Genomic DNA, 72,089 nt, shown 5'->3' with positions numbered 1-72,089 from the left:
TATTGAGTTCAGCCTTTGGCTTGTAAAATGAAAAACAATTAGCATTGTGGCATTGTTGCGCAAGCCTTCAAACTCTGACCTTTTCCTCTACAAACAGCATTGTTTTTGTTTTTTTTATCGTTTAGAAAAATTGAACCCGTTTTTCAGCCGAAGCAAACATCTTTCTCAAATCATGCTCTCTTAACAAAGATGTTTTCCTGACATTCCAAAGTGTTTTGTGACATTTAGTTTACATAAAACCACCTGCAGCTACATTAGACTCTCTTGTGAGACAAAAGGTAAATTACGAGCAGCCGCAGTTGCCCTGTGGGAACTCGGTGGGAAGAGCAGTCATCTCACAATCTGAAAATCGTGGGTTTGATTCCAGCCTCCTCCTGTCACATGTCGACGTGGCCCTGGGCAAGGCTCCTAATCTCACGTTGCATACAGATCTGCATACCAGCGAATGAATGTGTGCGTTTGGATGAATGTGGCTCTACTATAAAAAACACTTTGAGTGGTTGGCATAACTGGAAAAGCACAATCTAAATGAATTCCATTTACCCGTTAAAGGTTACCAACTATTCAATTTTAATTATATATGATTAATCCTTCGGTTCACTGCTGAATGTCCATCATGTCACTAGGTCTCGATGTGAAGCCATCTTTATTCTGTGAAATGATGACGTCTTAAAATATATTTAATGTGCAAGGAAAGTCTTAGCAGACAGATGTTGGTTAAAATGAGTAATATTTTCCTTCCTTAATCTACATCTATAATTCTTTGGTATGATAGAGGAAGGACTCTGATTGGCTGACCTTTAAATATCTTGAGCTTAAAGGTTGGATAATATGGCACAACTTCTACATTGCTAAAAAAAATCCTCTTCTGATTGGTCGGCTCTCCACATGAGTCCATTTCGTGAGACAGTTTGTGTTCTGAGCTCTGGACATATTTTGGAGCTCTGATTGCAATAACTTTTTAACATAACGGATCACTCCAAGTTGTTTATTTTGAATTAAGTCTTGCTAAATTTCTCCACCTCGCTTCTAAGACGTGTTAAGCTTCCTCAAATATACTGAATAAAAGCTAGAAATGTTGACTTTGAGTCTCTACTGCTCTGTTCATACGTCTCATCTCAGACTAGGGTCTACAGGTCTTTAATCTCAAAATGATCAGAATCATCCTTCTGTGGCAACCTGAGACTCGATCAGATAGTTGAGATGGTTTCAGAAATTTGGAGCTTTTAATGTTGCACATAAAAAGCTCCAGTTTCATTCTGATCCTCAGGTAAAGATGCTCTGCAGTTTACAAAGTACTCGTTTACCTCTTTATTTGCTTCTGATTAGCATTTAATTAAGCTTGCCTAGCTTTAGGGTGCTGCTGCAGTTAATTTGTGCATTCATATTAGATGCGATATATCATGAGTAAACTCATTTCCTATTCTAATTCTCCTTTTCTTCCTTCAGTTTAAGACTCAGCGGGAGACTGTTGTGATTGGAACAAAATTGATTTTCTTGATGAGTGAAATTAGTTTGATTTTGATAACCAGGGAGAAATAATAACTTTTCACCAGAATCATGGATGTTATGATTCAGGTCATTCCTTTGCACACTAACACACTGGACTAAATCAGAGGAGCTTAAACACTCCTCAAAATATTATGGAGAAATCTTGCAAAAAAATTAAATTGTGCAAACATTACAGCATGCAGCTCTTTTGTGCACTCTAAATAAATTGCTATTCCATTTATATCGGAAATTACTCAGCAGCCTCCTATGTTGAGTCTTCACACAAACCAGCAGACCGCCTCAGCTCATCATTTTTCATCATGGAAAATTGTTTTCTGTTCCGGAGTACCTGTAGTTTAGATCTTCAAATAAACGGCTAAGGCATTGTTGCTTTAAGTACTAATCATATGATTCCATTCACTGAAATACTGAAATATTTTTTTAGTCCAATCTGCAGCAGAAGGCAACTTACCAAGTTGACTCAGATCTTTCAGAAAGAGGAAGAACTCAATGTCTTTTCTGTTTGTGTCAGAAGACTCATGTTAATGGTGATGAAAATCAACCAGTCATTGGGTCAGAGAGTCAAGAGCTTTCTCTGCTGAGTATTGAAACACTCTCTGTGCCAAGAAGGAAAGGCGTGAAAGATTCAGTGGCTACCAGAGGATGGAACTAAACATGGCTTTTCACACCTATTGTTCGAGGTAGCAATTTACAATCTGCAAAAGACCAAGGCAACAAAGACAAGGACAGCTCAAGTTCAGCCAACGTTTGCTCAAAGAAAGTCTGCCAGGATCCGCGTCTCTTTTCATTCCTGCAGACATCGTCTGTCACTTTCCAGAAGAATCCGACGGCGAGGCGTCGGTAAATGCAAAACATAAATCTGTCCCACAACAGACTTACAGAAAAATAAACAAATGAAGGGTGAGGGGAATAAATAAAGGTTGCCAAATTAATCAGGATGGTCTGCCAAGAGGTCCATTATTTTATTTTTTTATTTTTTTTTATGGTGAAAGCACACAAACACATCTACCCATCCCTCACTTGTTATTTTCTTCTCCCACTGGCAGGGCCCCCCTGTGTCTCACTCCTTCATATTTTTCCCCCAGAATGACCAAAGCTGAGATGCTCCCTGGGTTTTACTCAGTAACGCTTGTAGTGCTTAACTGGTTGAAAAGATGATGCATAATGCGAGGGGGAGAAAAAAAAAAACACGAGGGAACCGAGGTCCACACTGCCTGCGGCAGCAGAAACCAGCAGCCATTTGTTGTTGACATTTTTCTCCACTGCTTTTTTCTGCTCCATTGAAACTGTGGCAGCTTCCTGTTTTTTCATGCATTCAGTTTTTTTTTCTCTCCCAATGAAGCCTGTCTTGGCTGCAAAGTTCCTGAGCATCACAAGATTTCACTCTCCGCTGCCACACTCTAGAGGGTGAGTGCAAATGGATGTGAGTGGGTGCCCGTGTTGGTGTGTGCAGCATGTGCCCAGTGGTGCAGCAAGCTCTGGTGAGGAAGCAGAGCTTTGATGTAGGTCTATCTAAAAGGAGTACAGTCAGGTTGCCTCCATTAAGGAAATCAAGCATATGTTTTCTCCCTTTGTAAATAACCTGCAGCACCCAGCACACATCTTCCCTTCCATCACAGTCCGATAGGAGTCCTGTTGCAATTTGTGAAATAAGAGCCGGGGAAGATGTGATCCTGAAATCTGAAATGAACTTGGAATGGAAAGGAACGGAGAATGTCTTATTAAACATCTTTTCGCCGTGAAGCCCTCTGTCCAGTTCGACGGGGCTTAAAAGTGAAGTACTCAAAAACTCTTCAGCATGATGACAGCCCTGTGCCTGCTTTTAAAGTAGCTGTAGCTGCCGCACCTTTTCCATGACAGTGTTCTTTGTTAACTCTCACCTCTTGCTGTATTTTACTTCCCAGTAGCCCTTTGAACTGACACCTCCAAGCAAACAAGCTGCATGTCTGGGGCTGATGTCTGCCAGACGGCGGGATCCATCCGACTGTTTTATAGTTGCAGCACCTAAAAGAAGCGAGGCGTAGATAAAAAGCTAGACACTGGTGGGATAAAAGAATGGTTTTACATAATTAAGCAGATAAAAGTGATTACAGCGGCTTATCCATAGAGCACGAACTGCGCATATTCAGCCTCATTATGAAATCAAAGACTCCAAACTGTCGCTTATGACTTAATTACAGTTTCACCATGGAACAAATGCTAGAGCCATTAAGGCAATTCAGAACCTTTTCCTGATCACAGTCATCAGATGGAGTGCTTTCTTTCCTGTCTAATTTCTCCTTTATCTTTGTATTTTTTTTGTCTCATTTTTAATCATAAAATGCCCCTGACTTCTTAATGATCACACACCTCTTTATAATGTACCTCCGTTACCCCTGTTACCAGTGTTACAGAAAGACAAGGAGGGAGGAATGAAAAAAAAAAAAAAAAAAAGAAAAAGTAAAAAATTCCCAATAAACTAGCAGTATGTCCCCTTGGACTTGACATGCTTTCACAAGTCTTTTGCAGGGCTTCTAGCTGTGTGGTTGTCAAAGGCTGAGCTTGTCCCCCAGGCTTCCACAAGCTCCACAGAGGTGGGCCAGCAGGCATCTGTGTGTGGACTCAGCAGTTCCTGGGAGTTCTTATTCTCTGTTCTCCTTCTGCATTATTGAATCAGTCGACCGCCTTGAGCCTGAACCTGGATACAGCTGAAAGCAACATGCAGATTTGATGAATCAATATTTCCTAGTGGAGCCGTTTGGGAGATGGGGACGCTTGCATAAAAAGGATCAGAAAGAAACGAAGCTGTGAGTGTCTACTTAGTGTCTCATTTGCTTGTGTCTCAATAAAGGCGACGTTATAGATCTTGACACCTACGGACAAAGGTCCAAGCATGCTGCAGATTGCATATCATACCAATCTATGCAGATAAAACACACGCACATGTAGAAAGCAAACAAAGCACATGTACTGGTGCTCCTTCCCCTGAAGGCCTTCATTAGATAAAAGGAAAACAGCTCTTTCCAGAGCTGCAGCGCAATTATTCAGCGTAGTCAAGCATGTCTCTGTGTGACAAAGCAAATTGCTTTTTCAGTTTGCTGTTCCTGATACAGATAGAGCTTTCAAAATCTGAGGGGAAGCCTCGCGCCACTGCTCCCAGTGCTTGCAAGAGATACCAACAGTTATTTTCCACCACTGTGTGCGCTTGAGTCTGCACGTCAGACGGCTCCGTACGAAACCGGTGTGTGTGTTGTTGTGCAGAAGGAGGTAGATGCTACACTGCACATAGTGATGTGTGGCAGCCTTTAAGAAATCATGGCTTGATTGATAGAGGTCTAGTGAGGAGTGGAGCGTTACGCTTTGAATAAGAGAACCTTGTGTTTTGTACACTGTGAAGAGATTTTCAGTAAAAACAGGCTTTTAATGTGCCAATCCTTCATGCTTTGCAGCAGATAATCTAACCCCCACTAGAGCTGTTTGTTAATATTTGTTTATGTGTGTGTGTGTTTTTTTCCACTATCAAAGAAATGGGCAATAATACTGCAGTTTTTTTTTTCTAATGAATCCATTAAAAATGTTAATTAAATCTGATTTTGCAGCTCTGTAAGTGTTGAGTCCTTGTTGTGAAGGTGATGGCTGAAGGGATTTATTTGAAAGTGGCCTGAGAAATACATGGCCTCTCCCGCGGGACTGGCAGATGATTATCCCCCTCCTTCATGGTATGCTGAGTGAGAGAGCTGTTCTCGGCCACTGACTCCTTATTTATCTTATCCCTGCACCCTCCAGTGGGCTCCCAATCAATAACAGGGGACCTGGAGCAAGAGAGGGAGACACAGGACCAGTCATCTCGAATGAGGCAGGGGGGGAGAGAGGAAGTGCAAGGACAGAGCCAGAGTGTGTAAATTTATTTACGCTGCCTGCTGGTTCGTGGCCACACACAGGGAGACAAATGTTTATGGGAAGCTTCAGAAACCTCCTGGGTCACTATGAGCGGTGTCAATTGATTTTGTAATGATTTTCATTTCTGTGCAACCCTGACTTTGTTTGTTACAAGTAATTTTTACTTTATGATCACGCAACTGATTGGAATCCTAATAAAGGGCAATGAAACATGTGCAGATGTTGTTGAGCTTTGCTTTATTTCTTGTTTAGCATCATTCAGTGTCACGGTAACTTGAGACTTTAACAATTTGCTTGTGAGTAAATCTTTTGTTATTCCTCCCTATGAATATTTTTAACCATTTCTGTCTATGGGAAGACAGTGCATTAGCTTCTATACTACATGGTTTTGCAACACACTCAATATAAAAAACACTACATATCAAACATAAAAAGAAAAAAAATCTATTTTCTGGTTAGACCGTTGCCATAGAGACATGTTGTTGTCATGCCAACAAGGTGGCCAAAGTAAAACGTGAAAAAACAAAGGATAGGGTGAGTGGATCAAACCAAAAAATGCCCAAACTTTGCTGTGGATTGACGAGGTGACGGCTATGTGAGGAATCACTTGCTGCTCAGGCTGTGACAGCTCGTAGCTTAGGTTTTTCATTTTAGCTCTAGGTGAAAGCTAATAAAACAAAAAATAATAAGTCTTTTGGAGAAATAAGCTTAAAAATGTCAAGAAAATGGAGCTAAAACTCTCTATTGTGCTGTTCCTGGTCTGTTTAAAAAGGCTGAGGAAGCCTGGCCGGACACTTAAAAAAATAAAAAATAAATCTCAATTCATGCTATTTGATGGTGTCCAGATGTGCTTGGAATATCTGATCAAATTCCACTGATGTAGTTTTATGCCTGCAGGCTGTGGAAGAGATTGAGGGATTGTGGAAGGCCAGATAAGAGAAAGTAAGTACATAGAGGAAAGCTGGGGAGGGGATGAAAGAGACAATGGAGAACGATTCAAAAAGAGGGAAAAAAGCTTTGACATATACTGATAGAAGACTAGGATGTGCTAAAACGAGGCTAACAATATTAGCGAATGGATGAAAGCCAGAAAAAGAGAGAAACTGAACAGTATTGGGCTCAGTGGAACCCAGTGACCACTCCAATTATCGTCTATTTTCCTCCAAAACGGTTGGAGTTATTGTAAGTCTGTCCCTTGGGACCCAGACTGCTCCTCATTTTCTCCAAGATTCAATTCCACTCCATCTCCCTCTGTCTTTTACATATAAAACACTTTCTTCAATTATTCCTCCGACATTCATATCTGTATTATTTGACGCCTCTGCCTATTCAGAGTGACTGCTCATTTCGCCCCACTCCAGTGTGACTAGAATCAATCCCTGGCTCATTCCAAGATAGGCAGAAAGAATGAAGGCGAGCATTCGTGTGCATGTTTGAGTAGCTGTGTGTTGAAGACGACTGAAGGCACGAACAAGGCTGGCGCAAAAAAGAAAAAAAAGAAAAAGGCAGACCTGCGGTGAGAGGGCAAATTCCTTTTACAGCAGCATGCAAATGAGTGTTTGTGAGAGGGGGAAAAAGGTGTACTGGAGTGTGTGTTTAGTGTAATGAAGGTGTTTTCAGCTCATCTGTGCTCTTTTCTTCCCCTTGTTTAGGACAACATGGCTTATTTCAGATCAAATGAGGCTACAATTACACGGTGCATGGCTTTCTCTTGTAATTGATTTGAAGCAAAAGTAGATTCCGTCACAGGATTAAACCACAGGGTTTATCTTCTAAAGCTGCCTTCTCTCCTCTTCACCTCTTTTTCTTGCGTGGCGTGTCTTTAATAACTAAAGTGTTGCTTTGTTATGTGAATTCAGGCCACAGCTGCAACTCATTACTCTCCCTCTCCATAAATACCTGGCCCCTGCATCCGTCCACTCCTACACGCTCGGTGCGTAACCCAGCAGTCAGTGAGACATTCTCTGTGGTTTTTGTTTAGTTATTAGTTACAAATTACTTTGTTCCTCCTTTGCCAAGAATCACAAATTGCAAACCTCCTACCACCTGCTCCTGGTCTGCGCCGTGTCACCCAGTTCATATTCCAGGACTCCCATGCCAACTTTACCTTGCATAAAAAATGTAGTCAAGCCATGCCTGACTTCTAAATAAAAATATTTGCTTTGCTTTCATGAAAGTATTACCAAAGCTTTTGCTGTCATCTCAAGTTTGAGGCAATGTTAGTGGTTAAAAATGTTATTTTATGTCAAATGATAACATTAAGTTGCAGATTTAGTTATCTCATCGATAAAGTTTAAGTGAAATGATGAGAAACGGAGTTAACGGAGAGTTTGACATGACTGCGGAATAAACAAAAATTAGTTTGAAGCATATACTCAAAACTTACATAGAAAACTTTCTCTTTTTTTTCAAATAGCAAAAAGCAAATGCATAGTCTCCTTTGTGTTCAGCCCACCAGGTCAACTGTAAAGTTGTGGAGAAGAAGACGTAAAACGCCTGAAACCTTCTTGTTTATAAAATGTGGCAAAGTTCACAGGGTGTGAATAAAACTGCAAAATACTTTAGGACTCTGGGGAGCTCACAAAAAGCAACTATGTTCAGTTCTGACTATTACTATTTACTATTAAGAAATAATAAAATGTCAGAGTAAGTAAGATAGAGAATGTTTGTTTTCTCTAATACTGTTGTTAGTTTATAAATCACTGAGCGGTTTGGCACCACAATACATTAAAGATCTGTTATTTCTGTACCAACCATCTAGACCCCTCAGATCTTCTGGTTCTGGTCTGCTCTGCATCCCCAGAACCAGAACCAAACGAGGAGAAGCAGCATTCAGTTTCTATGCACCACGGATTTGGAACAAACTTCCAGAAAACTGTAAAACAGCTGAAACACTGAGAGCCTTTAAATCTCAACTTAAAACCCACCTGTTTACAGTTGCTTATGGCAATTGATGCCTTCTATGTATTTGCGAGTGACTGGGAGTCATTGCGCGTATATAAAACCCTGTAAATTCTAGACTAACAGGTAACCAATTAATGCACAAAATCCGCGTAGGACAGCGAAAGTCCTAGCGCAAAATTTTCGCGAAACAGGCGGATGGAGCCTGGTGCTGCAAGGCTGGAGGCCTTGTCCTGTTAGGCTGTGATTTTATCTTTTCTTTTTATCTTTTTATTACTTTCTTTTTCTTTCTCACTGTTTAAAATTATGTAAAGCACTTTGAAATGCCTTGCTGCTGAAATGTGCTATACAAATAAAATTTGATTGATTGATTGATTGATAATATGCTGAAATCACCTTAAAATATAAACAAAAAATTATTTAAATCAGCCTTTTATTATTTGCCACTCTTGTTGTATCGAAGTATCGTTATCCCTCTCTGAATGTGCCTGCGCTTCAATAGGGAATATCATTCTCTTTACAGGTACTTCTTCACCACGACCTTGTGTTGCTCTCTGAGCCCTATGCAGACTTTACGTGGAGTGGCTGTTTCCATATTCAGTGTGGCGCTCGCCCCAGTGGGAGTGGTGTGAGCTCACAGGTAAGAAGACATGCTGCACTCAGGCTGTCTGGGGAAAAGGCATGATTGGTATTCTCTCGACTGCAGCCACAGGGGGCCCAGATGAAGGGGATATGAAGTCGCTGTCTATGTGTGTACGCGTGCACGTGTGTGTGAAAATCTGCATGAGCTTGTGTTTACGGGTGTATGTTTTCATATCTGTGTGTGAAAACATACGGGAAGGGCTGGCATTGGAGTCTGCTGGCTGACAGACAGTCTCTTGGTTAATGAGCAGCTGTCGACCATCACTATTCATGAGCCCTGTCACTCACCTCCTCTCAGAGCACAGACACCTGAAGCTCCACCACTCATTAGTGCTGTAGCATAGACACACACACACACCTTTACATGCACCCTTTATTCTACCCATGTTCATTCAACACGTGACTACTTGCATGTAATGATGTTAAAAATATTGCGGATCAGCGGAGGCTGGATCTTTGATTGAATTGAAATAGAACTATCTTGTTTTGAGCACGGCAGGTTTGTTCGGGTAGTGAAGTATTCAATCAGCATCCCTCTGCTCTTTCATCTGGTGCTGAAAAAGGCACACAGATGGAGCTTTAGCAGAAATGACTATTTGATGTGTTCTGGAGGAAATGGAGGAAGAACAGCAGGTATGCTTGAATACCTCACTTTTTACTGCTGTGTGTTAAGCAGGTTTTGAATACGAAACAAACACGAGAGCGCCTCAAAATGTCATAACCTTGCTTCTCTTTCACTGTCCTAATACAAGTCTGCTGGATATTAAAAAATGATTTATTCTCGTGCAAATTAATTCAGACCCCTTAAACTTTCATACAGTAAGTTAGAAAAATATGGCTGCCTGTGACATTGTCTGAAATATCTGGCCATACAGATATTTAATAACAAGACTTTGTGGTGAGGAACAAATTGGGACACCCCCACATTTATTCACGTTGATAACGGCTAAAATTACACACGGCAATATTATTATTATTAATTAGCATTTTAAAAGGGGGTTTCTCTGATTAAACCCCGGTTTGGTGTGTTTCTAGATATTTAAGTGAGAGTGAGCAAGACTGTTATATTGAAAGAGCTCTTCTGGTCCCTCAGAAAAAAGACTATAGTTGGTTGTATGTAGCATGTAAATTAAAGCACTTTGAAATGCCTTGCTGCTGAAATGTGCTATCCAAGTAAAATTTGATTGATTGATTTTGTAAAGATGATTCAGTTTACAGGTGGAGGAGCTTCAAAGCAACCACCAGGCCTGGTAATTAAAAGTGGTCCTCTGGAGTTGGATGTACAAATATACAAAACTTAAACTATAAGTTTATATTTCAGTTGTGATTTTAATTGAAGCATTTAAAAGCTATTAATCTGCTTTAATCAGTTTCATTATGCTCAGCAACACTCTAGGAAGAAAAATAAAATGAAATTTCATATAAGGCCAGGTTTATTTATTTATTTAAAGATTGTTGGGGTTTTTTGGGCTGATCTCTCTTTTTTTTCAATAAATTGGAAAAAAAAATCTTAATTTTTGGAGACATGTTGTCTGAAACTGGCATTTTCAGTGGAGAGGATCGCCATGGAAGAGAATGGTTCTCTGTCGGTCCAATTCCAATAACATGCTGTGAAGAACAGTGTGTAGAAGAACAGCACCTGTTGCCCCTTCGGAGCTCAGCGCTGCCCTCTATCAGTGCAGCACGGTACTTTCTGCCTCACCTGTCCAACACCACTACACATTTATGGCTGATCTGAAAGACTACAATGTCACACATTCATTACATATCTTAGACAGACAGTGGAGCATTTGTGTGTGTTGTACATTTGTAATTAAACCTGCATGTTGGCACCAACTGCCTGAATAAATCAGGTGAGACACTTTTCTCATGGGTTTGAACATGCAGTGTTTCAGTGATTTTCACCAAAAAAAATTTGAAATCCTTTAGAAAACAAATTTATAGAACAACTGAAAAGCAGTTAGTAAGGAGCTAAAATAAATCTGTCAAAACCTGTAAAATGTCACCATTTGACATTTTACTGGTTTCCCCCTTTTTTCCTCCAAAGTAACTATGGTTACTAAAGTTAAACAATTCTGTTTTAGTTTCATCAGTCAACAGGACGTGTCTCCAAAAATTAAGGTATTTGTTCTCGAGTTCACTTGCAGAAAATTCCCTTCCTTAATTCTTGTTTACACTTGCATGTAATTGAACAGATGGATGTGACTGCTTTGGCCACCTGAAAATTGTACCAATTTTCTTCTTTTTTTTTTTTAAATAAAAGCTTAAATTATGTGACTGATAACTTCTAGAACAGGCAGAAAACATATTGTTTTGTCTCTCCACTGTATTAATGTTAACACATTTACACCTCAGGCAAACCAGTTTGCCTATGCAGCTCACTCCTACTTGGGAGGATTTATGAAAACGTCCAGGTGCCCATGAAATGCTGTCACTTCCGATTCTCCGTGACAGAGTAAATACCATATCAATTTTATCACTAATACATGACAGTGTGCTTAGATGATTCAGAAAGAACAGGAGACAGAGGGAAAAAAAACATATAAGGGTGAAAGGGGAGGGAGAATGATGGAAAAAGAGAACGACAGAGTGAGCGGTGGAGAGAATATGGGTATTTCAACGCATTCAGGAATACAGGCGGGAGTAGCCATACTCATTGATGTGAATGGAAACGATTAGTTTCCCTCCCTTTTCAGCTGAAGTCTGAGCCAGTGTAATCCCAGAGCTGAATCACTCAGTCTCTGTCTTTTGCTTGCTCTCTTTCCCTCTCTGCCTTGTCTGATTTATGGGAAAAAATCATTTCTATTGAGTGATGGGGTCATGCTGCTACACCGCTTTCTCTCACTGGCGCTCTCACTCCCTAACAAATCACACCAAACCACACAGCTGAATACAGATCTGCTCCCTGCTTTCCTGATCTGGGCTGAGACGGTTCATGAAGAGATACTGTGGCTGGTTAACACAGACTCCCATCCCTCATAACAGTTTAACACTTGTGAATGAGTGTGACTCTGTTTGTATGTTTCTTGATTCTTCATGTTTCTTATCCCAGTGAAGTTAAAAAAAAAAAAAAAGGCACCACCGATACATTTGACTGGTGGGAGAGTCTTTGCTCTTGTAATTGCTGCCAAGCAAAATTACTTTGAATGGCAGTTGTAGTGTTTGTGGTGGTAGCCGTGGAGGTGAATGCTAACAGCTGCAGCAGACAGCAAATTGCATCCTGGTGTTTGCAGGTGAAGGGGGCATTCACAACAAGCTGCATGTTTAAATCTGGGCTCTCCGTCTGCCAGATAATCATCTGACACTCCCAGACACACAGGGCCTTGGGCTTCCAAATCACTGTGAGCTGCTTGTCCAAATGCCCAGGGATTTCTTTTTTTTTGTTTTCCTCCCTCGCCTTCAGGCCATGTTTTTTTTATTTTTTTTTATTTTTAGTGCTTTACTAATGTTGGCTTTGTTGATAAGAGCTTCTGATGAGAGCAGCACCAGTGGAAATAATTCCCCCCTCAACCTTTTTCTGAGATGCACACTAATAAAAGAAAACTTCTGCTCAGCTTCAATTGCTCACGATTTCCCATCGCCACACGAATGCGTGTATGCAACATCGGGCGTTTTTAGCTCACGTTAAAGAAGATCCGAGTTATTCATCACCTCTTGCACAATGCAAGATGTACGCATGCCAACAGCATGCACGCTTATGCACACATCAGTGGCTCGGAAAATAATGTCTGTAGTTATCAAGCTGTGGCAGAACATTTGGAATTGGGTGGACGTGCTGAGACCCAGGGAAGGACGCTGTTCTCGCTAAAATATGGCAATTCCTGCTGAGTGTCTCCAATTAATCTGAACATCTGTTTAATTTGTTTATATCTCATTGTGACTTTGTGACATGTGCAGCTTGGGTGAAGTCGGTGTCACAGAAACAGAAGAGCTGAGAAGCAAGATGAGAACAGAAAAAAGTAGGTGGGGGGGGGCAATATTTTTAAATACAGTACGAAGAGAGAGAGAGAGTTAGGAGCAGATGACGGAAAGAGAGAAAGAGAGAGAGAGAGCTGGAGGGAGTGATGGAAAGAAGGGAGGAAAAAAGATGGAATGAGAGACAAAATCTTCCAATCATCTGTCAGTCCAGTACACAGCAACTATGGATCTTGCTGCCTCTGGGTTGCACTAATGTACTCCTGGGCCTGAAAGTAGCTCATCAGTGCCAACTATAGACTCACAGCTCTGTTCGAATCATTAATGGGACACTGAACAGCAGAGCAGAGCTGGTTGAACGCTTTGCTCAAACGTATGCCTCTCACTTCCAAACAGTAAGAAAGGGCAGGTGACAGAATGTTGCGAGTGTGACACATAATGCTTGCACATCAGCATGTTAAGGTAAGCGTGTGATAAAATAGATACAAGTGAAATGTTACTGCACACAAGACCTTCAATACTTAAAAAAAAAAAAAAAAAAAAAAAAAAAAAGACAGCTTTACAGGAGTGAAGAGTTCAGTGCTTGGTTGCATTTAATCACAAAACTAATTTGTGGTCAAATTAAATTAAATGTAATTGAAAAGTAACAGAAATCTATTCAAAACTTTGTCTCGGTGGGGAGAGTATGTGAGCATGGGGTATGCAACTCCATCCCTCCAGTCCTCAAGAGCTGGTATTCTGTCCATGTTTTAGATCTTCAGTCCAACACATCTAAAATAATAGCTAAAAGGTAATCAACACAATGATCTCAATTTATAAAGTGAGGTAACATCTAAAATGTTGGCCACCCATGCTGCACACTGTGCTGCCAAAAGTATTTGCTCACCTTCCCAAATCATTGGATTAAAGCGTTTCAATCACTTTTATGGCCACAAGGGCATAAAATGCAGCACACACTCACACACACACACACACACACACACACACACACACACACACACACACACACACACACACACACATGCAGACTGCTTCTACAAACATTTCTGAACAAATAAATTCCCAAAAATGGTACAAATGCAGTACAAGTTCAGTCTTGCTACCTAATATTACATAGTGAGCTATTAACGATATTTTGGCCATTAAGTGGAACAGTTCATATGTACGCTGATGTGAATAGAGAGCAGAGGTCGCCATCTTTCTACAGAGTGAAGCGAAAGACCTCCAAACTTAATGCGACCTTCAGATTAGCTCAAAAATAAAGAGGCTAAGGAGATAAGTACTGAAGGTCTTGTATGCTTTCTAAAATGACAAATAATGGCCCTAACTATGTAGTCTGTTGTGACACATTTAGAGCATTTACACTTACTACTTAATATTTCTTGCCTCGAGAAGTACATCAGGCCTAAGTGGTTGCTAATAATGGAATCAAAATGAATCCTTTTATCATGTGAACTGCTGTGACTTTACTCACTGACTGCAACCTAAAACAGAGACGAACACAAAATTAATTTCAATGAAGGGCTTTAAAGGGTTTTATAAGCTTGAAGTGGAGGCAGAAGCCTTAAAAATAGTTACATGGTCATTATTTAAGGCTCATTTGACTTTTACTTTTCACAGTATTTCCACTGCAATCACAAGGGATTCAAGTTATGAGAGGTAACTTAAAAAAAAAAAAAAAAAACCCCGCTGCAGTCCTTCATGTGTGATTAATAATTAGTTTGTTATCACCGTTTCATTCAGAGCTGTTAATGAAACACTTATTAACAGATTGGGCAGTATAACTGTGTATCAGTTATACTGCCCAATCTGATATTGAACTAATTTTTGTGTAACGATTTATTCATTAAACATTCCCCAGTCTGCTCGTTAGAAATGAATCATAATCTCATTACACTTTCAGGGAAAATTATTATTAGGAATGTGCTTGTCAATTCAGCATTTATCTTGTAATTTTTTTTTCTCAATTGTTCCATAAAAATATATTTTTATTCTATTAGGAACTACTTTAAAATAATTATTCTAATTTTAATTATCAGATAGGTCATTCTACTTTGCCTTCTCAGACTTTTACGGTGAAAAAAATATGCAGTGCAACCACAGCATCTAAATCAAGTTTATGTCCAGAGTCCAGGCTTAGACTAAGCTCGACCAAAACCTTTTATTTTGTTTTTCTGAGCAATTCAGAGTTAAGCTTGCTCGAGCTTGAAGTCACAGACAGATTTCCAAGCATTTTCCTTCAGGTTTTTGGTAGAGAGAATTTTCTGCTCTTATCAGCTATGGCAAGTATTCCAGATCTTACAGAAACAAAGCAGCCTCATAACAACACAATAACACCAACATTATGTTTGAATGTTGGTGCAAAATGTATTTTTCCAACATACTTTCAGGTCCAATGGACAATATGTTACCAAATGCATTATTACTGTGTGATTATAAAACTTAAAGCAGCACTTTGTGTACTTTATGTCTTCTTCATATCTTAAAAGACAAAGGGGAATAAGTCTAAAGGATTACTCATTGACTGTACATAGTGCATCTTTTGCTCTGGATTGTGTTCTTGTGAGTACAGATGAGCTAAATAATGTGCTAAGACAGATTAACAACAACAAAACTTCAGGCCCTGCTGAGTTAGATTCTGATTTATATGAGCAACATTTTAATCAATACTTGACTCTGGAAACATTTCAGATGTGTATGTAAGTTTATGTTCTGTGAAAATGTTAGACTCGATGTATTATGCAGCAGTAAGATTTGTATCTCCGTCTTGTGTTTGGTATGCATCACTGTTTCTGCTTGGCCTTCTTTCCACAGTTGTAAATGGGAACATTGGAACATTTATCTTTACAAGGCCATATTACGCGTCTTGCCTATTTATTCTTGTTTATTCTTGATCCCTAGGAGTTGTAATCTTTGGTCAGAGACAATTATTTATGTTCATGACAATGTTCATTTCTCAAACACAAATTGCTTTTGGAGAAAGTGCCTTTCAAGTATTTCCACCTCATCTTAAATTTTATCACTTGCCTTGCCTGGCTTGTATTAAATATAAGACTGAGGTCTATTAGTGTGCTAAATGTATGTGCAGTTACTGGAGGATGCTAGTAATTATAGTGCTTTGCTGTAAATTGACTTTTATTTTCACATGTTTTATGATGGGTGTTTAACTTGTGTCTTTAATGTAGAAAAACACCTGAAAGTAAGCTACAAAACAAGACAGTACAAAAGTAAGCTTCCATATTTTCATTAAGTACCAAGCCAATCAGAATCGTTGCATTCATAGTACAGCACAAACAAAGCAAAGCAATTCTAATAGCTGGCTAGATAAAAAAAAAAAAAAGTTCATTGTCTATATTGTGTAAAAGATTCTTTATCTTTTTCACACATTTGTTAAAGCTGTCACTGTGTTTTGACGGTTTATTTTGAGGGAGATAATCTGTGAAAAGGTTGAGATCCTTTGCCTCCTCCTTGTAGTCCTACAGCAATCTTCAGGAATAAACCACTCAGGCAGAAAACAACCAATCATGGCCAGGGGGAGGGTCTTAACTCTGTCAATCACTTATGCACATGCTGCTCATACCCTCCTCACAAAAGAGCATGCCATCATTGCTCAAGCTGGTTAACATGGTCACAGATTACAGTAGATAAACAGTTTTCCTGTAATGGTAAGTTGTTTCTTTGTTGTCTCTCTTAGCACATTGAGCAGCGCATGTGCAAGCATGATTGACAGCGGTAAGATCTTATGGTTACCCCATGACACAACTGCTGCATTTTTCTCCATTTGTGGATAAGAGCTATCAGTCATCTGTTGGAATCAAAAATGACATTTTGTAAGTATTTCAAATCCAATGGAATAGAAATAATTTTTCTCTTTTTTTTATTGCTTTACATTTGGGTATAATGTGATATTTTAGCCTACTTTATGTTGTTGTTGAATTTCTTGATTTATGATTGCTGGATGTGGCTGGGCTGATGAAACTGAACCAAAGAAAACTTGGTCATTGGCAATTAATTTATCACCTATGGTTAGATGCTTGGATGTTGCTCCCCTTGATCAATAAAACACATATTTTCAAAACTTCACTTAGTATTTCTTCAGCATTGTCTGATATTGAAATATGTTTGATCTGAAACTGATCTGAAAGGGGGTAAATATTATTTTTTAAATAACTTTGAATAGAACCAACAACAACAAAAATAATAATATTAATGAATGAACTACTACAAAACTTTCCCTTGTTTTAGGATAGATTGAGCAATGATCGATAACTTTATTCATCCAAAGCTTTCTGTCTTTATGTTGTGGATCTAGTAAGTGTTTGTCCAAAAAGCTTATTTACTCATATTAGAGCAATTTCACAACGCCCCTCAAAGCTTTTACGGAAATGAACCGTCAGATCAGATAGATGAAGGGCTCCTCTTACTTCACAGGCTGCACGTGTTTGAAATGCAAAGCTTAATTGTAAATTCATTACAGTTTTACAAATCTCTGAAATAATTTTGGAACATATCACTGCATAGACCTGGGCTGGGAATTTCCTACACAATATACACGTGTAAACTTTCAATTTGTGAAACTTTTGATCCGCAATGTCACAGGAGTGGTGGAGCGATATTTTTGAATAAGAAAAAAGGCCATTGCATTGTTGAAATACCATAGTGTCAATCATTCTGTGCTTCTGCTATTATTATTCAAAGGTGGTGGAAACAGATGACCTTTCCTGGCCAAGAGCTTAGTCTAGTTACATTCAATTTAGTCCAAGAGGGTGAAAACAAGAAAGGAAAACATGGTAACCTTTACTTTGACATTGATTCTAACCTTGAACAATGGTCCTTAAAGGACATGAAAGCCTCGACTTGTGCCAGGATCTGGGGCAAGAGAGCAACGCCTGCGCTCGTGTGCATGTAAACATGCATGTGTTGTGCTTGTGCACTGGCAGGAGTCTGACAAAGTGTTTTTGTCGGCTTCAAACGAGGATCTCTAGTCTTAAAAGCTCTTTCTATCTTCACTGGCAAGACCACAGAAGCATTTCTTATCTTCAGTCATTTCATTACAGACATGGCTGTTTGTTCTCACCATTCATCTTCAAATACGTCCCTTCCATCTGTCTTCTTACCGCCTTTCCTCTTGAGGACTGAAACAAAGCTAATTGAAATAAATGAACTGGGGAGCAAATCAGACTTCATTACATCGATTGTGTGGGGTTTCTGATTGCAGCTTGTTGAGTGAATGTTCCAGGGCTCATTGGTAATGAAGAACTACACTGTCGCAACAAATTGCAAGCAGTCAGATTCTGACTGACTGGATGTTGTTTTGTGTTTTGTTTTTTTCCCCCAAACTTGTTCTGTGGTTATTTGATTAAAAAAAAAAGAAAACAGAAGAAAATCTTGTAGTCTTATTTGCACATCAACTTTTGAAAAATACATTTTATTGCAGGCAACAGGCTGTTGGATAGAAAGTCCAAGGAAGAACTGTACAGTTTATAAATTTAATACAATGAACACTATACACAAGAGGGGCAGTGCTTGACAGGGTCAGGAGGGGGAAAACAACTGTACTGCACAAACGCCATCAAACAAACATAACAGCAGGATGGAATAGTATAATTACACATGCTGTTTAAGCACTCTACTGTTTGAGTCAGAGGAGGTAGTTAAGCACTGAGAAATGTCACTTGCTTGAGATAAAATTGGCTATAACAATGTAAGTCACAGGCATACTGTATGTTATTTCTACATTATCTCACTGCTCCGTTTGCCAATCCAAAGAACAATATTTAATCCAGAATGTAGAAACAGAGTCTTTGGCTCTTAAAATGCAAATATACTAGAGTTTGGAGATGTAAAAAAAAAGAGACTTTGATCAGCCATTTAATTTTTTCCACATATACTGTAACATGTATCCTGTGCAATTACAAAGGGGAAAAAAATATAAGAATGTAAAATGGAAAAGCTGAGCTAACCTTGTTCCACACTATTAAGCGAATACTCAACTGAGCATTTGATTCAATTTCAGGAGTCAGACTTCGTGAGTTAACACCTATTATCAATTACAGTGAGTCTGACAAAAAATGAGAAACGGATCAAATGTTTGGAAAAGATTTTCTTTGCATTTGATTATTTTAATCCTAAAGTTAAAACTCTAGTTTGCAAACAAGTTTCAACGGATCAAAGGGATGTTATTGTAAATGGTATCAATAAGGAGAAGCATGTAAAAAAATAATGTATTAACTATAATATTGCACAATGAAGGTTAAAAATGAGGAAATATGGTTGTGTTTTAGATGAGATAAAATTTCTTACTCCAAATAAATATGATTAAAGACAGTCTTCTTTGAAACAAATGAAAGAAAAAATATGATCTGATAAAAAGTATAACTTGTTGTCTTTAGATAAATCTGAGTATTTTGCCAGAGTGGTTGGTTTCTGCTAGGTAGTTGAGAAAGAAGAGATATGTCATTTTTTTGGGATCACAGTGAATGATGCCAAAAATTCACTGGCATCACACACTGTGATGCCAAGTGGGTTACAATCTGTCAGCCTAATAGCACATTTACCAAAGTCCCATTTTAAAAAAAAAAGGACTTAGGCAATTATGCTATTAGGCTGACGAATTATAATGGACAATTGTAACCCATTGTCCATTACAATTGTCCATTGTAACAGATAATGGGTTTCATCCATTGTCTGTAACCCCTTACAGAGTGGTGGGGAGTTGGTGCCTGAGGTGGGGTCCACCAGTAAATCGCAGGGCACACAGAGACACACAGGACAAACAACCATGCACTGCATGCAAATCAAGGACAATTTAGAAAGATTTGAAAGTCTTGCTTTTGGACTGTGGAAGGAAGCTGGAGAATCCACGCTTCCGGTTTAGACTAGGGACAACATGCAAACTCCAAGCAGAAAAACCCCAGGCTTCAAACCCAGGACCTTCTTGCTGCAATGTAACTGTGCTTCCAACTGCACTAATATGCAGCTCAGCATATATCCAAATGTTAAAGAAAAGAATGACCGTCATATGGAGAAAACGAAACTGTGGATGTTCTCACCAGAATCTATAGAAAACTTTTGAGCATAAACATTTGGGGTGACCTAAAGAGTGCTGCATACAAGAGATATCCTCACATTCTTAACCTACACCTGCATATTTTGGGCCTGTGGCAGGAAGCCAGAGTGCATGGAGGGAACCCACACACGCATGACAAGAATATGCAAACTCCGTTCAGGAAGGCCGGCAGTTTTTCTGCTGCAAGGCAACAGTGCAAGCAGCTTTTCCATCACTTATACAACCAGGTGCACTTCAGATGGATTTGATTTTTTTTTTAATTCATAGCACAGGATAAATGTTACATTAGAAGGAAGTAGTTCATTTATAACAGTCTCAGTTCTGACATCAAAAAACCTGATATTTCAAGGCAAATGCCAAATCTTTGCGAGCCATTGTGCGTTACCTTCACAGTGACAATTAAAATGTGGTAGTTTCCAAATCAGATTATGTTTTTATGTTCTATGCGTTTTAGTTTAAAGAGATTGTTGTTTAAAGATACTAGGTTTTGCTCTGGAAATCCCTGGAATATCAAAAATTGCCTTAAAAGTGGGTTTTCCCCTGAAGAGCAATCAACCATGTTGCTCCGAACTGTTCAGTCTCTCTCCGCTGGCTGTGTGAAAATGACACAATCAGCCAGGAGATGTGCAAATAAAACGGAAATCCGTAGTCCCAGCCCTGTTTGAGTGTCTTGTGCTGCTGAAGGAACAATAACCTCTCCTTCTCCAGTCCTATAATCGTGCCCACAGAGACGCACAAACATCGTTACACAAAAATAACAGAATTATCTGTAGCACCACAGAAGAGCAAATTGTGCCTGAATAGCAATGCTGTCTGTCCAAAATTCAGCATGTGAACAAGAGAAAAGAAAGGAAAAAAAAAAAACTGAGTTAGGCAATGACAATTAAACATGTTATGTAAGCAAAAGATGCATACAATGTTTCTTGGTGTATAGCTTTCTAGTTTAGACTAGAGAACATTATTATCGACATGCTCTTAGTTTGTCTGTTAATGTATTTTCATTCTCAGTGATTATTTATCTCTGCTAAATGAATGTTGCTCTGATGCAAACAAAACTCTGGTCGGCAGAAACACGACAGACTCGAAACCTCCATTAGGAAGGCTATGGAGGGAAGCAGTCCATAAAGGAAAACAGCCTTATTCGGTCAAGTAAGTGTTGGGTTCAATAGCTCACTGCACCTAATGAATACACAACAAGGTAATTCACTGAGCAAACTGCAGTTAAAGGGTAAAAAGGACAATTTATCATCTCTGCACATAGAAATTTAATTACAGTGCTGGTGTGGAATTAATATGCTCTGCTGATTCGCAACTGCTTTGCAATTGTCATTATTGAGAAATGCAAACATGCAGATGAGTATTGCAATTCAGATTTATTCAGTCTTGGATTTTGCAAAAAGCTAGCAGGCGGGCAGATCGTTTATCTGAAAAATCCAAACTAACCCATGCTGCAGTAAAAAAAATAAAAAATAAAAAATCCTTACTGCACACATCCTTGTGGTTTATGACTGCTACTGCTTCTGTTTTCTGCAGCAGAGTAGTCCTTCTAAATCCAGAGAGTCATTTATAGCCTACAAGAAAATATTTCAAAGAAATTAAATATTTTTAAATGCAATAATTCCCTTTTGTCCTCACTGCCGCATATTTTTTTTCTTGCCATTTTCCTTACTGTTAGAAATTCACAAAATATTACAAAAAAAATGCTGACGAGTCTTAAATAATATACCAGAATCCCACAACAAAAAACTTGACACTGTGTGGCCAGCCCAGTTTTTTTGTTGTTCTTGTTGCTGTTGTTGAAATCATACTGTGAAGGTCTTCTGTGTTTGTGGCTCTCGATGGGTTTAGCCGTTGAAGCAGACTTGTCCAACTTGGAATCCAAACTTCTGACTGTTGCTGCCAAAGTCTGCTGGAGCAACATCTATAACGGGGAGCAGTTCTGCAGAGGGGGAGACGATCTCTAAAATAGTCCTTTCCTGGCCTTTGCGAGACTGGAGAAGAAAAATGAAAATCATTATTAGCATCCGCTTGGGTTAATTTCACTAACCAGCCCCACCCCTCCCCCTCTTTAGCTTGCATCACTAATTAGGTTAGGGATTTGATGGTTACAAATGTATTCAATCCAGCTGACAACAGCAACACTGTCGACATGCACATTACTCTAATTAATGCTAATTCCACTTTGTGCAGCCTGTCTTTTTCTCCGACACGTGCCAGCACTGACCTGGCATCCATCGTGCACTGCTGCAATGAAGGGGCTCTTGGCTTGTGTCAGCTCCTCGCCGTTGCTGCCCCGGAAGCGGAGAGCATGCTGGTAGGAGCGGGAGGCGTTGTCAAACCAGCCAGCTGAATTCTGACAGGTATAGGTGAAGCTCTGCCTGGCTGTGGCACTTAGCAGCTTAAGGAAGGTCAGCTGAACTACATGCACCGGGTTCCCGTTGCTGTCAATGTAGGAAAACTGAATGGCACACAGACACGAGCATTAGTGTGCTAAACTGGAGGACAAATGAAAAGAATTCTCGATCCATTTTAATAATAAAGCAGTACAAACAAACACAAATCGGGTTTTCTCTCGGAAATTAGATCACAAAAACCTCCAAGCAGCTGCTCGTGAGAAGCCGTGAATGCTCGTCAATGGGGAACAGCTGCGTATTCGTCTGATTTATTCTCACAGCTTAAATCAAAGGCGGCCAAAATACAACTGTTTCTAAAATGACTTGAAATTGTCAGAAGTTTGATGAAAGTTGCTTACATTAAAAAGATTAAAAATGAAAAATAAAAGACTTTGCTTTTTAGGATAGGGTTAAAATTAGGCTTATCACTGAACAAATGAAAATAGTATGTTACTCTTAATTTAACATTTTGTAGCAATCACTGTCAACCAGCAATCTCTGTCCTTCATAATGAGGCTTATTTGTACCATCGAATTTATTATGCATTGGGGTCTGGAATGCTTGCTAATTACAGAATGAGCGTAAAATGAACTGTCAATGAGCAGTAAATTAGTCTTCATAGGCCTTCACAATCATTCTTATGCATAAATATCAATTAAAAAGCCTCAGTTGATAACCTGAAAACACTGTGCTGTTTTTTTTTTAAGATGCCACATTTATTCAAAATTGATTACTGATTGATTTTGTTTGTGCAGTTATTTTACCTGTTTTCCCCTCCTGTATTGGCTAAACCAACTTCCTGGTTTCTCCTTGTTCCATGAGGATAATTTCACCTGGGTACAGAGAGGTTTATTAAAGTTTTAGGATTTTTTTCAGTGTAACATCACAAAAGCCTGGCTTTGAAAGAGACCAAAGGCTCACCATCTCAATCTTTTTGTCGGGGTGGAGACAGGTCTCTCCAAAGGCTGTAAAGTTACAGAAGACCTTAATGGAGTCTCGGTGACAGCCCTGATTAGGATCTATCCAGTACTCCCCTAAAATGGCAAATTTGGAGACAATCATAAACAAAAAAGTTTAATTTTTGAAGAAACGCTGTTCTTCACATTCGTGTCAGATAAGACCCTTTATACTCTAACCATCTTTGTAGTTCGATTGAACCATCATGAGCTCTTTGCAGGTCCTGGCAGGGCTTTCAAATGTCCCCAGAGGTTTTCTCATGAGTTCCACATCATTCTTCATGGAAGAGAGGGTAGCAAAGACCTCTTCCATTCCCTCTACATCTTCCAGAGGCTGATCTCCCTGGAAAAATTCCTCCGCTTTGAAACGGACATCCTCCCCCGTCAATGGGGCTGCTCCTCCCGGCTTGTCTGAGTGCCTCCGTCTTTTCCTCCTCCCTTCCTGAATTGGCAATGGTTGAACAAATGTTGCAGGGGGTCCCTGATGGTTGGAAAAATATATATATTTTTTTTTAAAAAGTGGTGAAAGAGAACGAAAAAGGATGAAATCAGCAAGCCATGGAGTGGATCATCCAAAATACTCACTGGGGGTCCTGGAGGACCAGCAGGCCCTCGATCTCCTCTGGGGCCAACAAAACCCTGGAATAAAGACAACAAGAGACTGGGTCGACTTTCTCACACCTTTTATCTAAATCCCGAATTTATCCGGGCAGATACTGTATGGCTGCTGCTTACAGGATTTTCCAGCTGTGTGCATCAGCACTCAGTGGTCAAAGCCGTGACACACTCACTGTCAGGATACGCGTTTCTTTTTTTGTCAACAATATCACGCACACCAGACCCAAAGCCTATTAAAAAGCTCTAATAGAAATAAATAAATAAATAAATAAATAAATAAATAAATAAAAAAATCAAAGCTGTACAGTTCGTTTTTTTGTTCCAAAGATATACTGTAAACACAGAAGTGTACAGTGATTAGGAAGCATAGGACATTTGGGCCAACAAATCTACTTTCTTTTTTGTCCCCCGGCATATGGACCCAGCAGCTGCTTTCCGAGAAGAGGTGCGATCGCATAAATAAGACAGATTACAATACTCACCATCTCCCCCTTAGATCCCTTCTCACCCGCTGCACCCTGCGAGTTGACATAACGGATAACTAATCATTAAAAACAAGCACAGTTGAGAAAAAATTGAAACAGTAAAGTTTTGACATGTTGAATTATTCCAGTACTGGAAAATATCAACCTGACAGCTACTTTTTTTCCTACTTTTTATGGACTGTCAGAAATGTATGCAGCAAAGAACCAAATCCGAGAGGTCATGTGAGTGTCCTTTTTGTTAGTCGTTTAAAAGCAGAATAATTATACATTCAGTTATGAAGGAGAGCAAGAACTTGTTCAAGTTAAGCCACTCACAGACAGTCCGGGTAAACCCGGGGGGCCGATTGGACCAGATGACCCGACCGCACCCTAGGAGTAAAAACAATAATCTTTATTAGTTGGGAACTGGGTTCCCCTGGTGCATCATACTGTGACAGGTTACCACTTACCCCATCTCCTTTGGACCCTGGCAAACCTTGACTTCCTGGCAGGCCCCTGTCACCTTTCTCACCAGCCTCTCCAGGAGGGCCAATTAAACCAATCAACCCTCCGTGGCCCTGCAAGCAGTGACGGACTTTATCATCAATATCCTCCGGGGTCCGATTAGAGCACACAGCTCCAACCACTAATAACTATGCACTTACTTTCTCTCCCTTTCTTCCAGGGTCTCCTTTTAATCCCGGTAATCCTGGCGGACCCTAAAATTGAACGTAGAGAGTTGGCCGGTTGAAACTGTGCTGCAAATTCCGTACGGCTTTATTTAACAATGATCATCGCAATGGAAAAATCTTCTGTCTCATTTCATAACATGTTCATTCCTCTTACTATTGGTCCGGGCGGTCCGGTCTGTCCTGGTGGTCCATTTAAACCTTGTTCGCCCTTTAAAACGGCAACATGGGGGTGAACGTGAGCATGGTGAGATGGAAATAGTGCAGCAATATTTTTGGCTTCTGCGGTCCATTCATACTAACCGCAGGACCTGGAATGCCTCGAAGGCCTTCTGGACCGGGCCTTCCTGGATGGCCTTGGGGTCCCACTGGCCCCGTCTTTCCCACTGGACCCGAAGTTCCTGTGGCTCCCTTGGGAGCAAACGCACAGACAGAAACAACAGAAAGCAATGAAGAAAGATTATAAATGAAAAGTGGAGCTCATAGTCAGAGCTGTTCCTTACTTTGACTCCTTTCATGCCTTGTTTTCCCTCTTTTCCTGCTGCACCAACATGACCCTGGCGGAGATAATGAATGTGGTTGGGACAGTGATTGAAAGTATTAGCTATAAATAAGCACATAACATTGTTTACAGACATATATAGGCTCAATAAATTAATCTCACCCTCCGACCAGGTGGCCCAGGAGGGCCAGGCTCTCCAGAGGCTCCTGGTGGTCCCTGCACGAAACAGTAGAAATCAAAACAACAGAAACATCTACTTTACGTAGCGACAGTTGAAGGGAAAACATTCCAATATTTTCAGACTTTCCCTGGAGCTGCAATTAACTAGAAATCTACATCCGAAGGTGGCCCTGACGGGAGGTAGCGTTTTACAGGTGGAGTTTTATGGTGAGAACTGAACATTTCCTGCATTCGTTTCAGTCATCTCGCACTTTAAACTCATCTACAGTTCTTGTGTTTTGGTAGCATTCTTGTAATCACAACTTTACAGTTTACCGTTTACTCATCATGACTTTCAGTGTTTTGCAAATGCTTACATCCAAATGCATTCATACAATTAGCTCTAACAATTTTTTTTTTATTACATTTCAGGTTCAGGCAGTAAACACTGGTTAAGACTGGTCGTTTTTAGGGATTTAAAGTGGTAATTGTTTAAGCGTTTTGCAGTGATGATGTTGAAACAATCACAACCCGGTATGATTGTTCTCCATTAAACAATTCTTAGTTTGAAAGAAACAATGCATGCACTGAGATGCATTTATAGATGTTAGTGCTTTTTTGTGATATGTAGCAGAGGCTTTAATTAAAAATGTATTAATGTCACAAACGCCCTCTGACTATGGAGTGACATTAATTCTGCTTCGTAGAGTAAACACTGTGAAATAATCACAAATTATGGCTACAGAACAACAGATTGTAATCCCAGCTGCAGCTCTAAACTCTGCTGTCAAAACAAGATAATACAAAGGTCTGTGTTGGAAGTAACTTTGTACTTTCCATAAAGTCTGAAGTGTCTTTACATGAGTTGAAAAGTGTAATTGTTGCTATGGAATCAGAGAGAGAGAGAGAGAAAAAAAGTTTTGTGTTTGAAAATCGTGGCTTTTATTTTAATGATGGGAGCCTCTCTCCCTCACACTGAGTAGTACTCTAACACTAGGAGGGGTGGCCATCTCACTGTCAGCATGCATAATTTAAAGAATTGGCTCAGTTTTGGATCATACAGTGGGGGAAAAAAATTAGCCTGGGTAATTAAGTTCCACAAGAAAAGTGTTCCAGGTTACATAGTTGAAATTTGGCTCTAGACTTCTAAGAGGTTTAATAGAGGAACAATAAAAATGTTCCTAAAAATGACTCCTTACCGTTTTTCCAATTTCCCCATTGTCCCCTTTAGGTCCCGGTGAACCATCAACCCCCTGAAAGACAAAAATACTAGAATTGCATCGGCATCAATAATATAATTCATAACATTATCAACAGACGAACTAAAACAATAACTCTTACATTGACTCCTGGTTCACCTGGTGGGCCAGAATCTCCAGGAAATCCAAGAGGACCCTAAGAGCAAAAAAAAAGTTGGTTTGAAAACGTCTCGACTCACATTTTGGCTGATTTTAACAGCTGTAAGGAAATAATGCATCCGCTCACCAGGTTGCCTTTTGGTCCATCCTCTCCAGGTGTTCCTCTGGTTCCTGGGGGCCCCGCAGCACCGGAAGGACCAGCATCTCCCTTCTCACCAGCATTTCCCTTAACGCCCTGCAAAGAAAAGCATTACAACGTTGAAAATAGTTTTGAAAGATCAAAATTAAATTAAAGTTTTAGCTTCTGAGCAATAAAACAAAAATAAAAAAGAGAAAATGAAAGGAAAGTCACTCACTGGAGGGCCCGGCTCCCCAACCAACCCCGGGTCGCCTGCTTCCCCATCCTCACCCTGACGAAGAAAGAGCATTTAACCATAAAACACAGCTTACAGTATGTAGGAAAAAAAAAAGAACACCGGGGTTTGCTGACCTTCTCTCCAACAAGACCTGGTTGACCGACTCCTCCAGGCAAGCCAGGTGGGCCCTGCGTGTCATGAGAAAGGAAAGCTTGAACTAAAACAGGGGCGGGTTTTAAATATTCATTTGATTTCTGAAAATGTGATTCCGCTGTATTTTTTTCTTTGCTTGTCAGCATCTTTGCTCTCACAATGCAGAAACTGGAACAGAAAGAAAAAAAAAAAAGACAACACACAAAGAAAGTAAAGAAAGGCAGTTGCCGCTTTAGCATTTTCTCCGAATAATGTTTAAATCATAAAAGTTTCTAGTCACTTTCTTTTCTTCATGTTTTTTTTTTTTGTTTTGTTTTTTTTAGTTAGTTTTTTTTTTTTTTTTTGCATGCACATGCATGACTGAGTGAAGTTTCTGTCAGGCAGAGGCAACCATGCAGAGCCACTGAACCCCTGCTGCCACCGGCTTTTCTCAAATCTGTCTCTATCTCGTTCTTTCCTATCTTTTCTGTATCAATCTATTTATAGATTGAACCATCTCTGGAGTGCTGCATGTCCATGTTCCTTGTGATAAAGCACTAGCGTGAGTCTCACAGCTCTCTGCAGCTGACTGCTGAATAATTGAGCAATATAAGAGGCTGCAGAGGGACAGCCTTTACTTGAGGTAAATATAACTGCCTCTCCAGGATAATAGCCTAATGCCTCTTAATGATTCATGGAGGCGTAAATATAACTATCACAGAGATAACATTCTAATACTTTTTAATCATTAAACTTTCAAAGGCCGTGGAAAGCATGTCTAAAGACGTGCTCAGAAGAGATGAAAGGATGAAAATAAGCGCAACTGCATTGACATTATGATAATACAGCCTTTTGAACAAGGGCATTGTTTGAGAGAACAGGATCTCAAAACCAATTTCCATAAGGTTTCTAACACAAAAAAGTTTAAAAATACTGTGCTCTCTTTTAACATTTTTACACGGCAAATTAAAACGGACAAGTTCATGTTTTCAAACCCCATAGAGTTGTGTTTTAAACAGAATGCAAAACCCAAATATAAACCTTGAGAAGAACAATATTCTTTTCATTGCGTATTGTTTCTGTGGAATCGAGCAAATGGCCTAAATCTAATGTAGATACATTTTTTTTTTTTTTTAGAAACGATACCTCAGCTCCAGAGGGCCCCTGAGGGCCTCTTGGGCCATGCTGTCCTGGAGGCCCCTGAAAAGAAAGAAAGGAAACATGTTCATGTGGATCACATAAAACATTCAGCGTTACAAAGTGAATGTGAGCTGGTGCCTCCTAAATTAAATAAGAGTTAGATGTCAGCCATCGCTAGATTGCTTATGCAATGGCCCCAGTATCTCTGATTATTATTGCACTGACATGATGAAGACGTCCAGACAGGTCATTACCCTCAAAATGACAAAAACTCCGACTCTTTCCCATTTCGCCTCCCACTGCCTCTCTCTTATTCTCACTTATTAATAAGAAACCTCTCGCCCGCAATATGCTCGAGCATATTCTCTCAGCCAGGGAGAGCATGTGATTTGACTTGTCTGTGCAGCTTAAGAGAGCACCAAGCAATTAATCTTAACAGTCCTTGGCTTCGGTTTTAGTTGAGTTGATGTTGAGCTGTGCTCTGAATCACTCTCAAGTCTTAGAGGGAACCTTGTGTTGTAAAGACTCTGAAACAGAGAGACAGACAATCTGCCCAGGGAGAGACCGTGTGGGACTGAAGGAAACACATATCCTTCTGGCACAGAAACATTTCAGCGTTATGGGGAGAACTCTGTGATCCGCAACAGTGACACATGAATAAAACTTCCCCACTGAGTCCTCAGCATCTCCCCTCTCTTCCATCTCTCTCTCTCTCTCTTGTTTTGGTTCCATTTTAATGCATTCCCTCCCTAATCTGACTGCAGAGAAGGCAAGCTATAGAGAATCTTGTTGAGCGTGTGTTCATGGCTGACAGCGTTGCAAGATGACTGTCACAAAGGAGGATGCTCATTAGACGGCCAAGGCTGAGGCTAATCTGATTAGCAGCTGTCACACTGTCTTCCTGCTCACAATGAGCGCCCCGCCTTTTCCTTCCACTCCAATGCTCCTTTCTGTCACTACTTTTCCCTTTTATGCTTTTCCTTTTACACGCTGAGCCACCATGTTCACTCTTTTGGCTCATCTTTTTTTCCACGTGAAGTGGTGGACTTTTTGCTGTTGAAAAACACACTGATTCAAACTGTCAATGTAAAGCTAATTCTTTCAAGTAAACCTCATTACTATTCTGATATTTTTTATGGAATATAACCAGCGCTGAGATACAACAAAGAAATTGCAAAAGACACAAAACTCGTCAGAGAAAAACAGAGTTTTAATGACTATTGCTCTTAGTTAAGAATCATTTATTTGTTAACGGTCCTGTTGGGCAGTGATTGTGATAAATCCCTGCTCCAGTCTCTCCATTTGTCTCTGCGTACGATGGCATCCTGGTTTAGCTCACAGCAATTATTACCAGAAGCTGCGGCATAATTAGCATTATTAGTTACACCTATGTTTATTTCTGTAACAGAAAAATCTAATTATCTTCTCTCACAAAGGTGTTTTCCAAAGGGAAACACAAATTTAGATGGAACGCTCCACATTACCAAAGCTATTGGACTGGAGAAGAAGCTCAAAGCATTAGAGCTTGAGGCAAAGAGTACACATTTCCTCCTAATTTCTGTGCATTTGCCTCAGTTTACCAATCGAAATGTAAAGCCCAGATAAATGCATCTTTAAATATGTCTGAAAAGTAGCTTGAAAATAATGAGACTCGGCACAAACTCATTCCCACAGTTAGAAACCACTTGGGATTGGAGGAAGCCGATGTTAATGACAGTCATCAGAGTTTGACACCCGGCAACACAAACAGCACAGCTGTTCCTAATTAACTTAATGGCTGTAACTAATCAAAGTTTAATAAGATTAGGTGGATTGGCCAGGTACTACATGTTGTTCATACAAAGCCGAAACTGGCTTCACAATTATAAAATCTTGTGCTGCATGTAAGGAGGAGTGTCATGATTTGCAACGTAGTTGGAGACAAATGAAATAAGATGACCTTGGATATCCAGGAAAACCCAAAAAGGGGTGAAGCAGAGTGACAAGAGGCAAACAAGAACATTAGGGATGACTGGCATGACTGGCAATGAAAAGAGAGAAGAACTGGTGAATATCTGAAAAGATACTAGCATTAGACAACAGAAATCTGACAGACAGCTAAGCAGCAAAACTTCATCCAAAGGTGATTCCTGGATGTCTGGGAGGAAAGAAAATGTCTTGGAGTAAAAAAAAATAAAAGATAGACAAAAAATGTAAAACTGAGAAACTGAGCAGGGGCAGTAGGACTAGCAACAGGGGTCAGAAATTAACCAAAACAACTAAGAGTCAATGGTGGGGAATCAAAAGGGTCTCTGGTGAATAAAATGGAACTGATCAGGTCCAACAGAAAGACTCTGAGCAGCATAGATATGATGCAACCAAACCACAAATATAACCTAGCAAAAAACTAAACTGACAGCTATAGAAACCCATCCCTTTGTGGATTAGTGAGGTCATTTCTGGGTTTCTCAGGAAGGTGGTTTATGTTCATGCTGGAAACCCCATATCCTGTGGGACAGTGTTTTTAAGAAACAATGTAAAAACATTTGTGCTTTGCCTGGATATAGCATACTATTACTCTCGCCATGAGTCCTGGCATCCCAGTATTACCAAAACTATTCCAAGCTCACTGGTGTGAAGCGAATAGAAAACAAAGCTGAGTATTAGTATTTGAACTCAGTGGAACCTCCGCATACAAATTTGATTCATTCAAGGAGGTAACATTGTTTCTTGGAAATTTGCATGGGCACCAGTTCCCCCATTAGAAATAAACAAATGTAAAATGAGTAGCTCCAATCCCCTCTCTGACCCACTAACAAATTTGAGCAACACTACATATAAAAATAAATTTAACAAAGTAGAATCAGTAATCTTGTACGAGAGGTACAATAGCAGCACTAAAAACAATGTATGGTGACACCTCAGAGAAACAAATAATGAAAACAGGAAACAGTTTCAGTGGAACATCCATAGGTTTGAGTTGTGGCTAAAATGGTAAGAACAGCTGACAGAAGGGGGGTATTTTTTTAAGCCTGGCACACATTATATAATTTCAAAAATCACAGCGCTATTACCTGAGTATATGATATAAAAGACATACATAAATTATAATAGCGATGGAAGACGCTGGAATGCAGACCTCGTTGTTGCAGGACAATCGCATCAGACAAACGCAACAGACAATTAATAAATGAGGACTAAGTTATTAGAGTTTAATGTTGGCCGAGGATGAGGAACAGAATGAAAAGTAGGCAGCAAAGACGTGAAGAAAAATGTACAAACTCCCCAGAAAATATCTGGAACTGCTTGATATTTTTCACAAGGCATCTTTAGTCATTGAAGCATCAAATCAATTGTCAATGGTGTCACATTGAAGGACTGTTGATTCCAGCTCAAGGCCATAGATTTTAGGTTATTGACCGCATGCTAAACTCACCATTGAACCAACATGCCCACTCTCTCCTTTCTCCCCTGAGGGTCCTGGCATTCCCTACAAGCAAGAAAGTGAGATGAAATTTTAACTGTTAATTCACAACGGATGTGAAGTTTTAAGCTATCTGACTGAAATAATTATCTTTACCTGCAATCCGGAGGGGCCAGGTGGTCCCTTAAAGCCCCTAGATCCTTCATCCCCTTTTGGTCCATTCAGGCCCATTTGACCCCGAGGGCCTGGCTCACCATCTGTCCCCTGACATAACCAGAAATAGTTAGCACACCAGAAAAAAAACAAAAAACACACACATACACTCTCAGTTATGATTTAGAAATGATTCATACAGATGGTCCTGGTTGGCCCACAGGTCCTTGAATGCCAACAGGTCCCGGAGGTCCCTGAAAACAAATTCAACCCACATTTGCCATTTGCAGCACAGGGTGAGTTATCATTGAGATTCATGGTTAAGATGTTGAGAGGTGGAAATTTAGGCTTCATCACCACATCAACTTAGCATCCATAAAAATAAAGGTATTGTTATTCCATGTAAATCTAACTTACAGATTCTCCTTTGCCTCCTTTGCTGCCCTTTTGACCTGGCCCGCCAGTCTCGCCCTGCAGATTTAAATGTATAAAACAACTCATAAATAGCTAAGTCATAAAATCTGCTTGAACTCTACAGTAGAGCTGCAGTCTAGACTTACTGTCTAATACAACTACCTTATCTCCATCCTCCCCTGGAGGTCCAGGAGGTCCTGCAACCCCTGGCAACCCTGCAGGTCCCGACTCCCCATCACGCCCAGCAGGCCCAATGGTTCCCTTCTCTCCCTAATGAACAGATAGGAACACAGCACACACCTAGCAATTGCGCAAGTGGTACCCATTGCTCTCATATCATAGAGTGACATTTTGATTAATGTGTCATATCATGCAGGAAAATCACTACCAAGATTGCGTTTGCATTTTGTCCCTCGAACTGTCTTCCCTCGCTTTTCTCATAATGACACTTTCAAAACATTTTTATACCTAGTGGTAGGAGGTGAGGGTGAACTGAGGAAAAAAAAAAAATCCCAGCTCTTACTGGCATGCCTTTCTCTCCACTCGGCCCACCAGGGCCCGCACCGCCTGCTCGTCCTGGTGGGCCAATTGCTCCAGCAGGCCCAGCGGGACCCCTCTCTCCAGCAGCACCCTGAAAATAAAACGAGCTGAGATGAGCTGAAGTGAGAATGTCACATGAATCACTGTTTTATTTAATGCAGTGGCCACGATCAGTGGTCACCATAGGAACAGTCTGCTGTTTTATGAGTCTTACCGTTCTATATTACATCAACACAGGTCAGGAAATGGCATGAAAGGCAATTTTCTCAAATTAAACTTACAGTAAGCCCTGCAACACCAGGTAGACCTTCTCCACCTTTGAGACCAGCAGAGCCCTGCAAAAAAAAAAACTAAAAATTATCATCACAATCAAGTAACGAGTACCTTGTACTGTTCAATGAGTTTGTAATTATTTTAGCTTTTTATATAGAAATCTATTTCTATATAAAATCTATTTCTCTAATACTCGACCTGTAATCCTAATCAAAGAGACACATTTCTGTTAAATGTCAGATCAGGCAAAGACATAAGATGTTTGAAAGTTTGTGTTACCATTGCACCGGGGGTCCCTCTGCTTCCTCTGAAGCCTTTCAGTCCAGGAGGGCCACTCTTTCCTGGGATTCCCGCTGGACCCGGATCTCCCTAATACCAACACACGACCACCCCTGGGGTTAGATACATGGCAAGTAGCCAGCAGACACAAGCTGTCAAAAATCACACAAGTCATATTGAGAAAGTGCGTATCAAAATACGCTTAACACCTCAAGCTTCCCTCTGTAAAATTATCACTTAATTAGAAGTCAGGATTAGACTGAGAGGATAAGATATTCAGACAGAGCTAAAGAGAGTCCTTGGGCTTTATCTAACCATATTATTCATGATAGTAGGTGACCTGTCAATGTGATGAATAGCACTCACCTTGGCCCCCTCTTTTCCAGCTGTTCCTGGTAAACCATGCTCACCTGGTGGTCCTGGTGAACCTGGATGGCCTCTATCTCCAGCTGGCCCTGTCTCGCCAGACTTGCCCTGAAGATAAAACAAGCTATGTAACAGCTAATCAAAATCACCTTGTTTAAACAACAGCTTACTATAAAAATCAACATCTGCAAAATGCTATAGATAAATCTGCTTACCTGTGGCCCAACGACTCCTGGGGGGCCAGGAGGCCCAGTCTTGCCTTGAAAGCCCTGAAGAAAAACATGAGGTTTGTTAGTCTGAACTTCAGTTAAGTTGAATCAGAGTACTTTCCAGAGTTGAAGGCTTGTTTTATTAAAATCAATAGATCATGTTTAATCTCAGCAGAATCTACTCAGTGAATGCAATGCACTCTTAATAACATTTTTAATCCTCTCTTTGGGGCGTTTTATTTATTTATTTTTTTTTTTAGATAGAAACATGACTCACTGCTTCTCCTCTCTGACCTGGATGACCCGGTAATCCATCCTTTCCTGGTAGACCCTGAAAACAAAGGTTGTTTTTTTGTTTTTTTACTAACTTAACTGAAATACCCTGGATTGGTTTAGGTGAAAAGTACACATAGAAAATGAGTAACAAATCAAATTAAACAACAAACGCTTAACCTACTCACATTGGGTCCTTTAGGTCCTGTTTCTCCGTTTTGACCCTGTGGCCCTTGAGGACCCTAAAACAAGAACACAGTTTGTCAAACTCCCTTTCCAAAAGGTTTATCAACCTTCAGATTATTTGCAGTCAGTTTCATCCAATAAACAAATCTTCACCTGTTCTCCGGGAGATCCTGGAGGACCGTCTTGTCCAGCAGATCCCTTCCAGGAGGAAAAAGCAAAACATAAGACAGAAACTCAGTTTAACGTCATTCGCTTAAATATTTCTTTTTCTGTTTAACTCTCCTATGTGAGAACGTAGACTGAAGCACCCCCTGCCAGACAGCATGTTTTCACTATGCCAGATGGCCTGTCATCTAGAAGTGAAAAGCAACAACCCGCTCCATCACGGTCGACGCATTCATCCATACTTTATGAGGCAGCCAGGTGTGTTTATGTATGTATAACTGCAAGTGCATGTCTGTGTTTGTATGCCACGAAGCTCACCTTTTCTCCAGGCTTTCCAGTTGGCCCCTTTGCTCCTCTTCCCCCCCGGGATCCCTTTGGAAAACAAGCATCTGTCTTATTAGTGCATGTATGTCTAGAGGTGGAAGATAAATATCTAATGATCTGAAAAGCAAACAGAGATCTGCTGGTTCAAGCCACTGCCACGTGTAATTACCTTGTGGCACCTACTTAGACATAAACATTGTACGTATACTTAGCGTTCTTACATTGGGACCTCTTTGACCCCCAGAACCCGACTGACCGGCAGGACCCTGCATTGTAAAGGTCAACAATTATTTATCACTTACATGATTATTTATCAGCAACATGGAGCTGCATGCGATGTGATATCGACTAAAATGCTAGGGTAATATTTACCCTTCTTCCTTTTTCTCCGAGGGATCCGGTCACACCAGGGAAGCCAAGTGATCCCTGAAGACACAAGTGGAAGTTAATCAGCCTTAGCGCTCCATTTATCATACGTCATCCCCAATGTCTCATTAACTTATAATTAACCACTGTATCAAATTAAAGCAAATCTAATCCATGAGCCCAACACAGCCTTAAATACATCATTCATCAACATGTAATGAATAGATGTCACTAATGAACTATAAATAAAATAGTCTTTCTGAATATGCCATTTATCATACTTTATTTTTAATAAGACAGGAAACAGTCTAGCAAAGGCACATATCTATAGCAGGCTAAAGCTCTGATAGAGGGACGTGAGAGTGCATTGACTGATGGTAATAGCCCCTTAATGTAAAATCACCTTAGGACCTTGTCGTCCGGGATAACCGGGCAGACCAGGCACCCCGAGTTTACCCTGGAAAGAGAGAAAGACATGAGATAAACATGAGAAGTGAAAAAAAAGGTTTGTTCAGCACTTTTCTCACAGCAAAGGACGACAAAGATGGCACCCTCCAATCTAAATATTTAGAAAGGGTGTCAGTAGAAGGAAATAATTTACTGATTTTTGCAGTGACATAATCTCACAATGGGCATTAAAAAAAACAAAAAACTTATGGAATAAACATATTTCTGACAAAATCTCAAAACGACACACTTTAACACCTCTAACGCTGAACCCACCAGATACATTTTGGAATCCAATCTGATGGAAAATAGGGTCAGATGGCATACGCAGCAATTAGACCATGTTAAAGTCAACGAGGCGTAGCAGAGCGGTCACGATTCACTGCGTCTCCGACTGTCTGTCCAAGATGAACCGGAGGTGTATTTTGTTTGGAGCTATGCAGCAATGGGAATGAGACAGGAAGTGAGCCACAGTGGCAAAGTAAAACACGTCCGCTTTGGGAAAAACAGAAACTAAAATATTTTCCTCACAAACAAAGTAGGACCTCAGAAGTACAGAAAAAAAAAAATGAAAGAGTGAAACCGCAATCAGCTACAGCTTTCTGTTTACTGCTGGACCAGCTTCTGTTTACGCTGGTGGGATTTCTGGTATTTACTGTTGCATGAATACTGTCCAGTGGCGCATTGACGGACCGTCAAGCAGGAGCCTGCAATGTAATCCCTGCATGTCAGGCGGGAGATCAGAAAAAAATCATGATCCGATTTTTCTGATTGGACCATGAAAAATCGGACACCGGCGGTGTATCTTTGGCTTTACACTGCATGCGTCTCCACTCTGCACCGGTCTGCTGTGAACTTCAGAAGTGCTCTGAGAAGCATATGTGGAAAATGTGAAAACCAGAAAATGACTGGTCACTAATGTGTGACAAACACTTGGCAAGGATGGAGAAATTCTCCAGCTGGTGTCTTTTAAAAGAGAGAGAAATTTGGATCTCATCGGCTTAGATGTGATAAGAAAAAAATAAAATAAAAAATGAATAGTGCTGTCAAGAGGAAGAATGTGAAAAGAAGATAATAATGGGCCCAGAATCTAGCCTTGTTGAACTCCACAGTTCAGGGGAGTGGTGTCTAAGGAGCAGTGCACAACAATCAGTCTAGCAGAAATGTAAAAAAACAATAACAACAAAAAACACAAACCTTCTCCCCTGCTATGCCAGGCGTTCCCACATCTCCCACAGGTCCAGACTGACCTTTTGGTCCTTCTGGTCCATCTTCTCCACGAGGACCAGGAGCACCATTATCCCCCTAAAGTCCAAATATGTGAGGAAGATTGAGGGATAATTCTTTTTTTTTCTCTGCAAGTAGCTGCTGAATAGTCGCAACGAGTGTTGCAATTAGATGGGATTCTCACCCTGTCTCCTTTAATACCCATATCACCCTTTGCTCCTGGAAAGCCATCTTCTCCCTAACATTCATCAAGGAGACGTGACAAGTAGTGACAGCGTTTACATCTTATCATTGCAATACAGTTTGAGAAGTCGGCCACAATTTACAGTCTAAAAACATGGCAGAAAAAAAAACAACAACAATTTATTGAATTTTCTTACTTTTTCTCCCTTGCTCCCCTTCAGACCTCTAACCCCATCTGCTCCCTGTGAAAAACAACAAGGAATGTAATTATATCAGGACAAGAATCACAATCAAATTCTGAAGAATATACTATCGATCTAATTTTGGATCTCAGTAATATACTCAGTCTAAAACATTTAACTATTAATGAATCCGTTGATTTTCTCTTGATATGACACTGGGTTGCTTTTTTAATCTCAATTATCTCTTATATTTATTTATCACAACCATTCTACAACAAAGTACAACAAGCTTTGTTGTAAGAAGAAATGAATTTAATTTGCTCAAAATAGACTTGTGACATCTCAGCCCTGCTTGTTTCTCCTAAACATCCAGTGCTCTCCACTCTGTAGATAGAAGTCCCTTGAGAACTGAGGAACTCTTCCTCCACCAGTCAGCTGTCACTTATTGACACTAACAGCTTGCCCATCAATGGTAGACATGTGGACAGAAGAAACAGCAGAGGGAATAAATATTTCAGTGAACATCAGAGATCATGGACAAGTTATGCCTTACCTTGACTCCACGACTGCCTGGGTATCCAACAGGTCCCTGGGAGCCAGGTAAACCCTACATACAAAAAAAAAAAAAATCCTTTTTTTTTTCTTTTTTTTTTTTTTATAAAAAATGAAATGCTGTTTTAATGTCACCATGTTCCATCTTTTAAGGTCAGAGAAATTGCAAATGTTTCTGAGTGCACAGCACCGCCTCTAATGGGCTAATACTTTAATAAAGATGATGACATTACGGGAAGAGAGTGGTCGTAATGACACGCCTCATTGTGACTGAATGCACTGTTACAGCAGACCGGAAAAAAATGAATGATTTGGTCTCTTTAAAATCTCCCTATAACACCACGGCAGATGAGCCTCAGACATGCAGTTACCCACTTGGACGCCTTTTTCTCCTGGGGGTCCCTCTCTTCCCGGGTGACCCTAAAGCAGAGAGATGGATTGTACATTGTATGATCACTGCTAGTGATGCATCATTTCATATCTCTTCATAACAGCATTTTGTGAATGTAACTAACAAATGAGAAGGTGTCACTGAAAGTAAGAAATCATTATGAAGTATTATTCTGTCACAAAGCTCTGCAGGAACAATGGAAAGGGCAATATGTGACGCTCATACAAATGTGTTTGACTGCAACGGAAAATTAATTCCTTGTTATGAGAAAAGCCTCCCTGCAAGAAGATCTGTAGTCGTTTCAAATGCCATACTGCGCTGGATCAGCTTACAACATTTGCTACCTAGCATACAGTGCATGTATCTTATAGTGTTTGGCCATGTTGCAATATATAGAGTATGCTAAATTGTATAGCTCTACTAAAAATATGACAATAAAATTATTATCTCAAGGTATCATATGACCTTGAGACTTGGGTTTCATGAATGCTTTGTGTCGTGCTTTGAGAAAATATTTCACTGAAATTGTCATTTACAATTTCAGTGAAAAATTGCATTTACTTGGGTTAGTATGGGACAAAGAAATCTGTAAAGGGCCAGGCACTTTCTCACAGCTCTGCATGTACCTTCATATATTTGTTTACCAGTGCTTACTTACAGGAGGACCATCAATGCCTGGTAGGCCCTGGATCCCGTCTTTACCCTGGGGACCCTGCAACGAACATGGACAGTAAAGAATACTAAACCAGTAGAGATATACTTAAGGGACCAATTTACCACTGGTCAGGTTACATATCGTACTTAGGAGAGTATTTTATTTCTTTTCCACTTCTTGCTTCACTAACATTGGCTTTCTTCAGTCTTAAATGTCTTTGTTTGTTTGGGGAGTATTGATTTTCTGTCTAAACCCGTTTTTCTTCAGAATTCTAGCTAGAAGTGGTTGGTCATACTGTCCTGCTTCCCCTGGGTGTGGGATGACAGGGGTTGAGAGGTCATAGCTTTATTTCGTAAATCAACTTGGAGGCATGTAACCTACCTTTTCTCCTGGCAATCCAATAGGGCCCTGAGGGCCAGGAAACCCCTGAAATCAAGCGAAGTAACAATCAGATTAGGTAATAGCTGATTTCAAAATGTTTAAGAGTCAAAATGCTGCTTAAATGTTCACTATATGATTGCGTCTGTGTAGGATATCTGCGTAAACAATGGTGGTGAAAATGTTAACATATGAAAAGTTAAATAAGTTTCCAATTTGCTTAACTTAGATCATTAACTGGCATTAAGGACAAACAGCCTCTCAACTTCCAGAGAAAGTAACCGTTTTGTCAAAGCACACTTTAAAAAAAACTCTGAATGTAATAAAGTATAAAATGTTATGAGTTAGGTACTTCTGTGCACTGTATAAGAAATAACATTTTTTCCAACATTTGATAAGAAACATTTCCAGCATTACTTCATTTAGGATTGTTACAATTAATGCTATTTGCAAACTACCACATTATTTATTCAGAAATATGTGGATACATTCCTTTAATATCTGGTAGGATTGTCTTAAACTACATGACTTGCTTCAAATGTTTTCATTATCTTTAATGTTTGGTCACTTACAGAGCAAACCTTTGCTGAGTCAGGTTTGCTCACACACAGCTTTTCAGCCTTGAACATAAATTTCCCTGAGAGCGAGATCAGGGCTTTTCCAAAACATTGACTTTATTGTCCTGAAGCCAATTTTATAAAAAAAAAAAAAAAGAAAAAAAGCAGACTGAAAGCTATTGTTCATTTTGAAGACACATTCCTGCCCAAACTGTTACATCCTGAAGTTGAAACATGGTAGAAACTGATTGCATTTGCAAACCGGAATATGGCTTTTTAATGCTGTTTTTGCAGCTTATTCCACACTGAGTGGCCTTCCAGCCCATGTCACTGTAGAACTCATTACACTGTGGATAATGGCTCTCTCATTAGTTTCAGCTTTGCTTTTGTTCTGTAGCTGATAACGGCATCTTACACTAAAGCATGCCAATCTCTGAGATACAGAACATGTCTTTTGTGAGTAGTACGATATCACCTATGGTGTGTTTGTACTTACATATGAATGCTTGAAAAGATAAACGTGACACTTTCAGGCCACTCGGAAATTGTACCAAGGATGAACCAGACTGCTGTTCTCTTCCTGATATCTTGGTTGATTTCTTTTGATTTTCTCATGCCGTCCCGCAAAGAAACAGTGTGTTTGAGTTGTTGATTTCAGATACATCCACAGGTACGCATCATAACTCAAATGTTGTAAATTAGCCTATAAGGTATATGGCATCATATACCTTAGGCTTTCCCAAATAGTTTAAAGGCATACTAATATTGTAGGGAAACTTTAAAGTTTGAACAAAGTAATAAAAATAAATCATTCTGAAATTCATCAAATTAAAAAAGAAGCTAATCATTATTGACCTAAAACAGAAGATGTTTATTGCAATCAAATGGTGAAAAATATTTCTTGTGGCTTTTTATGCCGTCTATGTAAACATCTGGTTTCAGCTGCATCTGTTACTAGTGCTGTGATATTTCAGAGGCATTATGAAACATGTAAACTAAATGAAAACCCTTTGTTTGTACCTGAACTCCTGGATTTCCTTGTTGACCTGGGGGTCCTATTTCTCCAGGCGGACCCTAATAACAGATACCACAGTGAGCATACTTTGTATGTAAATGTTCTTTTTTTTAATGACCTGTATTAAATAAAAACATTTCTGTTTCATCAGGGACTTACACTTTGACATATGTTTTTGTATTTAACTGTTAAACAAATCTCTTGCGTTGTTTCACATTTAACCACAAAGAACTGACATGTAATCCGAAGCGAAGCAGAAAGACTGACCAGGTTGCCTTTTGATCCTTGGACTCCATCAATTCCACTAATCCCCTGTTAAAATAGACACATTAACATTTTTATTTTTAGATACTGCAGTCTCCAGAAATATTATTTACTATAAAATAATTGGTGGCTATGATTTCTCTTACCATTTGGCCAGGTTGGCCAGGTGGCCCCCTTGATCCAACAAGACCACGAGGACCCTGGAGAAAAAGCAGCAAATATTCAGAAGCTAACCTGGAGTCATGATCTGGCTCCACAAGAGTGGAATACCAAACCACAAATCAGAACTAAGGAGAGGGTCCAAATGTAAGGACAGCAAAACGTCAACTATGTATTTCTGTGACTGAACATGTCATTTTCGTATGTGCCTGCCATGAAGAGTGAACTCCCTGGCTTGTGTGTGTGTGATCTGTTTCAGCCTCCCTCTTTGTAGGCTGGCCAAGCCACCTGTTCCAAAGCCACATCTGTGATCTCCTGGGAAGTGATTGATATGGAAATATAATCATTCAGGCCAGGATTTTGTCTTTTACCTTGCCGAAACTCTCTCTTTGCTTGCTCCGTCTATCTCATCTCATTCACCACCGACCGCATTTCCGTCCTCTATTTGTCTCCCGCTGTTATTCTTTTTCCTATCACTCCCTGTCTCTCTTCAAAACAGAGACCATTCCTTCCCAATGTTTCTACGGTTTATCAGACTCTCCCTTACATGGTACATGGCAGCTCTATTTCCTCAAGCACTGAGAGATCCATTTGGAGAGACAAAACCCTGCTGAGCTCTAACCCTACCTACTGGGAGAAAGATAGAAGCGAGTCGTAACCAATTAACCAGTTTTCACAGCAGATGCCCCAAACAATGGCTTCTACAAAAGTGGTGTGAACTTTTGGTCTGCTGGAAGGCTGTCAGTTTCCTGGATTGTTCACAGAAAACAGTGAGAATCTTGATGACAGACGCTAAATGTAAAATGGAGTGCAGGGCAAATCAAACGGATTTCTTTTGATAGTCACAGTCTTCACCGTGGTAAAGTGGGAAAGTTATTCTTATTTTTGTTTTAATCCTTTGTTACAGCAGCCTATAAAATGATGACTGACACCATGGATAGATTTGAATAAGACCCATCAAAGGAACTGTTGTTATGAAGACCTGGTGACCAAAACATGCGACTTTTTGCTTCTGTACTGCAGTAGTCACATTTTGGAGATTTGTTACCCTTTACTTTCCTACCATATATGATAAAAAAAAGAGTTGTTGCTGAGTATTTTACAATAATTACTGTCTGAGATATGAGCAACTGTAGCTATGTCACAATTGAATATTTTATAACTTATCAATCAGCATACATCTATCTTACTACAATATCAAGTTTTCTGGCAGGTTCTCTTTCCAATTTTGAATAGTGTCTATGTATTAATGGAAAAAGTTATTCAAACCAATCTGATCATATGAAGAGCAAACTGCACCCTTTGTTAAATCGAAAACCAACCACAGGTTTTAAAAAGCTGGTTATGGTTAGGGAGGAGCTACTAGCATCACACAACAGAGTATATTGTTTGGGAAACAGAAAAACATCATTGCTTGCAGCAAGCACAAGACCTACTAATATGTTTTGTTTGTCATCGGACTGGTATAATGCCACTTTAGCCCTTTGGGTTTTACCCCGGCTCAATAGTGAGAATCCTTCTGGTGGTGGAAATGCTTTCCTTATACGGCGAAGCATAAAATAACGCTCCGAACCGCACTAATGATCAGTGGAAACAAGGCATAAGAGCCATTATGCACAAATAGAAAAATTGGAAATGGTGATGAATCTTCCTAGGAGTGGTTGGCCGACCACATTTACTCCAAAATACCACCAAAGAACCCGGATCATCATCACAAAGCACTTCGCTCCTGATTGGGAAAGGACGATGCTTACGCTTCAACAATAATAAAGAGACTGGGCAAAAATTGCACTAATAAACTAAAGAAAAAAAAAAGCCTTGACTCTTTCAGATTAAAGGTACTGACAAGTCAAACTGAATGACTTGTAATTGAAGGAATCATAAATTTGGCTTCACACAGGAATAAGCTCTTGTTTTGTGCAGTTGGATTCTGCAGCAGGATAATGTTCCAAAGAACACCAACAAAGTCTACATCTAGACATCTTAACAAAAAGAAAAAGGTTTTGAAGTGGCTTACTCAAAGTCACACAAAGCAGACTGAGATGCTGAGGAGATTTTGTCTGAATTTAAAAAATCTTTGCTGATCTGAAGTATTTTAATTCCACAAAAATAGACCTGAAAAAATCTTAAAGAGGAAAAGCACAGTAGGTATCAAGAAGGGAACCAAAATCACATGAGGGTCTGCTGTAGTGAGCTGTCCACATGATCTGAGATAAAAAAATAAAATAAAATAAATAAATAACTTTTTTCTACATCTGAATACTCACTGGTTCACCTGGTTGACCTCTTGGTCCCACAGGTCCATCAGATCCCTAGAATAAAGGGGAAATAAAATGATTAAATCCAATGCAACTCTTCAGTTTAGCCTCTAGTTTGAGAACATTTATGACCATGGAATCAGTTCATTAAAGAAATTCGCTGTGGGGACAGATAACAATCTTCAAGCAACGACTACCCGTCCTCTCAAAGCTGCCCAGCCTTCATCACAGGTTGGCTCTGTGCTGCCTGAGCTGCTAGCTTTCATTTTTTAAAGCTTGTATCAGGGATGCACCAGCCAGATTTGATGTGTTTTGCGAGCCTTTGTGCTGAATGAACTCCAGCCAGCAGAGAAGAGTTAATAATGCAAGAGTATATGACTGTATGTAATCTAAGCCTGCTTAGATCTGGGATGATTTTCCCATCTAAATGGTTTATCAAATTGATTTATTGATCTGGAAAGGATTTCCATTTTGATGCTGAGATAAAAAAAACCATCAAAATGAGATAAAGAATCATATTTTTTTTGTTTGTGGCAAGTACATTATGAAAACTTTAGTGTACTCACCTTCTCTCCTGACTCTCCAATAGGCCCATAAGGACCAGGCCTTCCTCTGTCCCCCTACAAAACAGAAGCATTTTTTTTTTTTGCTCTAGCAGAAATAGCTCATTATGTTACCTTTTAATAAACATATGTTTCCTGTCATAAAAAAAACCATCATAATTACTAAATAAACATTCACCTTAGGATTTATAAAGTATTTATGCATGACATGTTAATGAGTTCATATTTAAAGACAAACAATGTCAAAATACCCAACAAAACTCACTATGTGTCCCTTGTTTCCTGGGAGACCTGGCAGGCCGTCAAAACCCCTGTCACCCTGAGACGTTAAAAAAAAACAAAAAAAAAACAAATGCATTAAACCCTGGAAAACACAAACACATTCGGCAGTGTGTAAACATTAGCAGAATTGTCTTAAAAGTCTCTCCCCTGGCAGATCCGTCTGCTTGGAGTGTGTGTCAAAGAAGGAGAGGGTGCTTTGAGATTAGCAGCAGGTCGGCTGAAACGCTGCTTTGACTGATAAAGACCTCGTTCAGCCACAACCAGCATCAAGGGAGGCTGATTTATTTACTAAGCTCTTCCTGCAGCTGTTATGTGTTGAGGTGCCTGGTTGTCAATAATACGTTATAGGCTTGGGGCTGGTCGATACCAAAAGGCTTACACTAGCCAGCGGAGATCGCTGGCTACTGTTAAAATACCTCACTGCTTAAACGTGTGATGTTGCTGAATTCAAGGCTAATGAGGACCAATAAAAATAATTAACATTGACATTATTAAGTGAGTTGATTGGGCATTGTACTTTAACAGCATCTGCTGCTATTGCGTTGTGGTAATATTTACCTTTGCACCTGTTTCACCAGGAGCTCCACGGCCGCCATCCACACCTGCACGTCCCTATAAGAAACTTAATCCAGTTAATGTCGGTTCTTTTTCTTTATCAGCACATTTTGTACTGTTTTGATCATAATATCCAGAAAGGAAATATATCATCAGAGAGCACCTTCAGTACTCTAGATATCTCACCCTCTTTCCTGACTTTCCATTAATTCCAGGGGGTCCAGGCAACCCACGGGGTCCCTGTGTAAGAGATGCAGGGGATAAAGCAAATGGAAAAGAGTGAAAAAGGGGAGGCAAGAAGACAAAACGAAATCGATATTCTGAGAAAAATTGTATAATGGAAGTGTAGAGAAAACAGTACAGTGGGGCCGTTGTCTCCACTGTCTCCTTTGAGCCCGGATGGACCTGGAAGACCCTACAAAATGAAACATATGTTCCCATTCACAACAATCAAAATTAACCCCCGTTAAGAAAAAATGTGAATTATACACTTACAGGTTTTCAGACATAAAGATAAGCAGTGAGTGTATATTTTGTTGAGGTTAGAGATGCAATGACAGATAGAAAAGAGTGTCTAGAGTTTGAAGCTGGAGCAAAAAAAAAAAAAACTTGCACCCTTAATGTTAGAAGATAGGCAAGGCATTGGGGTTTGGTTTAAATTTGATCTGAGTCACTTACCACTGGGCCTGGTCGCCCTGTAAGACCCAGTGGACCTGGAGGCCCCTTGAGTGACAGCTGAAAGAAAAACATATGTATCTATTATGTCACATTAAGCCAAACGAAATACTTCAAATTTCATATGGAAGGAAACTATCAAAAATTTATCAAAAATGACATTGTGATCATCAGAGATCTTTTATTATGACACCAGTGAGGGGGAACCTTGGTTTGTTGCAGGATAGCTTGTGCCTGTGCCTCTTGGGGAGACACTACCGGCCCCTTCTGTGAATCACCTCCAAAGTGGAACTGTTGGCAGTGAAAGGAGAAGTAAAGTCCCAATGCTGAATTCCCAAATGTAAATGAAGCTCAGTCACACAGCCCCCCCTTGTGGTCATGCCAATATAAAACATTAAGGGAAAAAAGATGTGTGTGTTTTCCCATGCATTTTGGTGTGCAACAAAGATCTTACTGGCAGCATCAGCAGGGTTCCTGGAGGACCCGGGATCCCATCAACCCCAGGAAGACCAGGGCGTCCCTGGGGACCCTAAAACAAGAGGACGGGAAAAGCGTCAGTGATTGTGCCTCCTGTTACGGGGAGCCAACTATCTTCTGAAAACAGAAAGTAATTATGCATGCATACTATTTTAAGGGACAGACCTTCCTAATCTTGGGGATAGAATTTGGCAAATACTGCTCAGAGTTAGGTTAAATCTCCAGGAAATTAATGTAAGGACATGGTTGGAAACGAGCTCACTTTAGCAGATGTTTAGTCCCATCTGCCAATGCAGATCTGAACAGCCTAGATTTCAGTGACTGCTCATTTGTATTCATGCACAGAAACTGGTGTGGGAGATAAGGAAATGATGTTGTGTCATGATAGTCATTTCTCTGAGGTTTTAAGTGGACAGGCCTGTGTTAGCTTCTTTTTTGAAAAAAAAATAAATAAATCCATGCAAGAATCTGCCCATTTGACCTCTGAAGTAATAGATCAGTGTAAGATGTATATTTTGTCATATAACAAAATTGAGTATGGGAAAAAATATTTGCGATTATTGACTCATTCATTTTCAGCTACCTCTTAGACAAAGATATGCTTTGAATAATATGTCAAGTTATATATATGTATATATATATATATTTTGGGGAGACAGCACACAAACCCCCTGTCTTCACTTGGGGGAACAGGCTCTTTATCCAGGAGCTTTGGACACAAAATGGTTTTCTGTCATCCATTGAATTTTTGCAAACAGAACCTTGGAGTTACAGGATCCCCAGTCGATGTTGGCTGCTACTCTTCTCCCGTGGGTTTGCCGATGCAAACAAGATCTAAGAAGACGTCCCAACTTTCAAGCAAAGGTTGCTACTGCTAACCTTTGCTTTTGTTTCCAGGACCTGAGCTGAAAAGGAGATTCTGGATGCAGCTGCTTTCACCACCAGCTTCTGAGAGGAAACAAACCCCTGACCAAACCTTACAGCCCATTCGAATCAGAGCGGAGCCAGCCATGCTGTAAGTACCTTATGCATTTATGTGGTGTTTTTGCATTGAACACTTAAGAACTGTTCAGAATGGAGCTGGTCGTGCATGCTGTGGCCAACGCTACCACAGAGTTTGGACTGTTAGGACTTAATTTCAGGGAGTTTTTAAATCACCAACAATCTACCAAAGTTGAGCTCATCTCTTTTTATGGATCTTTTCCTTCCTCTTCTTGCCACTAAGTTGCATAAAATAGCAATAAAAACGTTTCAAAAATGTCCCTCTTTTTAAGCTAACAGTAGCTAAGCTAAATATGGTGACAATGAGCTCACACTGATAAGAGCCAGTATTCCTGAGTGTGATGAAGAAGAACTGACTTTCAATCAAACCAAGTTCAGTTTATTCACAATGATAAAATAGAAAATATGTAGTATTTGTATTCCAGTCTCATAGATTTAATGTCAACAACTTACTGTCCTAATTTATTCTAGTTACAGAATAAGACAGTCAAGTTAAGTTTATTAGTCCCTCCGGTAAAAGGTGAATCTCAAATCGCTGTAAACAATTGTGTCCTCCAATCTTTGATTTGTCACATAACTGTGAGTCACACTCACCAGATCACCTGGATCTCCCCTGGGTCCTGGAGGGCCTGTTGGTCCAGCTGGCCCAGGAAGTCCCTGTAAACAGAACAGTATTTTGCCACGAACTAACAAACATGGCTATGTTTCAACATAAACTTTACTTGATCAATAAATGTTTTTGATTCTCCAAGTGCTTAAAACAAAAAAAAATCTGTAAAATTCCCCTACTCAGCTAGTTTACGATGGTGCACCGATTTCCTCATAATCTGTGCAAGAGCACCTCAATGAATTTAAGTTTAATGTTAATGTATTTCTGGAATTCAATTTAAAAAGTGATGTATTATAAAGATTCATCACACAAATAGCTACACATGTCAAGCATTTATTTCTTATAATTTTGTCTTTCAACTAACAAAAACCAGACAGCTATTTCTCAGAGCACTACAGTGTTGCATAAGATAAATAAAATATATAGGTCTCACTAAGCCACACCTCAACCACAGACAACAACAGAAACAACTTATCTGAGTTAGTTGCTCAGTTATCTACTATTCCAGTAAAATCTTAAGTAAAATGTTGAATTCAATTTGTAAACTAAGGTCTCAGAATCTAGAGGAAGAGTGGAGATACGCAAAATACAAGTGGGTGGAGGTGCTAGGTGTGACATTTCCACAGTCTGTGATTATTTGTGGAGCCATGCACTCTGCAGGTGTTGGTCCACTATATTTTATTAAGCCCAATGTCAGCACAGCTGTCCAACAGAACATTTTGGAGCACTTCATGCTTCCCTCTGTTGAAGTTGTTTGAAATAAATCCCTGTGTGCAAAAAGTATATATAATAAGTTTAAGTTTTTATGAAATATTTGAATTCAATTCAGCTTATTTTTGTAGCAATAATTCACAACAAATTATTGTCTTGGAGGACAATAATTCAGTTCAATGTCACATACATTCCAACTGATCCCACGTATCCAGCTGTGATTTTAATGTGACTTATTATTCAAATCAGTTTAAAAAGTGTTAAAGAAACTCAACAGATTGTATTGATTCATTGACTTGCAGTATTCCTTCCTCCTTAATGATATTTTTTTAAATGCATTTTCATGTGAAACATTTTTTGATTTGTCCTTAAGTTATAATCACTTTGATGCACTTGTTTAATGTCTGTGTCTTACCTCTGGGCCTGGTGGACCTGGGGGTCCTTCCACTGAGAAACCCTAGAAATAAACAAACTGCATGTAAAGCAGATTCGGAAAATACAATATTCTTCACTTGCACACATAACTGGAACTGCTGTACTATTAAATTGAACCCTGTAACAGCTTACCGGTTCAATAATAGCTGGTTCTCCTTTCTGGCCTTTCTCTGCTCTGAGTATAGCCTGCAGTGAAGAAACAATAGATACAAATTCCTATAAATGAATCATAGGAAGCAAGAAAAAAACCAGGACTTTCCAATTTAAGCACCAGATTTACCTCAACATCCAGTGTCTCAGCTCTTTCCCGCTCTGCAAAGTCAAAGTCATCTTCATATATTTCATATTCCTCATACTGTGTGTCGTTCAAAAAATCTTCGTATTCAAGAATATGCTGAAACGTTAGAGACTTGTTAGTGACTGAATTCATCAGCGTTTTTATTCTGACGTGAAGTCAACCAACTGTATTGCGTTTTGTGTGATTCGTCCTACCTCGTAATCGGTAATATTCGGGACCACAGTCACTGTAGAAACCGAGAGGTCTTCATGTAAATCTCCATAAACGTCATCTTCGTACTCCACCACCAGAGGTGTGTTCACGGCTGTGATTTCCTGCTGGCCAGCACACAGTTTCAAATGAGTTATCTTGAAGTCAAACCAGAGAGCACTGAGACCTCTCTGAGAGACGCAGTGGCTCCCCGCGAAGGCAAATCTTTAAAGAACAATGGATGTTAGGGGGAAAGGGTGATTTCATTAAAATGGGTTGGATAACTGAGACACAGGTGTGCAGTTAATTACAACACAGAAGTGTAATTAGCTGATCAGATTCATGTGACAACTGGAAGAGTCTGACAGAAAACAGTGGGAACAGGATAACGTCACTTGACAAACTGGAAGTAACAAACATGGAGGAGTCATACAAAATATATATTTTTTATTTAATAGAGAGAGAAGTTAAAACCTGGGAGTATTATCACGAGTCATTGTGGCATGTCCTTAATTAGCCGCCATCCAAGCACAGAATTTATTTTGAGTGAATTTTAAGATATGTAATTGCTGAGAAGAAATTTTAGATTTGCTTCTGTGTGTTTTCCAAAATTTAAAATAGACATTCAGTGAAGATGAAACACTTTTTTTTTTTTTTTTGTTGTTAATTAGGATGCGGTACCCGAATTTGCTGGATAAAGATGAAGATTAGGTGATGAGTAGGATGGTGCTGGTTAGTTGTGATAAGCAACTCGAGCGATAAGAAGAGGAAGAGGTGTTCTCTACGGTTAGAAGGGCAGTGTCTGGTTAGAACCACAAATGGTTGGAGGGTATTAGAGTGGATAACATCTACTGATAGATTTGTCTACCTCCTTGATAAGCTTTGATACAGGCAGTGTACTAGGCGGCACCACGGTGGGGCCCTCAGGGACGAAGTCGGGTTTATGCGTTGGCATCACCATGGTGGTTTGGTCAGTGGGGAGAAGAGTTTCAAAGTCGCCCTCAGTTTGTGGTAGTTCTGTGGGCTGGAAAGGTTCCTGTGGCTGAAACTCAGCAGGCGTTGTAGTTACTCTGTGAAAGTCTTCCTCTGGACCCTTCTCTTCATGCTTCCTCTTTCTGGACCCCTTCTTGCCCTTTCCCTTGCCTTTGCGTTTTCCTTTAGAGCTTTTGTCCCTCTTCTTTTTGTTCTTTTTGCCTCTCCTGTCCTTCTTAGAGCGCTTACTTGGTTCAGTTGGTTGGCCACTTTGCATCAACTCAAGATGGGAGCTCTATTACCAAATGTTGAAATGCAGAGCAGAAGCAAAAGTGGAAAATGGAAAAACAAAAGCAAATAGTACGGTAAATAAAAACACAACAGAGCTCTGTTCTTTCCATCGTTTGTTGATGAAAAGCATATGGAACAAGTTATTAACCTGCAAACTTACTAAAACAACCGGAGAAACAAAAAAAAAGACCCTCGTGGTAGCTTTTGAAGAAGCTGAAGAGATTTAAAGGTCAGGTAGACCTTATAAAAACTATTAGTCATTCACTCCATAAATCTGACCTTTACAAAGAATTGCAAAAAGAAAGCTGTTGTTTAAAGGAAACCATAAGACGTCCTGTTTGCATTTTCCCACAAGCCATACAGCTAACATGTGGAATGATGTGCTCTGGTTAAATGAGACTAAAATGTAACTTTTGATCATCGTGAAGAGCTATTTGCGAAAGAAAAGTTTGACTGAACATCACCATTCTCATGGTGGAACACGATAGCAAAGCCGGCCGGTTGGATCGAAAGATGGAACGGGAAACCTGAAGGTTTGTCTTCTTCCAGCAGGACGACGACACTAAACAATGGCGTGGTTTAGATCAAAGTATTGTAGTCATGTTTTGGAATGACACAATTGAAACCTAGTGCTAAATCTGAATAAAGACTTGCAAATTTGATGTTCAGAGATGTTTTCCCTCCAATCTGACTGAGTTTGAGCTACCTTAAAAAGAGAGGGCCGAGTGCAGTGGAGGCACACACCCAAAAGACCTGAGTTATTATAGCAGCAAAAAGGAGTTGCTGCTGACTCAGTGCCTCTGAATACAAATGCACAATACATTTTCAGATTTTATCTGTAAAAAAAAAAAAAAAAAAAAAAAGCTTTTCATAGTTTTTCTATCTCTACCAATTTCTGCTCCACTTTAAGTTGGTCTGTCACATTACATTCAGTGAAGCCCTCTGAAGCTTGTTTCTGTAGTGTGAAAAATATGTGCTAAAGTTTATATTTATTATCATCATATCCAGTGGGTTACTTTCAAAGACTCTGTGTATGATCCAACAAATCTTAAAACTATCACTGTTCCTGAAAAAGTGTGTCTCTTTACTGAGAGATCTATGATGCATGTCACTTATCTGAACGGCCTCTGCCTGAAAATGCTGCTGTGAAATGTGACACGATTTAGATCCGCTGGTAAACATGGGCAGTGAGTGAGACTGTGATGGGAAGTAGGTCAGTCTGGTGAGAGATGTGGACACGCTCTGGATTAAGAGCTTCTCATTCAGCTGTACTTCTATGAAAGGCAGCTGTGTGACTACCAAGATGGCCTCATCCTTCATTCCTTCATCGATGATCAGCCGCATTGTGCGCCGTTCATTTATTTAATTATTTCTATGTACAAAACATGAGCTGACTTAAAACTATGTGCTTCCTGGAACCCGTCCACATGTGCAGCTGCGTCCTTTCCCCTTATCTCTTTCATTTATCACCAGAAACCATATATAATCATCTTTATCCCTGATAGAATCATTTTTTTATTTTATTTTTTTTTACATGCCTCGAGGAAAGAATGAGCTGTTGAGTCATTTGCTTCTGGCTTGCTGTACAGATGTGTGGTCGGATGTGTGTTCTTTTTGGCTTTCCTTTCCTGTTTTCGTGTTTTAGTGTGAGAGTGTGAGCTGCCAAAAGTGCACCTGATATTAGAAATGCTTCCATGCTGGCTGTATTTCAAAACAAGCCTGAACAGCTGGTGTATTCCCTCTTTATCTCTGTACAGTCTCTTAGCAGACACACTTTGCAACACACAACTGTGTCTATTAGTAAGCTAATACTTTTTTGAGTAGTTTTATGATATGCAGGATTCACCAAACCCTTTTCAATAGCCAAAGGGACTTGGAGTCAGATGCAATAATCAGAAGCCTGCAGTGTCTCTTAGACCATATTATAAAAATCATGATCTCTAAACATTTAGTAAAATAACTGGAAAATACAGGAAATTCAAAATACAGTGCAATATAAAAAAATTAAAAATTAAAAAGCAACTTTCATATTTCACTAATGGGTGTCACAAGATAAAATGTAGTTCAAACAAAAAACTTAGAAATTTCTAGATTAATTTCACATTTTACTGGAAAGAACTTGGATATTCTCTTATATGAAAAGTTGTAAACTTGCAAAACAAAGTATAATTTTCCATGAAAAAAATAACATATATTTGCAATAGACATTCTCCAACATTGTGAATTCAGAAATATGCATGGAAAATCTCAGACGTTTCCTAAGATTTTAAAGTCAGACATTTGAAATACCAAAAGTAGCATAACGTTTGAAGTGGTAATTTCATGAGATGCACATCTAGATATTTACCAAAGTGTAAGTGGTACATTTGGGCTCTTTCCCTTGCAAATCTTGCAAATATGTGAAATTAATCTAGAGCTAAACTGTGCAAGCATAACTTTTTCTGATTAGCATTGCTGTGTCTCTTGCAGTACTGACCTCCTGCTGGCCCACAGTTTGACTGTTGTATGGCAAAGCCAAGTCACAATCTGGCATGAAGTTCACGCAGTAGTTGCCAGCAGCCTGGGGGTCATCCACAACCATCAGCTGCTGAATATCTCCCTGAAATCAAGAAATAAAAAATGTATGCTTTCTTTAAATAAGTGATAAAAAAAAACTGCTACAAAGTGAAGAACCATTTTCAAAACTCCTTAAGACTGGGCTGGTAATCATTTGGCTAAATCAAAGTGTCAGATTGATAAAAGTGAAGCATGGACAAAGACAATTGCTCACAGTGGTCCTATAACCCCAGGAGGGGGTTCTGTTTTGTGCAAGAAACAGTCAAAAAGCTTTCTCTCGCCCCCCCCCTGTCAGGACCTTTAATTTCCCATTGTGCCCTCCAGGCATAATGCCAGAGCATATTTACAAACATGGACAAAGACAGCACTGCTGCACCCTGCAGCTCTGAGCCCACAGGCTGCACTCGCTTTAGCATCTGCACACGCAACATCTCCCTATAAGATTACTGAATTCTTCATGGCATTTAAAGGACTGGAAGAATTTTTTACTCATGCTGTGAAAGAACATTAGGTTACATCTCAAGGAATAATTGATCAAGGACAATAGTAAAGACTATGCTTCATACAGCAATGTTACAAGAAACACCGCTAAAAAAAAAAAGTATCTGCTCCATTATGGATTTTATTGTTGTTGTTTTGTTGCACTTAAATATTTCATATCATCACACAAATTAGAGTAAATATCCAAGCAAATTAGCATGATTAAATAAAAAATGTAGTTTCTAATAATAGTTAAGCTATTCTAACTAACCGGGCCCTAGGTGAAAAAACTGAAATTCTATCCGTGTGAAATCATGATTTCCTTTGAATTTGATGTCAAATCCAGATCCACGTTCTAACATCATAGCAGAGTGGCACCATAGTTTAAATGTTTCCCTGCTTTAAAACGCCTGATTCAGCTGATTGTAGCAAGGAAACACCTAAAACATGCAGGGCCGTGTGCCTTGGGGACCAGGGTTTGGAAACACTGACCTAAAGCACTGCAGGCCTCAGTTTAGCTCAGTGTTCATGATTCAACAGCAGAAAACAGACTTGGTAAAACTGGCATCCATGGAGTTTCATCTGCTGTAAAATATCTTGACAATCTCCACAACATTCTGACACATAGTGTAACTTTTTGCAAGTTGTTCGTCTCTCTACATCTAGCATTAAACTAACAAGGCATTTTACAAACAAGCCTCGCACCAAAAGTCAATTGTGGAATTTGTACAGTGATAAAAATGTGGCTCCTTTTAATGGGACTCCATTAAGACCAATGCAATTTTTTTTATTGAACCATAAAAAAATTATGAATTCTAGTTGTTTAAACCAAGTGTGACAAATATATCAGATTTAGGGGCTAATAGAATTTTCACACATTATGCTATGTTGGTTTGGATGCCTTTTGTACTTTATAAAAGAAATAATAACTTGAAAACTGCAGTTGGTTATATGTTCTGACATTAATATTTATTTTATGACCTGAAAGACTTAAGTGTGAAAAGAAATTTGAAAAGAGGATAGACATCAGGGATGAATTCTTTTTCACAGCTCTGTGAAATCCAGATTTGTTTCTGAATTTAATTGTAAAATAATAACTGGGAAACTGTTAAAAAGTAAAAGTCAAATGGTCACATTGATTGCTGTTTGACACCAGTAAATTAATGAAAGGAGTCAGACCCTTTGTAAGCATAACTGTCAGGTGAAATGGAAAACTGGGACAGCTGGGCAGCAATGTGGGATAAATTATATTTGACTGAAACCTTGATATTGTTTTAATTAATGTCCCGTTGTAATCTCTTTAACTGGATTTAGCAGCCACAGGTCAAATAAATCCAAAGTAATAATTTCACTGTTTCACAACACCAAGACAACCTTTGTCAGCATAATATGATCATGCATAGTCTTAACCGCAGAGCAAAAGGATAAACCTAGGATTGACTATTCAAACTGCATGTTATGCTTTCAAAACATCAAACATAAAAGGAGTACTTATCCAATTATTCTTTCTGTTTTGGCCGCAAGCCAGATCCAAGGAAATAAAAAGATTGCACTCAAAGGTGAGAGACAAAGAAGAAAAAAAAAGCAAATGGGAGCTAATTCAAGCTAATCCAATCACAATTTGAAATCAAAGGAAATTCTCATCTGCACTTTTTTTGTGCTTTTAACCCCTCTTGAAAAGCACAAGTTATAAAGCTAATGCGCACCATACTCTGTTTAGTACAAGGCACGAACATCTGAGGAGGAACTGCATACAGAAAATGAAAACACATCATCTGAATTAGCATTCAGTTTATTCTTTTTGGCAAACACTATGTTGTTGTTTTTTATCCACTGCCTCCCTAAAAGCCTGCAATCATAATCACCCATATCAGAAGAAACTGAACTCAGTGAGGATGAGCAGTGAGCCCTTCTGACATGCCTTAATCAGATCAGAAAACAGTCCCTTCCTGCACAATATGTGGATAAAATAACAAGAGTTAAACTTTTATTTTTGCCTAAGTTGCAACAATTGCTACATCTAAAAAGCTGACAACCATTTTGAGTAAGTTTTTTTTTTATGGTGCAAACACCACATTTACTACACAACATTATGCACTGTAATAGTTGTTTCAACATGCCCAGCACACTATGCCAATAACTCTCTTATTGCTTGCACTGTCTGAGACAGAATGGATCAAAATTTCCTAACAATGCAATCCAGGTTTGGATCTTATCTTCACAGTCCGTGTACTGGAGGCATACAGCAGCCAAAACTAAAACGCAGCAGGGCCAAATTGATGTTTACTTTACTGCAACTCCAAGCAAAAATACTGAGTTTGTGTAGCCGTTTGTAGGCAATCTGGAAGCAATAGGCGGACCACAGTCCCCGTGCTCCCACGCTAAGGTCCCATGATGGGAGAACTGGGCCAGAACATTGGCCACCTCCCCAGAACCAGGGCCTGGGAACAGAGGCCCAGAGGTCAGCCTGCTTAACTTTTCTCCCTGTGGTACCAGCCTCACCCCATATATTGAATTCTGCTGGTGAAATACAGCATATAAAAAGTAAAAGAATGCACAATTTAATTGAAAACACACAAAAAAAAGCCCAAAACATAGAGACCAGTAAGGGGGTTCTTTAATTTAGAATTTGGTTCCTCAGTAAATTTATTGACTGATGTAAAGGATGATTTGGATGACACATAATACAGATTGACTTTAACGTATTAGTCATAACCACACATCGGATATGATCATCATCATGACTCTTTGCATAAGATGATAAATTAGGGCATCAGAGTGTTTTTGGACCAAAGCCAAAAATTAAGAGGCCTTGGTTGCTTTTGAAAAGGGAAATTTATGCTGCCCACAAGGAGACACATTTCCCAAGTGGGATTTAAAGTAATTACATAAACTGGAAAGCTACAGTCACTGTCTGCAAGGGAGGGGGGACGGAGGTGAGGGGAACAGCGTGTGAAGGCAGCTGAGGTTAAATAAGGACGCAAATGGTATGATGTTAATTTGTGGGCAAAGTTATAAATTAAGTGTTGAAACCCCAAAAGCTGCGAGTTCATAAGAAGACAATATGCAAAAAAAGAAAAAAACTAATAAAAACATAGTAAGCAAGAAAAAATCTGTTTGCAAATAAGTATTCTGATCTACAATTTTTTTCAAGAATTTTTATTGCTTAGTTGTCATTGCAACTAAGAATAAAAAAACTCCCTCTGCACATTCACAAAACCTTTGAACAGGTACAGAATCTTATCTTATGCTTCTCTATCTTCCGTTTTCTTCTGTACTCCATTAGGAGGATTCTGAGCCCTGAGGACATGGAAGGGGAAGGGGCTTGAGCTGATCTCAATTTCATGCTGTTGGTTAGAGATTTAGTTGGGCCTCATTGGGAATGACAATGGAGAAGGTTGAGTATTATCATGGGAAGCACAGAGAATGATTGACAGTAAAGGTTACAGCAGTGAAAACGAGAACTGGTGAGACTCAGAGTTTGATTTGATACTCCCCGAGTGAGCTTTGCTGCATATTAATACATATGTGGCCATTCATGTTAATGTAAAAAGCCTGCCTGTTTCATTTTCCAGAAATCCCTTAAATAGTAGAGATTGAGCTATTTATCGCAACAGTCACTCTACCAAGATTCCCCATGTGCAAAGTCAGATCTTTAAATTAATGCTAGTATTTTTTATTTTTTTATTTATTTTTTATTTTTTTTGGCTTTGCAATGAAAATTAAACTGGACAAGTTACAATTCTCCTTCTCAAACATAATTTTTTTTTTCTCACAGTCATCGCTCCTTTACAGTAACAACTGACAAACAACTCACATGTCACCCATATTCTACAAAATTATCTTAAAAAATTGTTTAAACCCTCAAAGTCTGAACTTGATTCAATTTTGTCTTTTTTTTATAAAACTTTTTAAAAAGTATGTGTTGATTCCTTTCAAATTCCGAATTATCCATTACCCTGTGCAGATATATTGGGTATATCTTTTTTTTAAGAAATTAAAAGTGTCATTTTGTGGTTTTAATGTGACAAAATGTAAAAACAAATCCCAGAAGAAAGAAGTTACTGTGGATCATCTTCAATGGGATCTATGTGTCAGAACTAATAGAAGTTGTAAATCCCAGTTTGCCATAATTAAACTGGGACCGTGTAGATATAAGTAAGAAATAAATCTATTAAAATATTGTTGAAAAACTGTTGCAGTAGAGCACGTAATCTAACAGTATCAATAACTAGTTTAAATCCCTGTTGTTTAAACTACTTGACAACTTTAAAACCACATATGTTTGTAGCACTTCAGATAAGCTCCACTCCATCTGGTTGTTTTTAAAACAACCCTGAGAGGTTTCCAAATGAAAGAATAAAATAGGTCATGCATGATCACCAGGAAGTCCCCTACTGAGCCTTGTCATCTAATATAGACTATATAACCTCAGCAGAATAAGCTTCCCACACACATGCAACACAAAGATAAAAGAGACGTAAAGTTTTAGACATTTTCTTTTTGTTTAAACCACAACAAAAATTCACTCAGAACACAGAGCTGCTGCTGCATAGAGGGCCACAGCACACAACACAATCACATTGTTTATTCTTAGTATCTGCCAAACCAGATCTGCTGAGAAGAGATCTAAACATAGTAGAAAAAAAGCAATAGAGTAACCATGAGTCCGACCCTGAGATCAACTGTTTTCATCTGTTTTGTGGTTCACGCTCTTTCATAATCTCGTACCTCGAAAACTTCTTCATCCAGCAGCCGTGTCCCAAAAACAACAACTCCCTCAGTGCTGACCACGGCATCGTCCCCCCGCTGTAGATCCAGAGTTTCCACCTTCTGGCAGTCCAAGTAAAGGGTCACAGTCTTGTCGAGGACGCTGTAGGCTATCCTGTGCCATCTGAAATGGCAACCAGAAAGAATGAACACAGGTTAGTCTTAAAGGAGGAGTTTATTTGTTTGTGTCCATAGAAGATGCCCCATTTATCCCAAGTCTTTAACACATATTGCAAAGCATTTAGACAAGACAATTTGACTATGAATCTCATGTTGAGTTTGGTTAAGAATAATAGAATTAACACATGAAATCAAACTAACAGCTTAGTTCTGTCAGATCACTTGGTGTCACATTTAACAGGGAGGATAAGGCCTTCATACTACCCACTTTCCATCTGCTGTGTTGATCTTCCTGAAAATAGGATACTCTTGTGGAGTGGGCTGCCCATGCTGGTCTTCGTACACAAAGACAGGGGACCGACCCACCTCGAGCCCCACCTGCTGCACCCCCCCGTCATCATACACTGAAAAAAGGAAGAACTGGGAGCCCTTTTTAGCTCTTACGGTAGCCATCAGGGAGAAATTCTCAGGAAAAGTGGAATCTGCAGGTGGAGGAGCAGAGAGGAGAGTTGTTAAGAAATGAAGAGCGGCGCGCAGCAGGGAAGCACGCATTTCATCACCTGCTGGCAAGGACCTGGATGAGGATAACGATGAAAAATATTAACCATGAAAAGACGGAGTGTAGAAGGGGGGAAAGTAGGTGAGGTTCTGTCACATATATTATGCTTCACAGAGTCAACATTCGCACTTATTTTGTACATCTTAATGTTTTCAGACATTAAAGGAAATGATTGAGAACCCCATGCCTGAAGTGGATTAAGAGGATTTTTCTCTATGTTTTCATATAGAAGGAAAAAAAAAAAAAGTCTAGACAGTACCATGGAATAGCTGTTTAGTGGGAGTGCTGAGCTGGATCTTTTTGATCTTGTAAGCCAGGTCCGTCTCCTCCGTGCCCCTCCTGCTAGTGCAGAGACCAGCCTCCAAGGAAACCCCCTCCATGTTCTCTGACAGCCCGAGAACTCGCAAAACATCAACAGGATCAGCTGTGAATGGAAACCAAGAGAAAATGAACCATCTGTCCGTGGTAATAAAGGAGTCTGAGAAAACATGGAGTGTGCTCGCACACTCGTAAATTCAGCCATTTCAAACGACTTAACACACTTTAATAAACGATGTCTTGCTTTCTGTTTGTCCCGCCGTCTAACATTGCATGAAAAAAAATTTACAAAACACTTTTAAGACAGAATGAAACTTGTAGCATACGGGAGAATGCTTTTATCTTGTCAGCTGAAAACTACAATTCTGCCTTTGTGACAACCCGCTTTTTTTTTTTTTTTTCAGCTAAATACTAGCTGTTACTTGTCCGATGAGCAGGACTTATTGTGGCTGGTAACTGGTTTTAATGCGTGGTGCCTTCCTGCTTCCTGTGAGTCAAAAAAAAAGATGAGGTCCCCTGCGATGTGGTGGCAGGTGGTCCGGCTTCTGTGGATGTTATTATAGCATAAGAGGTGGTACCCAGACTAACCTGTAATTCTGCGGTAGCACAGCTGACAGCTGACACCTGCACAGATCCCCCCTGTGCCAGCCAACAATGACACATCTGGATTTCATTTAGAGGAATCTAAACCAGTCATCCTCAGTTTTTACATGCCACAAACAAAGGAAGGCTATTTTTTTTTTTTTGTATTTTTTGCAAGCCCAATAACATAACAATTGTTTAAATGCATTTTCTGAACCATAGCTGATCAAATAATGTTTATTACAGTAACTTTATCCCCTGCAGAGAAGGGCTTCCTTCAAGACGACAGCCTCCCAGCTTCCCTCCTTTCAATGAGCCTGTGTTTTATTTGCAATCTGCTGCTCATGTTATTAGATGTCTGCTGATAAAGTGCTGCCGTGAGCATTAGCCAGGATCAGAGCTTTGTGCGCAGCCAGTCTCCCACCAGCTGCTACAGAGCGTGGCTCAGCACTTTGCATTCCAAGCATCTGAAATGAGGATCCTAAACCCGAATTGCCTCCTGAAACTCTCGCTGCTCAGAGTTTGCCTTTTATTCTCCTCGTTAATTAAACATGTGGGGAGAGTTTACTATTGCCCAGACACCGCTTGGAGAAAAACACAGCATTACATTTTATGGCTTTATTTATTTGCAAGGCAGACTCTGTCTTTTTTTTTTTTTTTTTTTTTTTCCCCCAAACATTTTTAACAGCTCCATAACCTCACATAAGAGGTTGTTGGTGGACAAGGCAATAAATTAACTATGTTCAACAATAGAAAACATGATCTGATGGGGCAAATGTTGACTATATAAAGAGTACTGCACACCGTTCAAATCAAATCATTATAGAAATAGCAGAAAATGGCAAAAACTAAAACATTTCTTTAGCTTGAACAGTAAAGTACTGTTTGAAAAGCTTCAGTTGCAAAATAATCAATTCAAGTAACATCATTGTAAGCAAGCTTATATTTTATAAATGTCCACATCAAGAAATTTTGCACAATACACTTGAGAAGTATCTTCTCCAGCAAACTTTTGCCGACAATTGAACCCAAAGTCCGGAGGCCTCAGTGTGATGCACAGCAGAATTTTTCTTCTTATATAATATATTTCTGCAGGAAGTCAGCATTTTGGTGGCACTGGGAAATTTATTGACAACGAATGAAATATTTTGTGTGGGCTACTGTTTGCAGTCATGCAGCAGGGCTGTGATGGCCCCAAAAAACCTGCCAGGACAGCAGAAAAAGAGACAGCTTGGACTTTGTCCTAGGCCTTTCAGAGATTTCCTATAACTGTCACTTTCCAGAGGTAAAGTGCTAATTCAGCAGTGGTTAAATATTGCATGTACTTATAAATACATAAGTACATGTATTGCTCTGTTAGGCAGAGCAATGCATGTACTTGAACTACTGAATGGACCAAGGACTTTTTTATAAACTAGCGTGATCATTTTAATTGCAAGTATAAAGCAAATAATGCCTAGCAAACCTAAGAGCAGCTGGTTTTATTTGAACTGTTAAAACAGTTAGTTAATTAAATACAAAACAAACCTGTAACATCAAATTGATCACTCTGGGCTTTAGAGTTTCCTGCTTTGCAATACAAAAAGCAAACCGTAAATAATTCAGCCAAAAAAGGTTAAAATTATGATGACTTCTCCAGCGTATTCTTCATTTTTAGTAAGTCTTTTAGTTAGACTTAATCTAATGCTCTCTTATTTAGCACAAATTCTTTGGTTTTCATAGTCCTATGTTATTGTTACAAAAAAAATCGTATTGTATTTTATTGGGACCAACAGAAAGTAGTGGAGGGGATTCCCATAGTTTTCACAAATAAAAATCTAAATAGTGTATCATATTTAGCCTGTGTCAATCTTTTTCACCTTTCACTGCAGGTTGGACAAACAGCATCTTCCATCGTTAACTTGCCAGTCTGATCACAACTTCTTCATTGCATTCGGGTCTGGTCTTAATTGGGTTTTTCTAAAACAATATGTTTTGATCAAAACCACTGAATTGTGGTTATGGCTGTATGGAAGCTAAGCCTCCACCCCCGCCTTATGATTTTTAAGAATCACGAGAAGTCCTTTGTTGTTCCTGTATTTTTCCATTCCTCTTCCTGTCAACTGCAGTACGATCGACTGAACATGACTCTGTGATGTGTTCAAAGTTTTGGATATTGCTTGGTGCCTGCACGCTGCGTGACCAGTGCTCCGCGATCTTCATGATTATGTTCTCAAATGTTTTCTTCACAGAACATCTGTTTTCATAATCAGGATATCAGGTAAAACTCTAGTTACTAATAATGTGGCTTCTGAAAGCAGTTGGTTCCATTGGATATCACTTTGGGGAATCAGAGTAAAGGGGGATGAACACAAATTACTGACAAATCTTTTCCAGACTTATTTTTGCAAAAACTTTTTTTCTGACTTTACATTATTCAAAATGTTGTACTTTACCACATAACATCAAAACAAAACACATAGAGGTTTGTGGCTGTAGCGTTACAATTCAATGAATATGTACACGTTTGGAAGACACTGACCTACTTTGATATTCAATCATCTGCATTGCTGTTAAAACACTTTAAATTTGCCATGTCCTCCATAATATGTGATTGTTAATGTTCTTTTTCATTCTCCGAGTTGTTCTTCACTATGAGACTAAAAGTTAGCTTTTCCTCTCCCCAAACATCAGAATCCAATTCAAGTCCAAAACAACTGACAGTGAGGAAGAGAAGTCATAAGGCCCTGATGTTTGGAGCATTGCTCCCTTGTGATGATCCTAAACAGAAGCAACATGGGGTTAATTAATTTACAAGAAGCTGACCGCCAAACTATATCACCACCTGACAAAGTTACTTTAATCTTATCTATTTGGACTGTCCAACAAAGACATAAAGCTGTAAGTTTTGAATGTTACCAATTTCTCCAATGAAGTTTGAGGTTGACAAAAGATTGTTGACCTCTAACACTCATATATCAATAAATGAATAATAAAAATATGTATCTAAGTCACAAAGAGGCATCTGAAACAAGCAGCAGACACTGTGTGTTTCCAATAAGTGGTCAGGGTGACACCTGTAATTAGATTTGGGTGGAATCATAAGACTCCAACAGACCAATGTGCGAAAGAACTCATTGGTATGGGTGTGTGTGATGGACATAAAATATCCACCAACCTGTGGAGAAGTCCGTCTAAAAGCTGTTGATGAAATGTGAAAAGCTTACTAAAGAGCTTTACCCTTGTAAAAAAAAAAAAAGCCTATTCCACACATGCATCAAGAAGAAAAGCCCAGAGAAATGGAAGGCTGCCTTTAGAAGTTTGGATACGTGCACCCATCGGTGAAAGAATGTTATCGTTTCCATGCTTAAGATCCATTAAGTCAGTGGGATCTAAATTCTAACAGCTTCTTTTCCTTTCCTGCAGCACTGACTGTCTGAACAAGTTTCACTTGCATCTCATTATTCTTTGTTGCAATGTCCTTACCTCCCCTTTCAACTCACGTCAATTCGGAGAAAGTTGGGAAGGTTGAGCAAAGATTAAAAAAATTAAAAAAAAGATCCAAATCTTCAAAAATTCTGGAATTCTACTGATAAACAAGCTGTGCATGAAGCAACGGTGATCCATGACTTAAATTTCACAAACTCTCCATGGACCGGGGTGTTTTTCCAACTACAGCAAATGTCAAAGTACTTTCCAACCTGCTCATAGATGTTTTTGCAAAACAGAACAGTCAGATTTAACATGCAGCAAATGGAATGCTGCGAGGATGCAGAAAATGCACATGTAACTTGCAGATTCTTACTTTCTCCAAGTACGCTTTTCCCCCCCCCCCCATTGTACTTTTATCTGAGAGATAACCACAACCGCCAAGTAGCACTGACATACAAGCTTTATTAGACAGAGAATATTTGAGCGGTCTGTCTTACAGATTGCGTCCTGTTCCCAAGAACTGATAGTAAACACTTTTTATGTGTGGATCTTGTGGTCCATTCTCTCTCTGCCCTGTGGCGACACAACTCAGCACCATTTCAGTCATCAGTGGACATAATGTGTTCTCTGTGATTCTAAAGCAAATGTCTCCGAAGACATTCTTTATGACTCACACCACCTACACTCCAGACCCTGCCTGAGAACACCCCTCTCTCATAGAGACAGTACTACACTGTCAACAGTGATTGCATTTGCGAACTGGGGGAAATGTAACGAGAAATGAAGCCAAGAGGAAATCTGCGCACTTAAATATTCCCACCGTATCTTCGACCACACCCTGGAATGAGAGGAGGGAAAGAACTGACATTTACACTTTACATGACACGAGATGCCCAGATTAGATCAGCTGATGAAAAATACATGCTTGGATCAAGAAGAAATAAAAATCAGCTCAGTGAAATTAAATTGTCTGTAAAAAAGTGCAGCATGAAGAGAATTTATTCAAAAAAAATAAATAAATAAAGGTCCAAGGGTGCCAAGCTCTAAAAGGTGGTGATTAACAATGGAAAATTGATGAAAGATCCAGTGCAAGTGGTTGAATAAATCTAGACACATTTTCTCTCAGGCACTGGGAAGAGATAATTTAATTAGAACAGGATGTGACCCTTTGTCTGGGTCACATCTGTGTGCAGACAAGAACACTGCAAGTTAAGAGGAACTAATACATGTAACACAGATTAAAAAGTAAAACACACAAATAATCTTGACAAACTGAGCACATGATCTGCATTAACCGCTTACATCTAGCTTGATTAAGTCAGCTGCAGGGGGAAAACTAACATGGAGCATTTTGTCTTGTTAAAACTGCTTTTGAATCTCTGTTGCTTTATGTGAGGCACACACAGTAAATGTGAAGAATCTTTTCAAAGGTATATTCTAAATATGAGAAATGTAGATTAAGGCATTTGTTTTGTATTATTATTGGAATGTAGTGACACACTGCAGTAGAAATATTAAATGTTCATCTGTATCATCATTATTATTGCGACAGGGTCACAAGGGGTGCTGTTGCCTATCTCCAGCAGTCAATTTAGAGATCAATTGAGATTTAAAATCTTCTTTACATGGGTGTCCTGGACAAAAACAGCAATAAAACACATTACACAAGATTCTACAAATGATGAAACATCAATGATCAACAAAATCTAAATAAAAAGAAAGGAGTCAATTAACACGTGTAAATAATTCATCAATCAAACATTTGCATTCAAATCTTTAACAATTTAAAAAGTCAAGCCTTTGCTTTAAGGTCACTCAGAGAAACAAGTTCATTCATAAATAAGGGGCAAAATCCTTGAATGCTTACAATGACAGCCACAAAAAGCATGTATGATAGTCATACCCACTTCTGAATGTGGGTCAGGGACTCTGTCGTGTTTTTAGAGCTAATATTTCCACATCCATATCAGTTATACTTTTGGTGTTGAAGCAAGAAGATTTAATAGGAATCTGGTTGCATGATTCCTCCCAGTCCACATCAGCACCACATTCTTGAATCTCCACAGATTTCCATGATCTTGTTTTGTTCCTCCGCATGATGAGCTGACAGGCCAATAGCTACTTGGCCCACAGAGAAAACACCTGCCCCTCAAGGCCCTGAACCAAACAGCCGCCCCTCAGAAAAAATCCCAGAGTTAAACTTCTGGACATATGACGACTTTCTTGAGTAATATGCGTGTCTTTTCTGCATGACTTTCTTGGCCTGTTTAATGTTAAAACTACCTGACGATTGTTCATTTTACTCTAAAATGCTAAAAGGAATCACAATGTCTCACCAATGGGGAAAAAAGCACAAATTAACAAGCAATCAGACAGAATTTCATACAAACCAGACAGAGTCATTAGCGATTTTTCATTTCTTTGTAATGTCCTTTAACCCTTCCACAGAGCCAGACGTATTAAATATATTTTCAAAATATATTTCTTTTGGTCTATCTGAAATAATTTATTTTTTTGTTGCTATCATTGCTCCTGTTGTGAGTCGATCATAGGGCACACTAAGACACAGAGGACAAACAACCATGCAACTTAGGGCAATGTAGAGCAACTAATTAACCTAATATTAGCTGCTCAATATCAGTAAAACATGCAAATTGAAATAATAATGATGAATACACAATAGTCATGGCTTGCACAAAATAAACAAGTATAAAGTATCAATGTCTGTATGCTTCAGATTGGTAGCCAGCAAAGATTCAAGATAAAAAGTTGTCAATGCAACTGCTCCAAACAAAAAAAAGAAAAATAATAATTTCTGTCATTTTTAATCCTTGGTTATTTCGATTCCACCATGTTTTATAGATAAAGTCGCTTCTGTTTTCAGCTTTAAGACAACTTGCTGTTTCCAAATGACTTTACCACCATGTGACCTGTTTACTTTCTAGAAACGTTTTTTGCTACATCAAACAACTAGCATCACCAAATATATCACAGGTACATAAATTCTCATTATATGGTATTTAAATATCTGATATTAATTCCAGTCCAAGCAGATCTTCACAAAATGTGTATCGCAGACAGGGAGGTTGTGATAATGACACATTTGCAATACATTGTGCAGCCCTATCAAAAACACATATTCAGACTGTGGAAGGAAGCCAGAGTACCCAGAGAGAATACACACACACACACACACACGCACACACACGCACAGGGAGAAAACTACATGCAGGTGAAAAAAACTAGTGGAACTTAAGATCTCTCATGTTGTTTGTTGTTGTCACGTATGGTGGAGAAGTGGGGAGCATAAGAAGAGCTTGGGTCTTGACTGCTTTAAATCCTATTCCTGGTCATTTCCTGAGGAATGTGTTTCTGTTTGACCTATGAATCATTCCTAGATTAAAAAAAAAAGCTCTTAAACTCATGGGATGAGTTACACATAACTTCAAAAATTAAGCTGGACCTTTAGTTGCTCTTTCACAAGTTGTCACAAGACACAATTTCCTCTCTCTCCTTTTTTACTGAGTTAATTAGAAATATGAAACATCAATTTCATAAAAGGGTGTTTTAGGACCAACAGCGTGATTTTCAAATAGCCATTTTCTGAACTCATCACAGTTTATCAGTCATAAATAAGCTAGAAAATGTCTGAAACTAAAAATGGTACAACGAAATATTCTGCTATCACCTTGTGTTACTAATACACTGGTTGTTGGCTTGGCCATTTAGATAAACAATCAGCAGTTCTCACTGACTTCTGACTTGCAGGAACAAAGTCGGGTTTAATTCTAATCTTATATGCGAGTTGATCCGACAGTTGAGGTAACGCTTTTTTTTTTTTTTTTATCAACGGCTTTTGTTCTCTTCTCATTGACGTTTCTGGAATATACCATCGCGATAAGGCAGAAAGACTAGACTGAACTGAGTGGAAAAGCAGCCAAAGAAAATGCCTGGCAAATAATAAATATGACTTTGAAAGATTATAAGAATGTCTGGCTTGCTGGAAGAAAAATAAAAACACACAGGTTCCAATCTTGTTTTCGTAATTATGACCTCCACACCAATGAGCACTGGGCTCATGAACTTGAATAAAAACACAGATGACATAAAGGGGACACTGCAAAGAGGAGAGATCCTCTGATGTCTGCTCATTGCAATTCTACAGGAAGCATCTCCAACCAGTCCCACTGAAAGCTGCTTGGAGCTCTCAGTGATCAGAAGCTCAGAGCCGTAGAACCCTGAAGGGATAGGGACTTTCTGGAAGCCAGATGTGCGTGGAGTACTATAGATTGCAGTCCGGCGCCACAACGTGTTTAAGCATCACTTCTACATATTAAAGACTTGGGGTGGTTCCAAATAGTTTGGCTCATCAAAAAGTCTGAGAAGCAGTTTGATGTGAATCTTGCAGAATCAGCAACTATAGGCGCAGAGTTCGTCATTTCCGACACTTCTGATGTTTGATGTTTCCAGTAATGTTTCCAGTGCAATAAGATAGTCACACAATGAAGCACAAAAATCCCTGTGTTCTGCATTTGAACAGTGCCTAATTAAACTGACCTTAAAAATTGTTTTCAGTTGACATTAATTTGTTCTTTGATCAAAGAAAAAACTCTTGTTCTATGCTTTCGGGAGTTTGATGCTTTACAAGCAAGAGGACAGGATCAAACAGGACACAGTGGGGGGTCTGCATGGTGTATGTTTCCCCTTATTAGCGAAGGACAAGGCAGGGCAGATGTCGTAGGAGGAAAAAAATATACACAAGGAGATAAGGCAAAGAAAATGACAAACTCTCCACATACTTAGACTTTGAATGCAGAGGAAACCTTACTCAAATGTGTGGAAGTAGATGAACACGCGAATGTAACTGAAGTGAATTGTGCATGTGCCAGAATGTCTCACTTCCTGTCTGTACATGAAACGCTCTCTCATGTCTCAAACACACAGAGACGGCATGTGCGAGAGCCTTCTCCTGCTGGAACATACACATGTTGATGTCTGACATTAAAAGACTCAGAGACGCAAACATATTATCAACTGCAAGCACAAAAGTAAGGCCACAATCTCAACACAGCCACATGTGCAGCGCGCTTTGAAATCGTCTCAGTCTCCGAGTGCACCAGACCCTCATTAGCTGTGGACACAGCAGCTACTGTGCCTCTTGAATGTGATTAGGTCAGCTGGCTCACTTCCTCGTTCCATCACTTCATTTCAGCCAGTGAACAAGAAACGCTTCCAGCTAGAAAGTGTGTTGTAAGCCATGGGTGAAGATAAAACATGTTTAAGTGATAACCGTTCCTGCTGCTGAGACGTGTCACTCCATTAGGGGTCTCTGAACAGCAGCACCTGTAGAGGAAGTGGTCTGCACCTCTTAAAAGCAAACATCAACAGCCATAGGCCATAGGCCATAAGAGTGGCAAACAGCAGTGAACCAAATGGCATATATAATACACAAACTATTGGACGTGTTTTTAAGTGCAGCATGACACGGTGATGGAGGAGCCCACAGCTTTGTTTTCTCGCAGGTGTACTGCAGAAAAATGAGCCCACTCTGCCGTTACATGCAATGGAACTATATGTGCAGAATATTATATAAAAGGTAGAGGCATTAAACCTGTCAAGCATTTCCGTTTGTCAGAATAATCAGGAATATGGCGGCTGAGACTACTAATGCTAAACGCTTGAACATCAGACATTTGCAAGGAGGAGATACATTAAACAGATTCGTGGCAGGAATGTTAATCTACTCAGTTCCTTGCGGTGTTCAGACATTCAGCTCGTTCTCAGACCGACGTTAAACCTTTTCGCGGTAAACCGACGCCGGTCGCAGGCAAACTCAAACATGACATCACAGCCTGCAGCCCACTGAGACGCAGAATCCTGACCCGACGCGGAAAGGGGCTCATTCAAATTCAAGCATTATAAATTATGTTGCATTAAAATGCAAATGTGGCAACACAAGCTCATTTAATCACAGTATGTTCGTTGACCCGAGAATTTTTAACTAAATTAGTTATTTGCGCTGTTCTAGGAAATTTTCGAGAGAAATTTGAGCCAATTTATTACCAGCCGATATCAACTCTGCATAACAAGTTGCAGCCTACAACGCGTTCGCACCAGCCTCGAATTATTAAAAGCAGCTTTGCATATCAGATAGAAAGTTAAACTTAAGAAATAAATAAATTTAAAAAAATGCAAATTAACCTACTCTGTTGGGATAAAACCAAGTATTGCTTCAGGGCAAAGTGAGACAAAGACATGCCCGCAAACAGTGAAAGAAACTTGGATGAATTTTAGACCAGAACTGAAGGAACTTTCTATGTTTCTAAGGCTCCATAACCTGTTTTAGATCCTTTCTTATTGCACAGTAGTTAGTTTGATACTTTACCAGTTTGAGCCGTTGTTAGGTGAAGTAGGATAAAAATAAATAGCGGTATTCTTCTGCGCGACCTGCTCCTTATGAAGTGGTCCATCCTTTAGAGCGAGGACCCCCGTCTGCCTCCGCGCCCAGAACTTTGTTGGCTGTTGCAGAACTTCTGTTTGTTAAAAACTACACGGCCATGTGTGGGGTAAAATGCACTCGGTATTTCCACTTCCTTTGATTGTTGGAGACGTTTTGTTGTGATGGATTCTCTTAGTTTCCCTGTGTGCCTCTCATTCAATCTCTCCCTCTCATCATCAATCCCACCCTCCGCTCTCCACCTCTTCCCTCCCACAGGACGCAGGGATGAGTGGTGAGCCGGCGGGAACCCCCCGCTCTCCCCCTCATAAATCAGGCCTATTAGTTGAAGTAATTTGTTAGATCTCATATCTTTGGTCATTTCCACCAGAGGTGTTGCGCAGATTCATCTAAATAAATAAGGAAATTGTTGAAACATTTATTTGTTTCAGCAATTCAGCTTAAAAAGTGTGGATTCGAAAGAAGCGTATATGTTTCAGCGATTATTTTTAATCATTTTGAGATTAATAACAGATGGAAGAATGATGTCTTGGCGGCAGTTGTCCAGCAGACGATTCCTGACGCACTAAGCAAAGTCAAAAAAGCCGTGCTCTATTTCAAAATTATATGTGCAAACCCTTATGAGTTTGTTCAATTCCAACATGTGCTAAACCTCAAACTGGCAACTAAACAAAAGTGTAAAATTCTCCGTTGGGTTTAGATTATGCCTCTACGAGTTTTTAGAGTTCTACGTGTGTACCAATTTTAGAAAATTTAGTGGAAGAAAAAAAAGGGTGCCGAGCAACATGGATAACAGTAGCCTAGACAATGTTACTTGATCTTATGGGTGAAGTTTCCACAACCAGTAATGATTTGATCACACATGCAAACCTCCTGACTTTGATTTCAATTTCTGAGTAAACATTGGCACCTGTCTAACTGCTTTAATCATGGTGTCCTTGTGTTTGACTGGCTAGCAAATTGGCCTTATTTAAACTACATAGAGAATCTATGAGGTGTTGTCCAGCAGAAGGCGAGGCAACAGACCTCACAATGAGCCGAAGGCTGTCAGTAAAGCAGCCTGTGTTTCCTTACAGCAGTAACATAGATTAATGGACTTCATGACATTGAGGCAACAATTCATGCAAAACGAACTCAGTGATTAGCGTATGCAATATACATAAAAATGCATTTGAACAGGTTGCCATTTCTCTAGTAAAACATCTTTCTTTTACTCCTGTGAAACGTTTTTCCTTTCTTTTTTTTTGATAAGCTGAATTTGAGGTTGTCAACCAATTTTACCTATTTGTATGAATTTTGTGTCATTAAGAAATGACAGTAATCTAAGAATCATAATGAAGACTATTATGATTGGTTTGGTTTGGTGACTATTTAAAAGATTCTCAGTTGACTTTATGTTATGTGACTAAAGTTACCTTTTAACTGCAGTGAAGATTAACTGTGCTAAAGATATCAGAAGGTGGAGAATGGAGCAAGGCTTTACAGACTTATCTCAATACTGCAACACCCTAAGCAGGTTCAAGTGTTAAGCTAAAAAACATAGTTTATTTTCACCAGCAGTAGCTGGAGCCGTACTTTCATCCCAGTCTCTGAAATGTTTGTTTGCACGTTGGAGACTGAAAATGTGAAGCTGGAGGCTGAATGACTTGCAGGTCAAAGGTTAACTGACAGGACTGGGCAACCATTCAGACACAGGCGCATCTGGCTGGAAAACATTGTTTAAATCTTTAACAGTGTATATGTTACGTTGTAAATATCTCGTATTTCTTCAAAACTACAATCTGAATAAAATCAAAAGATCAGTTGTCAAAAATTATTAGGGATCAGCTTGTATTGTGTATAGGTTTTGGTTTGATTTTTGTGTGTATGTTT

The 72,089-nt window shown here is 39.4% G+C and overlaps 1 protein-coding gene across 2 annotated transcripts; it reads right to left on the bottom strand.

Moving 5' to 3' along the window:
- Positions 1-18,258: 18,258 nt before the first annotated feature.
- On the bottom strand, positions 18,259-70,489 carry col5a3a (collagen, type V, alpha 3a). Of its 2 annotated transcripts, none has more exons than XM_014983388.2 (67): positions 70,146-70,489; positions 59,709-59,873; positions 59,159-59,372; positions 58,732-58,894; positions 53,441-53,563; positions 50,570-50,968; positions 49,707-49,829; positions 49,495-49,608; positions 49,347-49,400; positions 49,195-49,236; positions 48,053-48,115; positions 46,434-46,508; positions 46,187-46,270; positions 45,983-46,039; positions 45,666-45,719; positions 45,491-45,544; positions 45,308-45,361; positions 44,733-44,786; positions 44,471-44,524; positions 43,914-43,958; positions 41,634-41,687; positions 41,491-41,535; positions 41,229-41,282; positions 39,655-39,699; positions 39,277-39,330; positions 38,603-38,647; positions 38,229-38,282; positions 37,691-37,735; positions 37,495-37,548; positions 37,281-37,388; positions 36,040-36,093; positions 35,643-35,696; positions 35,492-35,536; positions 35,265-35,318; positions 34,935-34,979; positions 34,784-34,837; positions 34,600-34,653; positions 34,329-34,382; positions 34,114-34,221; positions 33,748-33,837; positions 33,477-33,530; positions 33,179-33,286; positions 32,818-32,925; positions 32,659-32,712; positions 32,442-32,495; positions 32,245-32,352; positions 32,101-32,154; positions 28,692-28,745; positions 27,548-27,601; positions 27,414-27,467; positions 27,185-27,292; positions 27,041-27,094; positions 26,899-26,952; positions 25,703-25,756; positions 25,542-25,595; positions 25,342-25,449; positions 25,196-25,249; positions 25,015-25,068; positions 24,820-24,927; positions 24,686-24,739; positions 24,368-24,403; positions 23,853-23,906; positions 23,448-23,748; positions 23,233-23,345; positions 23,076-23,144; positions 22,143-22,376; positions 18,259-21,909 (listed from the first exon to the last, which is right to left on the bottom strand). In XM_014983388.2, the coding sequence occupies exons 1-67, from the start codon at positions 70,228-70,230 to the stop codon at positions 21,763-21,765; spliced, it is 5,604 nt and encodes a 1,867-aa protein (XP_014838874.2). In that variant the 5' UTR covers positions 70,231-70,489; the 3' UTR covers positions 18,259-21,762. The 2 variants fall into 2 exon arrangements, with proteins under 2 accessions (XP_014838874.2, XP_014838875.2); XM_014983389.2 differs by having other exon boundaries at positions 49,707-49,826.
- Between the last annotated feature and the right edge of the window lie 1,600 nt (positions 70,490-72,089).

The sequence above is a fragment of the Poecilia mexicana genome, unplaced genomic scaffold, assembly GCF_051168715.1.
Source record: "Poecilia mexicana isolate PSO_F unplaced genomic scaffold, ASM5116871v1 scaffold_8, whole genome shotgun sequence".
In the NCBI taxonomy this organism is placed as follows: Eukaryota; Metazoa; Chordata; class Actinopteri; order Cyprinodontiformes; family Poeciliidae; genus Poecilia; species Poecilia mexicana.
The sequence above is the reverse complement of the archived record's forward strand: the minus strand, read 5'-3'. Positions and strand labels throughout refer to the sequence as shown.

Bases quoted from the DNA above. Each gene is read 5' to 3' on its own strand.
- col5a3a (XM_014983388.2), bottom strand. From the start codon at position 70,230: ATGGACCACTTCATAAGGAGCAGGTCGCGCAGAAGAATACCGCTATTT. The intron at 37,736-38,228 runs GTAAGGCATAAC...TGTTTTTCACAG, and splicing joins CAGGCAGTCGTGGAGTCAAG to GGAGCAGATGGGGTTAGAGG. The intron at 21,910-22,142 runs GTCAGTGCTGGC...TTTCTTCTCCAG, and splicing joins CAGTGCACGATGGATGCCAG to TCTCGCAAAGGCCAGGAAAG.